This window comes from Arvicanthis niloticus, chromosome 11 (genome assembly GCF_011762505.2).
Source record: "Arvicanthis niloticus isolate mArvNil1 chromosome 11, mArvNil1.pat.X, whole genome shotgun sequence".
Taxonomy (NCBI): domain Eukaryota; kingdom Metazoa; phylum Chordata; class Mammalia; order Rodentia; family Muridae; genus Arvicanthis; species Arvicanthis niloticus.
In genome coordinates this window covers 71,201,175-71,273,263 of record NC_047668.1, presented here as the reverse complement: position 1 = coordinate 71,273,263, position 72,089 = coordinate 71,201,175, and the positions used below count along the sequence as shown (strand labels likewise).

At 46.3% G+C, this 72,089-nt stretch overlaps 1 long non-coding RNA gene across 1 annotated transcript; it reads left to right on the top strand.

Annotated features, from left to right (window-relative positions):
- The first annotated feature begins 25,026 nt into the window (after positions 1–25,026).
- Positions 25,027–58,195, top strand: LOC143443984 (uncharacterized). Its single transcript, XR_013113444.1, has 6 exons — positions 25,027–25,085; positions 28,525–28,741; positions 31,071–33,863; positions 36,897–37,004; positions 56,625–56,784; positions 57,918–58,195. It is a non-coding gene; the product is annotated as an uncharacterized LOC143443984 (long non-coding RNA).
- Positions 58,196–72,089: the final 13,894 nt, after the last annotated feature.

Here is a 72,089-nt window from a genome sequence, read left to right as displayed (position 1 = left end):
AAAGGACAGAAGCAAACCTTAGAAGACATGGACCGTCGCCTCAAAGCATGCAGTTTATACGAAAATATTTCCAAGGGAGAGTCTGAAGCTTAAAGGTATATACTATACAGTGAGAAAAGATAAGAAAGACAGAAAATTAATTCCCCTCATGTGAGCTAAAAAGCTGTGAGTGGCACTGCTTACATGTGCAGGGAGTCAGGCAAGTTGAAGCTAGCTGTTGGGCCGGATCCCCCAGTGCTGATCTAGGAGACAAGAAATGTCTCTGTCCCTGAGAGTTGAGTTCATGGAGGTATATAGGCCATTGAGGCTGGCACTCCGTCACTGGCACAGGCTGGCTTCGGCCTTTACTTTTTGCCTTGGGCCCTTTTCCACCTCCTGGACGCGAAGATTTAGACGGAGCCTCACTAATTTGTCAGTTTGTGGATAGATTTCGTATGTGCACCACAGGAATAGAATCAGTAAGAGTATAAACCCAAGGGGATTCCCACTCCCTTGGTCTGGACTCCTACTCCACATGGTCCCTGCCCAACGGCCTTGCCTGTGATGGTGTTTCAAGCCTTCCCCGTGCATTTACAAATAAAATCAGGCTGCTCGGGGCATGCTTGGGAGGCAACGCCCCGGAGCCTCCACGCTTGGGCCAGAGATTAATACGGTGTGTGCATACCTGGGCCAATACAGCCCTTTTGATCTATTTCAGCCTCTTTCTTCAAGTGATTGATTAAGTTAGGGTCTCTTTCAGGAATTCTCTCCACCGGCTCGAGGCGAGCCTGCCAAATGTTACTCTTTTATGCTTCGGATTGTTCTGTTCCACACTGGTAAGTGCAAACTGTTTCTAATCTGCAGACGGCACCCAGCTCTTGTCAGTGCAGCCAGTTACCTGGGGATTGCACTGGGCTTTGTTAGGGTCTGCATCTTCCTATCACTCCATCAGTCACGTGTGGGGTTTGGGCCTGCCGGTCAGGGAACAGCTTTGCTTCAGAACTTTCTCCTCGCTCTCATTTTGGAGTGATAATCCTGGGGGACTCAAAGGTGATATCATTTGTTCTGCAACAAGCCACAACACGTGTTTGCAATGTAAGTGGACTCAGGCCATCTTCTTGAGGCAGATGCTGGAAAAAAAAAACGAGACTACAGTGCAATGGGATTTGTAGGAACAGAGATGTAACGTGTTTCCAGACCCCTCAGCCTTCCTGTCTGACAGACCTATTGTGATTCTTCCCTCCATGCGTAATGTTTACTTGTGGTGTTTGTGTCCAAGCTGTGTCAATACTAAGACTGACATGAGCAGACATCCAAACTCCACTTCAGAGTCTTCTGTGTGCCTTCCCAACCTAACCTTTCCCAAAGTGAACTTGTTCCCAAAGAACAAAACTGATCACCAAGAAAGGCCACACTCAGAGCTTCCTGTGTTTTTTGTGCCCTTCACACAATTCCTGAGACTTTATATATAGATTAAGCCTTTCCTTCAGGGTCCCAGGACTATTGGTGAAGCCCTGTTTAGATGTTCAGTCCTGTCTCAGCCTTGTTACAAGAAACTGGAGCTGAGGCGAAACCACTGCTAGATTCGGAGGAGGGACAGGACTGTATGAGTCACTGTTCTATTGCTGTGAAGAGACACCATGACCACATGACCATAGCAGCTTTGACAAAGGAAAGCATTTAATAGAGGCCCTGCTTATAGTTTTAGAGGTCTAGTTCTTTGTCATCATAGCAGGAAGTAGGCAGGTGTGGCAGTGGAGCAGTAGCTGAGAGCTTTACATCTGGATATGCAGGCAGCAAGTGGGGGGAGGGGGAGGGATGGTGAGGCCTCAAAGCCCATCCCTAGTGACATACTTTCTCCAAGAAGGCCACACCTCGTACTCTTTTTTAATCTTTCTCAAGTAGTTCCACTCTCTGGTGACTAAGCATTCAAGTATATGGGCCTATGGGGCTACTTGCATTCAAATTACCTCAGAACTTGCAGGAAGAGAACCAGGAAGTCAGGTCTAGCATCCTCCCTCCATGGCACACTCTTTTAGACCTGAGTTGCTCTGTTGTGGGAGCTAGAAGTTCTCTTTATGGTCTAGGATATGAATCTGTATGCTTCTCTTTTGGCAAACCACTGTTACAGAGAGAGAGAGAAAGAGAGAGTTTTTTTTTCTAATTTCCCCCATGGAAGTTATTGTGTCTGTGATAATGAGAACAATATTTCCTTCCAATCCACTTGCACACTAATTTACTCATTCTACAGGTGTCCCTCGGCCAGGCCTGGTGACAGAAGCCTATCATCCCAGGATTTGAGAGGTGGAGGTAGGAGGATCTCCACAAATTCAAGGCCGGCTTGCTTGGTCGAGTTAGCAAGTTCCAGGCCATCCAAGGCTTTTATAGCAAGATATAAAAGCAAAACAAAACAACCCTAAGAAAGTATCCCTTGAGTATGTCTCAGATACCAGGCAGAATTCAGGCCTGGGGACATAAAAGGCACTTGTGATTATTTGTCATGTGGACCTAGGCAAGCATGGTACATAGCACCAGTAACTTCTCAATACATGTGAAAGGGACACTCATGAGGACAGTGATACCTACCAGCCACAAATAATACAAGGCTGGGGGAGGAGGTGACAAGGGCCAATGTTGGGAACAGTAGAAGGAATGCAGTTGAAAGCCATTCTAAGGCTGGGCTTTCTGGGCTTTACAGACAGGCAGGTTGTCACTTATGAAGGAAGAAGAGAAGCAACAGAGGGGAAGGAAGGGCAAGACCATGGGGAACCTTGCTCTTTCTGGGAGTGGTGAGACTGGCTTAGGGGAAAAGTGAGCACATGTGGGGAGGAGTGCATTGTAAAGTCCCGGGAACTAGTTAGGACCTGGAGGGAGAGACTTAGCCAGTCATGGGTTCCTAAAGAGGATCTAGGTCACAAAGAGAAAAAAACCAACTCCCTTTAAGTTGGAATGGAAATGGGCCCAATGCCTGAAGGATCAGGGAAGGATAATAGATTAAAAAAAAAAAGCTGAAAAGACACTCTGCCATTCCAGAGCCATGAGTCTGTTACAGGTGACTACTGTAAGCTCTACATACCTACGGCCTGATCTAAAGAAAGGGTTCGTGGAGCATCTCCCAGGTACCAGGCAGAATACAGTGACATGAGAGCCAATGACACACATGTGTATCTCTCATGTGGATCTGTGTAAGGACTGTACACAACACTAGGAGATTCTCAACACATATGAAAGGAACAATTTCTGTGGGCAGTGATACCTACCGGTCACAAATGATGCAGACCAGGGGAGGAGGTGACAATGGCTAATGTTGGGAACAGCAGAGGAAACACGTTTGGAAGCCACCAGTTCCTCCAAAGCAACAGACAAGGGCGCTGCTGTCCCTGGAGCATCTAAGATCCAGAATTTGACCCTGTACCAAATAGGCTGTCACCACCGAAGGTGTCCGCAGTACAGGATGAAGGATGCCACCCAAAACTAGTCCTGACCACCCAACAGAGCAGGGACCTAGACTTTGAGAGGACATTGCCTTAGCTAATCAACCCACACTGTTGCCACGGGGACCCTGCTGCAGGCCTTGGTGTTTCCTATTTAGCAAGAACAAACTCCCTGTGGAAAACAAATGTTCTGTTTACCAAACAGAGAAGGCAAACAGTAGATAATGAAAAGGCTAAACACAAGCAAGCAGGATGGGAGCCATCTTTGTCTTATTATGTTTTGTCTTCCAAAAGAAAGCATCCCTGCATGTGAATCGGTTTTGTATATTTTGACTGATTGCTGGCAAGATAGAGAGATGTAAATATTTCTGGAAGTGGACGTGGTATAAACATATCATTAGCCAGGCTGCCTCTCTCTCTCTCTCTCTCTCTCTCTCTCTCTCTCTCTCTCTCTCTCTCTCTGTGTGTGTGTGTATGTGATAGTGAGTGTGGTTTGAAGAGATGTTTATGGTGCCTCTAGTCAACAAACCCGCCTCTCTCTCTCTCTGTTCTCTGATCAAGAGTTTTTAGTGATTGGAGCTTCAGGCCTGGGGATGAGAGTCAGGAAATGTTTCAGGGGATGGAAGAACATTCCAGGTTTTCAGCATTAATTAAGTTAGAAACTCGCTATCTACATACCCTCCAAGCATCTTTCTGATATTTTTAAGATGTAGGAAGCACAATCAGCTAATGTGACTTTAGGAATCTTAATGATGGTGCAGAACAACCCGGCTGCTGGGAGTCCAGGCCCATAAAACACATGTAAATGGGACACTGTTACTTTTTTTTTCTTTGCTTAAAATAAAAAGTCAGACCTTGTCCCACAGAGGCTGAACCCCAGCGTAGGAGGACTGAGCGTAAAGACATTAGCAGCTGAGCTGAGATGGGAGTGTTTTTCACGTCTGGGATGTATTGCTTTGTCTAACAAGGTGCCCCAGCAGGCTTCCAATTGTGGCGTCTCCAGACCCTCCCAGCTGCACGGGCTGATTGACAGGCTGTGGGCAGATGCGGTGCCAAACTCCAATAAAGAGAGGGCCTTGGGAAAATATAAGGCAATTATTGATGGGCAGCAATCCACTAATCAGACAATTTCAAAATTAATCCCATATTCCCTTACTGTATTAGCTTTCTTTCTTGTTTGTATTTATATAGCAAATTCATGACTTCGGTGAAAATTCTTCCCTCCAGCCCAATTATGTCTCTCCGAGGGCATTAAATTAAAAACAAGAGATATTGAAAGTGGCTTGCAATTAGTTCCTTAGTTAAAGGTTCTGTACATACTTAGCAACAGTGGGGTTTGTAACAGGATGTGCAATAACAAAAGTAAACACTCGATTTTATCCTCTTCTTGACAGGGCAAAGGGTTGGGGAGGGTAACACGCTGACATTACCGAGGGCCAGAGATAATGGGTTAAATAATTGTGATTTGATTTTGGAGCTGATTATATTTGCATAAAATCCTGCTCAAATGCCTTGATAGGCTCCAATCCTTTCCAGATACTCTGCCCTCCTCCTGGCTGTGGTCCATCCGGGTGGCCTCCTTGGACTTTCCAGTGCTTCATTAGGGTGTGGTATTTTTACAATAAGAATACACATAGCTAGCCCAGCCAGTTTCTATTACAAGGTTTCATATGCAGGATCGTGTCCAAGTTGTGCTAGGAGCTCTTTAAATACACGGTGAAATTTTACATTTTTTCCAGTTGCTTATTATAAAGTCAGTCTCTGCTAGCAGCATCCACTCCTGTGCCATCTCCTGCCTCTGTATTTGTTTGGTTTGGGGAGACTCAAGACATCCTCCTTTTGACACCGGAAAAAAAAAAGATCTTGTCCATGCAACAGTTCCTGAATCTGCCACTCTCCCATCTAACTGAGGGAAGGAAGGGACCATTGCAGAGTGGAGGAGCTGTAAACATCCAGGGCCTTGCACTAGCATGGAGCCAGTGCCTGAGCCCTGCTTTCACTTCAAGCTTGGCAATGCTCCCCTTGCATGCTGCAGTCAGCCTCCATCCCAGGCTTTGGCAGGAAGGACTGAGGCAGCTCTGGTCCAACTTTGAATTCATCAGCTCTGAGTACCATTTGATACTCTTTCCCTTCTGATGTCAGCCTTGGCTGCTGATCTGAAAACACTGAACAGTCATGGTAGACGTTCCACCGCCTAAGCCTGCAATGACTCTGGGAATCAACCATGAAACTCCTCTCTAGAAACAGTCTTGACAGCTCAGAATCCCAGGGCCAGTTGGATACAGTGTTGGGAAGACCAAACAGTCAAGGAAGAGAAGGAGGTGTACAGATTTGAGACAGTGAAGAGGACTTTCTGTTACAGATGTTGAGATGGGGAGGGAGGGAGGGAGAGAGAGAGAGAGAGAGAGAGAGAGAGAGAGAGAGAGAGAGAGAGGAAGAAGGAGGAGGAGGAGGAGGAGGAGGAGGAAGAGGAGGAGAATGAAAGAACAGAGGGGGAAGTGTGCTGATTGCATGAGGAACCAGCACTCACGGAGCAAAAGGGTTGCCAAAGCCATGGGAAGGATTATCTACCCCTTAGAACAGGTGCCCCAGAACTCTCTACCAACAGTCAGTGGCACATCTTGGGCAAGACCAAGTCCGTTATCCAAATGCAGTTGCTAGTCTCGGTTCTCTGTGCCTTTGTTCCCGTTTTTGATGACTTTCACAGAATGCCAATCCCAAGCTTGTTGGTCACTGGCTGCAGAGCCCCTCTGATGCCGGTTGCCTGTGTTGGGGTTGTTTTAGGATGCCTGATGTATCTCTGGAAAGTCCTGTGTTAGCTCTCTGTTTCTGTACAGAGCAATTGGCTTAAGAAGAGGCTTCATTTGATTCATAGTTTTAGAGGTTTCAGTGCCTGGTTACTAGGCCTGGAAGTACACAGAGGAGAAAGCTGCTTTCCCCAGAAAGTAGCAAGAAATGAGGAAGAAGTTAGATGCAAACTGAACTCTCTAAGAGCATGCTCTCAACTGACAGTTTTTCCAACTTGCCTCCCCTGTTAACATCACCAGCCCTCAATAGCTTATATAGCTAGCTATCCAGATTGATGGATGAGTCCACTCAAGAGATGGAAGCCTTCACGATCTAATCACTTCTCAGAGCACCACCCTTGAAAATGGTTCCCCTGATGCTCAAGGTTGTTTGGCCAAGAGTATTTCATCTCAACCATAACACCTGCTGCAGCCCATTAGATGTAGCTGTCACATGCTGTCATCATACTTGGTTTTTCTCCCAGAAGCCTCTGTGTCACAGCTGATGTGTCTACTCCCAGGTTCTACCCCTGTTCTCTTATCCTTATGACAAAGCACAGAGATGGATAACTTTCAACGTGAGGAGGACTTGAAATCACACCTTTCTGGTCTCTTTGGAAACTCAGTTATGCCGTATGTTTTGCTGGGGCAAACAGCTGAAAGGATGTTTTGTTGAAACAGACACAGGTGAGAGAATGCTCTGTTGAAACAGACACATGAGAGGATGTGTGATGTTTAGAAAGAATATAAATATGACCCCACAGACAGTGGCAGAGACTCTGGTATTGGTTCGCCTTATTTGCTTGTCGTGACTTCGTACAGAGTAATTCGCCAAAGAACTGTGGTACCCCAGTGGCTGCAGGAGAGCATTGGTGACTTTAACATCACTCTCAGCCTTGGCCAGAAATGACTTGGTGTCACTGAAGAAGCAAATCATGAAGCCATTATTTTTGTGCCTTTTCAGACTGACATGTTCTGAATGAGGTCACTTTCTATCTAGATAATGAACTGGCATAGGGGTGGATGGCATTTTAATCTTTCTCTAACATCTGTCTCGCAGTATGAACTCCTCTGTGTATGCTGCTGGCTCCATTCGTCAGACAGCAACCTCCACACCTCCTGGCCGCTCATACTAAATGCATCTCCGGTCTGCGAGCATGTGGTTTTTGCTTTGGTTCTTCTCATGGACAGCTTTACCTTTGAGTTTCTCCTATCAGATCTCTACTCAGGATTCTGGGTGACTTGCCACTGCCCATATGATGGCCCTTGCTCCTTAGCATGCTGCCTGGGACCTGGTAATTCTATGGCCCCTGTTGTATCTCTGTCCCAGGAAGCTATACCTTCATGGCTCCTTCATACCCTTGGCTCCCCTCGTCCTCCTTTTCTCTCACCCCCCATCTCAACACCCAGAACAGAGAGCTCCCTTCGTGTCTCTCAGCTTTACTTCTGGCCTTAATTTGTTCTTGACTCAGCAGGCTGGGTATCCCCAGCATCTCGTTCTTCACCGTTGTGTGTAAAAGCTGCAGACCTTCACAAGAAATCTTCTAAATAGGGCAGATATACAGGTCACAGGCAGGAGACAGATGTAAACACACAGGGACTTTCCCATCCCCAGAGTGCGAGCCGCACTTAATGTCGAGGTCAGCAGCAGGTGGACTCCTAGGGTGAAATGACATGAGGAGACCCATTTCTCAGAGTCTCTGGGTGTGACACTCTGTGTTTCCGACCTATAGGACATATCTCCGGAGGTCCACAGAGTCAGGAAAGCTGTGTATGTGGATGAAGCTAAGGGCTGAAATCAGAAGCAAGTTCGGGCTCTGGAAATGGCTCCTGACTGTAACGACTTGAAGCTCCACCAGTCAGATTGTGTGATTATAGGGAAACTAAAAGATGCTGGAGTTTGAAGGCCGGAGGACCAGTTCAACCTGGTCCACGTAGCTGAGGGATCCTGGCTGTGCTGTTTCCTATTTCTAAATCTGCTTCCACCTCTGCAGACTAGTGGCAGTAACAGATGCCTTTGCGGCTGTTTCAATGATTAAATGAGAAGGTGATTTGCAAATTGTAAAGTATTAGAAGTTTCATTCTGCATAGGCTTTGTCTCAGACAGCAAGGTGATGAAGGGGCCTTTGTGCCAAGCATGCTTACATGGGTATAGCAGGAGTAAAGGCTGGGTTTGTGTCACTGGGAGGACAATGCATTCTCTTTGAAACTGAGACATACTGCTTTAGGGAATGAATTTCAGCAACCTTGAGTCTAACTACTTTGAAACTCAGCACTGATTCCAGAACAGTTTTGACTCCCCAAGTAGAAGCTCCATGTCTGGGGCTCAGCTGACAGAGTGCCTTCCCAACATGCTCAAAGCCTGGGTTCAATCCCCAGCATATAAGCTGCACATGGCGGTGCATGCCTGCACAAGAGATGGGGGAAACGATCTAAAGTTCAAGACCATTCTCAGCTACATGGTCTACACTGATCTTAGATCCTGTTTCAGAAGAAGAAAGATAAAAGAAACCTTGTGCCCATTAGTGTGGTCCAAGACAGGGAAGGATGCTAGCAACTGTGACACCATTTTTTTTTCCTATGGATGTGTCTGCTCTGGACATTTCACATCAATGGAATCACAAACTATGGGCCATGGTCACCAGTCTATGGCATTTTTGTTATTTTACTCAGAACAGGTTAAGACGCACATGGAGGAATGCCGAGATGGCTAACGGTTTTCTTCTTGAGACAGGAACTTGCTGGAAACCCAGGCTGATCTTGACTTCACAGTCGTCCGCCTTATTCTCCCCAGAGGCAAGATCAAGCATGTGTAGCACCAAGCCCGGTTCCACATTGAACTTTTTGAAGACTTGCTAGGTTTTCTCACAGTGGCTGTGCCATTGATCACACTCACCAGCTCCATTGAATAGGTGCTACCATACCTATCAATGCCCGAGGCTCCCAGTTCCCCAAGGGCCAACACTGACATTTCTCAGTTTTCTTTAGCACAGTTGGCCTAGTGGATATGAAGTGGATTCTAATTATAATTTTGATTTTAATTTCCCAAATGAGGGAATCAACTATTTCCTTTACTTTCCTTCTTTCCCTCCTTCCTTTCCTCCCTCCTTCCTTCCCTTTTCCTTCCCTTTTTCCTCCCCTCCTACCACCTTCCTACCTCCTTCCCTCCTTCCCTTCTTTCCTTCCTTAAAGCACATTCTCACCATGTAACCCAGACTGGCTTTGAGCAATCCTGATCCTCCAGTCAGCCTGCTGAGTACAAGGAGTGTAGGTGTGTGCTACCATGTCTATTTAAAATCAATATATTCTTTTTGTATGTCATCTGGGGATCAAACCCAGGGCCTTGAATATTTAATCTTAACAGAACTGAACCATCTAGGGACTATCCACAAAGTAGCCCAAAGGCCTCTATAGAAACAGAAGGCTGGGTTTATTTGCTAGTACCAACTCTGATCAAAGCAGCCAATACCAAGTATGTTTCTGTGTTCCAAAGACAGTGCTACAGACTTGGGGAGTGTGAGTAGTGTTGTTGTCCCATTTTACAGCTGCGGAAGCTGAGGCTTAGAAATGTTAAACAGCCTACCCAAGGCCATGGATCTGAATGACAAAGTGACTACAAGTTAATTCCCAAGCCAGGCTCTTAACCATGATACCATAGTGACATCTGACTGAGAGACAAACCATGACAACTTCAACAAATGGGGCTGGCAAGGTGGCTAAGCAGAGAAGGGTCCTTGTCACCAAGCCCGCTGACCTGAATTTAATCCACAGAACTCACGTGGTGGAAGGAGATAACCAATTCCCATAGCTGTTCTCTGAACTCACACAGACGGTAGCATGAACACCTCCCCTTTCTGTATAATAATAAAAAATATATATATTTTCTTTTTAAAAAAAGATTTATTTTATTTATATGCATACACTGTAGCTGTCTTCAGACACACCAGAAGAGGGCATCAGATCCCATTACCGATGGTCTGAGCCACCATGTGGTTGTTGGGAATTGAACTCAGGACCTCTGGAAGAGCAACCAGTGCTCTTAACCACTGAGCGTCTCTCCAGCTCGTATTTCTTTAATTCAGCAAATGCTTCCCAAGTAGCTACTGTATGCCTAAACCTATGCTGGATGCTGGGGCTTCGTGAAGCTGCTTCCTGGGGCAGCTCAGAGTCCAGAGAGTTTTGTGTTTGCTGGTAATTTTTGTAGAGTGAAGAAATGAGTTTTATAATTTTTATTTGATTTAGCCCTCAAGTTGTTAACACCTCCGGTGCAGGGACAGGGGAGAGGCTCGTCTATAAATATCAGCTCCCAAAGTCAAAGCGCCTCTTTCATCTCCAAGGACTTAATTAAGCCCTTGACTGAGAAGGGATCAACACCTCTGTTGGGAACAAAAGACATGTCTGTGGGTGGGAGGGTCTGTCCAGTGAGTGCTCCTTCGACCATAACCTTTGGGAGGACAGAACTAGGTGGCACAACCTGGGTGACGCAGGGAAAAGTCTGTCACAGAGAGCGTAAACTTACACACACACACACACACACACACACACACACACACACACACACACACGACCCCCAAGCCATCCTCAGCACTGAGTACCAATCAGGAGTCCTGGTTGATCCTAGCTCACTGCCAGAGCTCTGCAGAAGCTCCCCACAGCCTGCCCACCCCAGACACACCATCACAGAAGGGAACCAGCCACGTTAGATCTAAATGTTAATAAAAATGAAATCCCTGAGCAGTCACCGAAATTAGCAGGGGTATGATTGAAATGCCAAGGCAGGCCTTGCTATTTTTATGAAGCTGTGAATAATATAAGTATCCAATTGATAAAATGTTATTAAAGCTGACAGCCCTTAAGTGATCTAAGTGGTAAATATTGAAATGAGCTCTCTGCAACACTGTGCCTGGGGGGCCTGCCGCGGTAATAAGCATTGAACAATGGTTTCGTGGGCTCTGGGGGCCTGCGGAGCTTGGGGGAAGCAAACGCTCTCTTCCTCCTAATTAAACCAGGATTCCAGGGATGGGTAGCAGGTCCTTGTAGTGGTTTGTTAGCGTCCAAGGGAGCTTCCTTCAGGCAACAACTCTGTAGGGACAGCTTTCCCCCAACTGGGGGCAGCAGGCAGCAGGGAGGAGGCTGGCTCCACGGCCCCCAGGAGCCCATGTGGAGTGAGCTGCATATTTTAGTCTTTGTTTATAATCTATACAGACTGGTCCACCCTGAGGGCAGTGGATGGCTGATGAGCAGTGGGCTGCCACGTGGGTTTAAGATTTTATTAGCACTGTTTAGGAAAAAACACCAAGGAGAGCAATTTAGAAATTGTGTGTCTTATGATCATGGGGTCCTTAAAGACTTGTGGGAAGCATCTTCCTTCGCTCTGCTCAGGAGCGAGCAGGCAGAGGCACTCGATAGTCATTTATGCCATTCTTTTCTCAGAAGACCCGGGTCTTCTGCACTCAGAAAGTGACTTCGCAGTAGGATTTTTGGCGGTTAGAGGAAAAACCATGGAGCTGGTCTATGAAAGGCTGGGGTGTGGTGATACGGGTAGAGCCCCTGCATGCTGCATGGATAGCAAAGGTAGAGAGAGCAGTCTCAGGTGTGTCCTGCACAGGTGAGTGGCCTTCTGACCCTGGGAGCCCTGCTCTGGGTGGTGAGTGCCCAGGTATCAGTGTTAGGAGAGGATGGGAAAAACCTTTAACTTACCAGCATTCATGCTGGGATGCTGGGGCCTTTAAGCAGAGACAAGTGCTCACTTGGGTCAGGGAGCCAGCGTTGAGAGACTACTGAGGGTTGGAAATCCTTCAAGTTCTTGAGTAGAAAGTTAAAACTATGATAATTCAAATGTTCACATGCTGGTTTTCAGAATCTGTTTTAGGAACTTCTGGCCCAGAGAAGTTAAAGGTGTGTCCAGGTGTAACAGCAATGCTCCAGGCTCTGAAAAGCCAGTGCTACTGACTTCAGGCTGGGGAAAAAGTATTTTTTTTTTTTTTTTAAAGTGTTTCCCCTAGTCTTAAGATTGAGCTTTCTTTTTGACCAACTACTGCTTTAACCTCCTCTGGATCTCCTGAAGCTGGGGTGAGCCGTGTCAAACTCACCTCTGGGTCATGTCACTTTCTCAAAGCCCTCAGTGGAGGGAGGCCACAGTCCAGGCTCTGCTGAGAGCTGCTGCCTCCTGCCAGCTCCACCCCCACAGTACAAATGGTTGTTTCTGGTCTCAACTGTGGCACCGCCTTCCTGAAATGGTAAGAGCTTTCCCGACCTCCAACCCTCAACAGCAGACAATGGCATAACAGTGATGAGCACGGTCACACCTTCCCACAGGACTCAGCCCTTTCACACCTCTCCGATGAGACTTTTGTGGTTGTGAACAAACTCTTAAGACTACAGCTTAAGGGTGGAGGGATTTCCTTTAGTTCTCAGTTTCAGAAGGTTCAGACTATGGCAGCTCAATGCCATGTACTTGGGCTGAATATCTTGACGGTTAGTCTTTACCGCAGAAGATCAGGAAGCAGAGACAAGGACACTACCTGGGACCTACTTCCCCCAGCTAGGCCACACCTCCTAAAGTTTCACAATCTTCCCAAACGGTGCACTAGCAGGAGACCAACATGAGCCCAGTAAGGACATTGTAATTATAGTCATTGACTCACCCTCGGGCTCACTAGTGTCCTGTGAGTGGACAGAGAGGGTTTCTCCAGGCGGCACTGGGGAGGGTGAATTCTACAGCAATGAATGTGAAGTAACTTTGTTTCTTAAACTGGTGCCAACATAGTCTTGACTCACTGGTAGCTGCTACTGCAGAGAATAAGGGCAGCCTGGGGGTGTGATGCTAAACTTGGACCTCACAGAGCAGAATTGTCCCTGGAGAGACAGGCTTCTCTTGTATATATAACCTAGTGCCCTGGGCCTCACCTTAGGGGCCACTGTTTGTCCCAGAAAAGGAAGATTACAGGATATTTTAAAGACATAAATGCAAGGTCTTTTGTGGGTAGGCAGTGGCTTTGAGTGTAGATCAGCAAGTAGAGGGGTTGGCAATTGCATTTAAACAACAGTGAAAGCTCCCAGCCCCAGGTGTCCCCCTTATGTGTCTTGGTGCCTCTTTAGGCCTCTGTAAACACCCCATCGATTGAGTGTCAGAACTGTTTCCATAGCTGTCCTGCACACTGGGAGTATTAGATGAAGCAGACTTTTTATTTAGTTCCTGACAGGTAATTAAATTTTGCCTCTACATTGGTTTGCAATCCAGCCAAGAAGCCAGGAGTAGAATTCTGAATGGCCCTAGCTATTTTCTGGAATATTACAACTTAATTTTGCTTCTCAAGTTGCAAGTAGAGATTTCGATACTGTGGAAAGTTTGACTCATGCTCAAAGCTCCAGGTTGGAGATTTCATTTTTCCAACCGGAGTCTGGGCTCTTTCTCAAACATGTAAAACCCCTCTTTCCACATTCTTTCCAGTGTGACCAACTGTGGGAAAAACTACAAGTTACAGTTAAGAAAAACACCAACTGGCAAGAAAAGAAATCGGATGCCTTCCCAAGACCTGTTTCTTTAGGAATCAGGATTTATTTTACAACAGAAAGTTCTGGAATCAGTGTTCATTGCAAATGGAACTAAGAGCTACCAGGAATCTGAGCATGTCTGTAAAGAGCATGTGGGACCAGGTGTAGAGGTAGAGCTACCTGCCTGACGGATGTGACCCAGGTCATGATGGTCTACTTCCCTGTGCACCTGGACCACCACCCTACCCCAGCATGGTGGCAGCCGCTTGTTGGCCCTGTTCCTTCCTGATATTGGATCTTACTCCTCACCTAAGAACAAATGAAAGAAATTTTAAGGCCTGTGGGATGACACAGTGGGCCAAGGTGGCTCCAAGCCTGCCAACCTGGTTAAATCCCTGGGACACACGTGGTGGAGGGTGACTGCTGCAGGTTGGCCTCTGGCCACAGGAAAGCATGAACATGCACCTCTCCCATGCACACACAAAAGAAATGTTAAAAATTAACAAAATAAGAAGAATCAGAGATTCTAGCTTCTAAGCACAAGGTTCCTTGAATAGTCCTTTCCTGAGTTCTGTTGGAAGCAGATCTAATACAGCTTTATGATCCTGTTTGCCCGGTGGCCTGCATTTCCACAGGGATGTCAGGTTTAGTCTGTCTGCACTCTCTGACTACGTTTGATCTAACTAAGGATAAGATGAGATGTACCTCCTTACTGCTAGAAAATTCCTGGCACCTCCTCCCTCAGAGTGCAGCTTCTCTGTCCTTCCTTCCTTCCCTCCCTCCCTCCCTCTCCTCCTTCCCTTCCTCTTTCTCTCCCTCCCTTCTTCTCTCCCTCCCTCCTTCCTTTCCTCTTTCCTTCCCTCCCAGTTTCCTCCCCCCACCCATCCTTTTTACCATCCTTCTTTCCTTTCTTTCCTTTTAATAACACAAAGCATCTCTAAATGTGTTTGCATTATCCAATCTATTCCTTAGGTCTCTTTAAACTACTTATATAAATTATTTTTCTTTACATACTGACTTGTTATTTATCTCTTACATCATATGGCCACGGTTGGCCTAGAACTGACCAGGCTGGTCTCTAACAGAGCTCTGTCTGCCTCTGATCCTCAAGTTTTGGGATTGAAGGTGAGTACCCCACACCTGGCCAGGTGCTGTATTTTGAGGACGCGCTTTACTTCTGTCTTGTAATCGACTATTTTTCTCTTTAATTATATCCATCCCATGTAGAATTTATTTTATCCAGTTTTAAATTTTCATTAATTATATTTTCCCCCCAAAGTTTTGAGTTTTCTTCATTTTTGTATTTGTCCCATCCTGGTTTATCTTTCTGTCCCCTATTTTTTAAAATGTTAATTTCCTTTTTATCTCTTTACCTAAATGTACTTATTCCAAATTGCTTTCTAAATTCTCTATTGTTTTCATTTCATTTGATGTAAATGACTTTCTGGGGTCTAATTTTCCTCATGTTCTGAAAGTTTTGTTTGCAAGCTTATTTTGAATGCAATTTCTCTCCTTACCCACTTATTCCCTCCCCCCTCCCTTCTTTCCTCTCTCCCTCCCTCTTTCCCTCTCCAACCTTGCATTTCCCTCCACTGAGTGGTTTTGTAGAAGTCCTGTGGTCCAGGTGTCTCCTGGTGTTTATGGCATGGGTCTCCTATCCTGATCCTGAGGAGTGGGCTTGGGTCCTGGTTTCAAGAATACATTATTTGCCCGACCACTCCAGGTAAAGCAGAGCCTGCAGCTACACTGCTCAGGGCTATTTCTGCCTCTTTCTTGAGTAGGAAAGCCCCAGACTAATTCCTAGCATTTTAGATCATGGGTTTGAATGTAGCTTTTGCCTCTGTGGGCCACTTTTAGGGGCTGCTAACCTGCAAGAGCTAATCCTCTGTCTGTTTGCTGGCTTATCTTTCTATGTGGTATATGTTCGCAGTGGTATTTACCCAGTTTTGAGCCATTGGGCTCTATCTTTGTAACATTCTCCTATTTTATCTAAAGTTATTGTCTTTACAGCACAGAGGGCTCTAGGTACAAATAACAGCATGTTGACAGAAAGTTCTGGAGAACAGATTTAAACCTTTGTGTGAAGAAGATATAGGAAAAGGGGGTTCTCATGTTCCCACCTCTCCAGGAGGTTCTGGGTCCAACAATTGGCCAGGGTTGTAGGAAAGTGTCAGCAGCAAGTGCTTGGTTTGAAGGACAGAAGGGGAAAGGCACGCAGCAAAACAGGAGCAGAATCCTGGAAAGTTCACTGGTAGAAGGAGCAGGAAATATCTTCAGATCCTTTGCCCCCCTGCCCCATGTTTCCTCACATCATCATGGATGAGGGCTCGTCCACACTTGGAAGGGCTCTCCAGGGGAATGACCCTGCACATGCAGGCTTCTGCATCTCTGCAGTTCTGTTCTTCCCTTAACAGCCTGAAGTCTGTCTCCCAGAGGTCCTGCCAAGTTGCCACATAGTTCAGTCATGATTCCACTCGGCACACATAAATGCTCAACCCTTGCTCTCTGCCATTCTTTCTGGGTGCCGTCTGTATACCGGAACCCCCTGAGCATAACTCATCCCATGGCTTCACTGCTCCTCCCCAGAAGCGGTATGATTTGTCAGGCTGTTTCTCCTGCCTGGAGCTTTCTGGAGGTCTCTCAGAGTGGGAGCAGGACTCACTGCAGCCCTCTCTTCTGTCCACTGAGGGAAGAGCTGCTAAAACCAATAGTGGAGATAGCTCAGCCTTTCCTCTTTGACACTAGTATAGTGGGGAAGCCTGGGGTTCGGAAGCCAAACCCAGCCTAAGAGGTGACCTGGCCTTGTATTTGGAATGTGTGAAGTGGCACTGCCAGAATCTTTTTAGCCTTGGGGATGAGTTGTACTAGCTTGGGGCACAGGGGGCATCCCAAGGAGTCAGTATGAACTTTAGCCTTGGTTATACTGGGCTATTCTTAGTCCAGTATCCCACTACTTCACAGAAATACTGAGCTCCAGGTCATCAACCAATGAGAAAAGCTCCAACAATGGTAGCAACTATTCCACTAAGTTACTTTTAAAAGAGTGATATGTGTGTGGTGAGACTAGGGACATAAGCACAGCACAGTGTATGTGCAGAGGTCGGAGGGCAACTGTTGGGAACTGGCTCTCTCCTTCCACCAGAGGTTCCAGGGACTGCATGGTAAATGCTTTTACCCACTGAGCCATCTTGCCAAGTCTCTCTGACTCACAGAACTGTAGCCAGAATTACACTGATTGATCAGTGTGCACTGTGCATGTGTGTCGAGATGTCACGTGAGCCCCATTCATATCTAAGGCTATTATACATCAATTAAAAACAAAACCAGACTCAGGCCATCCTCCCATCGCAACTCAGGTGGCAGTAGTCACCCAGGCCACTCCTGCCTTCACGGAGAGGGTGACAGGACACCACTACAATGAACAAATATGTGATGGAGAGATGGGAAAGATGGAAAATGGAGCAGTGTGTGTGCTGTGGACACAGGCGGAACTAGAGACGTGACCGGACACAACCGTAGTGAGGACCAGGCTAATGCAAATGGCTTACACTGCCACCTGAGGCCATGGTGATGTTCAGATCCATGCTCTACCAAGAGGCATGTCTGGGACTGAGGTTCTCCTGTAACTGTGGTCTTTGTTAATGTTCGTGGCCTGGGCTACCACCAAAGGCCACACAGTTGCTCCTGATCTGCCCTGCTGCCTGAAGCCATGTTATTGTCTGTGGGTCATGCTGTGGTGGGGGGGGGTTTACTTTCTGAGTGGCCTGCACTGCCACCTGAGGCCATGCTGAGGCCATGTTGCTGTCTGGTCCTTGCAGCCGCTGAAGGCCTTGTCTGGGCCCATGGTTCTACTGCAGCTGGGGTCTGTGTTGATGTGCGTGTTTTGTGTTACCACCAAAGTCCATGTGGATCTCTGTGGGCCGTGCTGCCACCAGGGGCCATATTGGTGTGAGTAGCCTGTGCTGCCACCTGAGGTCATGGTGATGTCTGTGGTCTGGGCCACTTCCAAGGGCCTCGTCTGAGTCTGTAGGCCTACTATAGTCAGAGGCCATGATCATGGTCTGTGCTGTCACCAGAAACCATGTGGAAGCCCAGGAGCCATGCTCCTGCTGACTGTAGAGAGCAAGCAAGCTCCTTTTGCAGTGATATGGATGACTGCAGTTGCAGAATTGAGAGAGGATCATGGAAGGTTGCTGTGACAACCCCTGCTTTCCCCCAATCCCTGCTTAACAACAGTGATGTTCGCTCCCTACAATTGATGGCTCCTGGCTGGGGGCTTGGGAGGGGAAGGACGAGGCTCTGTTTAAGAGGAGACCACAGAGAGATTAATCATGCTGCAGTGATATATAGATAGCAGAAACTGGGCTTTAAAAAAATTTTTTTGGGAGGGTGCAATGATGGGGGGCAAACATGGAAAGATGGGGAAATGAGTGTGGTCAGGGTGCATGATGTGACATTCCCAAAGAGTCAATAAAAATATTATGTTAAAAAAATGTTCCCTACAGTTGGAAAGCGCTGCTATTTTGTTACTAATCAGATGTCCCAAGTTTAAATCCCAGTTCATCCACCACATACTCTCAACTTACGTTGTCTACAGTTCCTCTGATTCTTTTTCCTTTCTGAGTCTGAGTCTTAATTCCTGTTGTGTAAAATGGATCTAACTCTGTTTGTACATGTGTGTGTCTGTGCGTGTGTGTGTATGTGTGTCTGTGTGTGTATGTGTGTGTGTGTGTGTACCTCACTTTTTCAAGTCTGCTCCAAAGGACACATTATTTCACATTTGAAAAGTGCTTAACATACTGTCAAATACACCAATAACAAACATTTACCCAAACATTCTCTTCCTTTAGTTCCTTTTCACTTTTCTCTCTTTTTTTCTTCCTAGGAATCACAACGCCTGCTTATTTCACAGCCCTTTTGAATCAAATGCAATAACTTAGATATCACAAACAGTATATGGTAATTGTCATCATCAGTATTAGGAGACATATATGAAATGGTTTGGCTGATATTAGCTGGGCTACCTTTCCAGCCCGGTGGAGCCAACACCTCATGCCTTCCCACCTTCTCCAGAGGACAGTGAGGGACAGAAGGTGCAGAGGTGTTTGTAATAGTCTCAGGTGGACAGAATTGGACATGAGGTCTTTTGTCCATGCATTTGTTCAGAGTTTACCTACTAGGGGCTTCTGAAATGTGTGAAGCAATCAGTGTTCTGTGGGTCTGAGAAAATAATCCATCCAGAAGTCAGCTCATATATGAGCGTTTAAGACATGTAAGTCTGTTTTTCACCCGACCATGATCTAGAGAAAAGATATTTGACCCCCTCCACCTCTGTCCCTCTCACTCTCTTCATGGGTCACGGCTTAGCCTGCGCTACTCTCAAAATCATCATCTTCCTTCCTCGAGCTTCCACATGAGGGGCCACAGGTGTGTGGTGGCACCTTTACAGTTGAGGTTTTAGAAGGACAGTGGATGCAGGTAGGCAGGAGAGCCATTTTACAAGGCTTTAAATTCTGCATGCATGAAGAGCTTCTCACAGAGTGGCAGTGGGCAATTTTCAGGGTCTATAAAACCCTTGAGCCAACCCTGAGTGTATCAGGAGGCCTAGGAGGAGACTGAAGACTTGAGGGCCAGCAGGGAAAGGACCACGGAGACTTCCAGGTAGGCCCCTGAAGTGGGAGCGTTCCTCACAGGGGTGCCAGGCTGCGATGCTTTATAGGCAGATGTGACTGGTGCTGCCTTTTCTCCAGGGCTGGAGGTGCCTGCCGAGCACAGTTGCAGATTTGCAAGCAAATGTATGTGTTTTATAAATGGAGCGGACGCCTTATGTTTCTGATTGATGGGCCATCAGTCGCACAGTTGTTAGGCAGTGATTGACTTTCCAGCCCAGCTGCTCCAGCTGTGCCACAGATGCTCTCTGTCTGAAGTTGGAGGGCTGGTGTTGTAAGCCATGGAGAAGATCCTAATTGGAGTGATCCCTGAGAAATCGGCCATTGTGATGGCTAACGGCCATTAATTTGGGGCTTTCCTTGGGGTGCTAAAGTACAAGCTCTCCCTTGGTAATTGCCATTCCTCAACTGGATTGGTGCCATTCTGAACTCACAGTGATGCAGATGGGGCCAGGCTGAGTCTTAACTCCTGCGTGCTTTGCTGAGCCAAAACTCAATTTGTAAAATACTTTATTTTAAAATTCAAAATTATCGCATGAGATTTTAAAGGTCTTAAATACACGGAGAGGTGCAGGATGACCGTGAACGTCAGCCACGTTCTCATAACACAAGGGTGACCGCGGCTTACACGTTTCTGTGTTTTCTTTGGTTGTTTTATTCTATATGAGAGTGACCTGAATGTTTTCAAAGTTGGAAATTATACTTCAAACATAATCTTATATTTCAGGTTTTATCTTAATTACTGGAAATGTAATCTATGCCTTAAATAAAAATAAAATTGCTGATACGGCAAATGATAAAGCCTTGTTTGCAGTCAGGGCAAGAACTGCTTAAGGAATTCTTCTGGGTGCAGAGAAGTGCATGGAAGATAATGGGGACCTGGCACACAGAACAGTGTCACTGGCATTATAGTATCCCATTTCTCCAAGTCAGAGCCTGCAAATGCCTTCCTGAGAAGTGGGACCTCAGACTTTGAACTCAAGCCCATGTAAATGGCAGGTCTTACCTGCCCAGGTCCTGAGTGTGCTCAGGTAAAGGGGAAAGGGCCGCCAAGTGTCAGAGAGGATGAAAAGTACCCAAGAATCAGTCTGGCCCTGGGCCTGGCCTTTGAGGCCCAACAGTGCAGCTGCCAGGGCGCAGGCGCAGTTGAGGGATTCTCGGGCCCAGTTGCTCCAGGCACCGCGCAGGCGCAGGTGAGGCCGCCCCTCCTCAGCTAACAAAGGCGGTGCACCCAGGCGGCCTCCAGGAGGCCGGCCTCCTTTGAAGCGCACAGCCTGGATTATTTAATATAATGGAACAGTGCAACTCGACCCATCAGAGACATAAATTTCCAGGTGTTTTAAATTTGTTTGCCCCGTCAGAATGGTAAATGACGGACAGTAAAACTCAGGCACAGGTCGTGGCTGTGGGAGCAGAGCCAGCCTCTGGCTGCGCAGGGTCTGCTCTGGGGTGGGCCTGGTGGCCCAGGCAACTGGGGGTTCACCTGAAAGGCACCCGGGACCAGGTACTCTCCTAGGCCAAAGCCTCCGAAGCATGGAGAAGGAATTCTGCACGCAGGCTGGGCACGAGTCCTGGGTCTTTAGATTGTGCAGTCTCTGGCACCTAAATCTTACCCCCAGACATCTGTGCCAAGCAGCCAACAGCCTCTCGGCCCCCCAGGTTAATTGAGGTGTGAGTGCCTGTAACACCCATAACGAGGTTTCTATTGCCCTTGCCAAGTTCAATTACGGGCGCATCTGCTTTCTGATTTTTCCAAGATGGCTTGACTCCCCCCCCCCCGCCCGCGTCGCCCCCCAACTACAAAGGGACACACTGCACAGTAGCCCTTCGCAGAAGGTAAAAATATTCGTGTTGCTTTTTCCAGACTCTCCTTTTGAGATGTGTCAGCCTCCATAGCGTGGCTGCTGAGGGGAGATCACCGCGAGTGATTCTAGAGAAATCAGATCCTGGGGCTCACTCTTATACAAGGCCCTTCACCCCTTTCCCTTCAAAGTAATAGAGGAGGTTGACATTTTATGAGGTGGGCTCCCTGCCTGCCACTCAGAAGCCTACTGTGATCTGTCACTAGGGATGGAGAAATCATTCCACGAACAGGAAGCAAGGGCTCAGAGAGGTGGAAACCCCAGAAGTCAGTGCGACAGAGGAGATGAAAGAGGGAAAGACCTACTTAGTACCAAGGTGATTGATTATCATAACCTGCTTGGTTTTTATGGGCAGGCCCTTAAACAGGGATGCCTCTGCGTCCAACCTCCTAAGGACAGTTACATTTGCACTGACTGACATGCTGCTGGGCCGGCATTACACGTGAACATACAGATGAATCTGTGTTGGTGGAAGAACAGGGCTGAAAATTAGAACACAGAACTGTGAGGCATGAAGATTGGTAGCCCTCCAGGAACTTACCTGCCATTGCCCTCTTGACCAGAAGAGGGCACAAAGCCATGGCTGAGAGGTATTTGTAGAGTAGTAGTTAGGTCATTAAGACCAAAGAAGGTTGAGGACTCTGGGGGATGGGGGGATTGAGGGAGTGTGGGGAGACAAAGGGGAGGGCAAAGTACAGATGCCTGGGTGATATGAGGACCAGTGAGAGGTCACGTTATGGAGATCACAATGGGGTGAGGTAGGACGCTAGCATTCTCAGAAAGTTGCTGGTCCCCTGTTAGCTGGACTGCTGTGTTTTCCCGCCTACAGTTGCTTCCTGGTGACAAGCCCTCCCCACCCCCAAAGCAGGAGGGTGTTGGGGGATCAGCATCTCCAGCTGATTTCAGAAAGCAGGAAGCATCGATTCGCAGATCAATTAAGGTCCAGGCAGTCGGTCGTCGGATTATAAAGAGTGGCTGTTAAACTGAAGACAGACGCGCAAGAAGGCTGACCATGCCAGCTCTGCTCACCCGTGTGTTGACCATACAGCTCCATAAGTCAATGTGAGAAATTTCAGCAGCTCTGCCCTGCTGGTGACAGAAGTGACCGTAAGAGACCGAAGAGGCCACAAGTCAAACAAATAATTTGGTTGACAAATAGGAGTATAAACAAGATCTTGATAAATGAATTTCCTAATAGTTCTCTGTTTATTGACATTAGCTCAGCGTGGTCATTAGCTCTGACATCGCCTATATATACCGTGCAGTATAACATCCATCCTGCAGCTGCCTTGTGCGTTTCCCCTGCATGTTTTATGTCTCCGAGTCTCCTGCTCTTGGCTGGGCCAAGAAACTGTGCTGTGCTTACTGAACGAAGAGTAAGGTTCCAGAACATCTTATGGGTGTGAATGGAGAAGTGAGAGAAATGGGGAGAGCGTCGGGACCCCACCTTCATCCTCACGCTTCTGCTGGGAATTGGGAGCTAGTTCTGCTCTATCTTTCTCTGTTTTGTAGACGCCTCATTACCTGTTGGGTCTCTATTGTTCCACCTCTTAAACAAGTGCAGAAGGAGACACTGGATGAGAATGGATACTGGAGGAATGGTCTCCAGGACAAGAGTGTTCCTGAGGATCTTGGCCACAATTTACATTGCTTCTACCCGAGATTATCTTGCATACTTTGGGGGTACCAAGCCTTGCCTCTAATGGGTCAAACTTGACAGGTTTGCCCTGGGAAGGTTTGTAGTCAATCATCAATTCTTAGCCAGTGGAGTCAAGGAGACAGCCTGACCTTGTTGGCAGAATGTGCAGGGGCGCTGTGGTCCTAGGCCAAGATTCTTGCCTGCTGTAGCCTCCTGTGGACCGTTAGCAACATAGGGGAAAGCAAAGACAGAAGGTTGAAGTTGTAAATGCCAGCTGTATTTTTATTGGTCATCTGCAACTTCAAAGGCTTTCCTACTTTAAAGGAGGCCCAAACAGGTATCCAGTCAGCTCTCTGGGCTCCCAGCCTTGAATGCCTTATTGATTTTCAATGTGGCTTGACTCCCAGGTGGGCAAACTTCAAACTGACGTGTTTTTTTCTCCCCCTCCCCCATCCCCTGCTGTCATGTTTCCATTCCCGTTAGCCTCAATCTCCAGCAAGCTTGTGGGCAGAGGGCGGGCAGCTCTGTCTTCTTTGGCTTCTCTCACTCTCCCCCTTGGACAGGATTTCAGAGGGCCAAGGACTGCTTCTGTGGAGTTGTGTCTTACGGGCTTTGCACAGAGCTGTACCAGATGCTGCCCGGTGTGAAGGATGACATGTAGTGCCTGCTTTCAAAGAGTTCAAGCTAATCAACCCATCTAGTGGATTCTAAGCGAGGCCACTGGCAATGTGTGGCAGTGATGGAGGCGGAGCCAGCTGCTGAGACCACTCCCCCCATGAGCACTTACTGTTCAGAAAGGACCACAACCCACCAAGTGTTTACTGGGCTCTCATGTTCTATGCCACGGGGAGAATGAATACTTACTAGATGCCCATTTTAGGCCAGGTGCTATGTCCAGCTCATATTTCATGGTAGCTTTACTGAAACTTCATATAAGTTCTTTATGGCTCAGAGAAACCAGTTGTTCTTAACTCCCTTTCCACAGGAGGAAACTGGATTGTGGGGGGCTTACTAAACTTGTCCAAATTCACTGAACAAGCAAGTAAAGACAGACAGAGGCTGGGCCGTCCTCATTTCCCATCCAGCCTGGGATTTGTGTGCCTGTTTGTATTGTAGAGAAGAGAGGAGAAAGAAGAGACACTGAAAGACGGCCATCTTGTTCTCTGCAGACCATCTGTATTCATTCCTGTGGAATCGATAAGCAAGATGAGACATACCCATGGATACGACAATAACAGCAAACACTTTCTTTAACACCCGTGGTCCATGGACTACAGAAGTGTTTCACCAGGGTTAACTAATCCCCATGGAGAAACTGAGGCACAGAGGGCTTGAGTTACTCTCCCAAAGGAACATGGCTGGAAGGTGTCAGATTGAAGATTCAGACACTGGGTCTATCTAATAATACTGGTTGAGTTTCAGATCTGCTAGAGAAAGGTAACAGCAGTATGGATTGACTAATGCCTTCTGACAAGAGTTCTGCCACCTGTCCCTTCATATTTAACCTCTAAATAGTTGTGAGGCCGTGGCCAGGCTCTAGTATCTAGTATCCCCTTTGATAGATGAGAAAGAGAGAGAGCAAGTGAGAATCAAGAGTTACCCAGACCACACCCTCACCAGGGCTTTCTCTAATATGAAAGAAGAGCCCTAGCTAGTCCAAATAGCAAACAGATCTTTGAGAAGAAGAATCTTATCTATAAACTTGGAGCACACTGGTTTATGAAAAGTCTCCCAGGCAGGCAGACTGTGTGCCTTCTATGTGCCCTGGCCACAGTGAATTGGGAAAGACTTTTTTTTTTTTGCATATGAAAGAAAGAGGTAAGGGTAAGCTGGGCCCAGCTCCCCCCCTGGGATCCCCAGTGCCCTGGCACAGATGGGCCTTCTGCTCTGCAGACTGCCTGCCCTAGCCATGGAAAAGGAGAGGCCTTTGAAGTCACAGACCACCAATAAAAATGCAGCTGGCACCAGGAGCTCACAGGGCTCCAGGCGTGAGATTTTACACCGCAAGGGGCTAAGCCAATGCTGACAGGGTTGGAATGTGCCCTGGACTCCCCTTTCTTGTGCAAAGAGTCACTAGGGTGCCTCCAACCCTGGCTACTCTGTCACCCAATCAATCAAGGCTACAGTCAAAGTCCATTAGTTACCACGGTGAGGTGAGAAGAACAGCTTGCAACGGAGCTCTAGACCTAAGACAGATTCATGTGCAGGACACAGCCATGGTAAAGGCTGCAGGGAAGTCCAGGGTGGGCTTGCCAGGCAGTGAGGTCAGGAGCAGGGGACAAAGTGGGCATGGGTGTGGTTCATATGTGGCAAACTGGGTGTGGTGGTACATGCCTGTAATGCTAGCTACTCAGGGGACAGAGGCCAAAAGATTATGAGGTTGAGGCAGCCTAGGCTACATAGTAAGACCTTATCTCAAAGAGATAAAGGAGGCTGGGGAGGTGGTTCAGTGGTTAGAGCCCACAAGTATGAGGCCCAGAGTACAGATCCCCAGAAACTCACATAAATGCCAGGGGTGCATGGTGTTCCACCCATAATTTCTGCTATGGAAGGCAGAGACAAAGGATCCCCAGAGCAAGCTAGCCAGTAAAACCTGCCATACTGAGAAGTTCTGGGTTTGACTGAGAAACCCATGTAACGATTAATGATGAGAAAGGCCCTCAATGGACAGGGATCAGTATTATTATTAAGTATGCCTAATTGGATAGTGAGGGCGACATCTTTAAATCTAAGTTTACAAAACATACATGGCCTGGGGAAACTTGTTTCCTTTAAAGTTACCTTGCCAAGTTAGCATTCCCTGGGACTTGTGAGCTTTCCCAGAAGCTCTACCTTGTTCCAAAAGGAGCCTGGTATGCTGGTCAGTAAGCCCTCATTACTGCTCTCTTGAACGTAAGGAAACACTTAATGGGACACTCTGATTTTAGAAGAGAGATCATGTGCTGCCCGAGGTTGGGACAACTAGGGAGACGGTCAATCTGTGGCAATCATTTCATTGTATTTACTGAATCATAAAAGAGGGTGAAGTCAATGTTTCGTTAGCTTGACTGGGAGAGCAGAGGGCAGGGCTGTGGTGTTATACTGATCTCTCCTGAAGCCTGAGTTAAATGGGGGTGGAGGTTCAGTAGACTTGGAACCTTGCTGAATTGAAAAAAAAAAAAAAAATCCAACCACTTCTGTTCCCAAAACTGAAGCCCAGGGTTGGTGGTATTTAAGTAGCTGTTGACTTAGCAAAGGCTCAGGCTTGTGTTCTGCCACAATGGTGGTGAGCCCACGGGGGAGGAGGGCTTTGAGGGCTTCCTTCCCACCTACAGCTGGTTTCACGTGGCTGCAAGGCAATTGCTGCTAATCTGAGATTATTGGCAGAGGCCAGCAGCTGGCACCTTCGGGAACAGTCTGTGGGTTGAGGTTTATGAAAATGTGAGAACTTTAGGTGTGGGGATTTTTTTCCTTGTAGAACTGGGAATCAAACCCAGGGCCTTGTGTGTGCTGGGCAAGGGCTTCGCCACTGAGCCACACCCCAGCTCTAGATGAGTATTAGTGGTAGTTTTTGTTTTGTTTTATACATGTGGTGGCTGGAAGGTGAAACATTTCAAATGTATTTTTAAAAATAATTAACAAAAAGAACCCTAAGCCTGGCCTCAAAATAATCATGTTCAGTCTTGAATTCGTGCCTGAGCATCTGATCTTGCAGTGGGGGAAGGACGCTGGGAAGGTGGGCAGTTCTCTCCACTGACCACTCAGACATAGCCAGGGAAGATGGTGCACATGGGTGAGGGTCGGAAACACGATAGTAGGGTTTTCTCCTAGCGGCATCTAATTACACTTTTACTTATTTGCTGTGGACTTAGATTATACTATTTGAGTGATCTTATATATTGCTGTTGATACCCTGCTTTTAAAACCTAGCAGTATGAGGATCCCCTCTTTGCTTGACTGTTCTGTCAGACACAGGGCTGGAAGAAGGATGGCATTTCATCAAACAGAGCTCATAAATGTGGACATTAGGACTATTTTCCCTTTTTAAAAAATTTAAGTTTCTGACTATTTTACACACGCATGCACGCACACACAAATATATATATATATATATATATATATATATATATATATATATATGTATTATAATGTATCATAAACATATCCACCAGGGTAACCTTTCTTGTCCACCTCATAGTCCTACAGACCCTCTTCTTACCTGTCCCCCTTTTAGTTTCTGCCTTATTTTATGTGCTTTAAGTGCAGTGTCTTGTGTGGGTAGGCATAGCCGTCTGTGTCCATCCTTAGATCAGCCATGCCATAGCTGAAGATGCTTCAGAGTTTCTCCCCAGTTTCCAGGTCTTGCCATCCTTCTGGCCCCTTTTCTGTGATATTCCCTGGATCCAGTTTAGGACGGGACTCTTAGCAGCCGTTTATTCTCTGCGTGTGACCGGTGGGGACTCAGTATTAACAACTGTCATCCATTGCAGAAAGAAGCATCGCTGGCCAGAGTGGACAGCTGCGCTAGTCTAAAAACATAAATATTTAGAAGGCAGACTGGCGAGTATTTATTTAGCTTAAGGTCAGTAGTTCTGTCTGAGGGCTTATAACATCCTCAGCCATGGATGTGTTCTTAGTGTATGGTGCTAGGTACACATTTCCTCCTATGGAGGGGCTCTCTAGTGACAGAGTGGTTGGTTGCATCTTGTCTGGCAGGCCCATACCACAGTTCTGGGCATCCATAGCTGGACAAGATGACTGACACCTTTCTCCCCTAGCAACCATGGCTCCGTGATCGGTAGCCAGCAGTGAGAAGGCCTCCATCTTGGCTCCAGACTGATTCTTCTGTATGTTCATTCCAAGTGTGTGTCCTCAGCAACAGGACTTACCATCCAGTTCTGGTGGCTGATCCACTGGTCTTCTTTGTTCTGAGAACCTCTGGACGTGTGCTGGGGGTGCTCTTTGGCCAGGAACTCACCGGGAGTATTCTACCCTTGGCACAGGGATTCTTGTTTAAGACACCTGTCCATTCACACCTATGTTTAGAGGTTTTTAAAAATTAATTAGGTCTCATAGTTGCTGCATAGGTTAGCATGTTTCGATTTGGCTTTTCTCTGTATCTTAAGTGTTGATTGGCAACCCTATCCCTGTTTAACCCTTTCCAGCCCCAGAATTCCCTCACTTTACTCTCATAGCACATGTGTTCTCCTGACCTTCTTGCAAGCACCACCCCCCATGGCTTTTTATCTTATATTACAGTCCATTTCTTCCAGAGCAAATAGTTGGCTCGTCAGAAGCTTCTGTGGTGTGATAGTTTCCCTCCTGTTGTTCACGAGGTTCTGACTGGCCTTCCATCTTTGAATGCACCCATTTCCCGACTCCGTCTGTGTGCCAACTAGCTGTCACTCATTTTCATTTCAGGACAGGTGGGCTCAGGCCTGCCCTGCTTAATTTCTGTGGAGTTCCTCAAACTTTGGTTTCTCATGTGTCCCCTTTGCCACACGAAAAGATGGGGTACCTTTTCCTGTCCGAGCTCCGCCTTCATCATTTCTTGCTGACCTAAGCAGGAGCCTATGGGTAACCAACTATCAGTGGGGCATCTTGAAGCTTGAGCCTCATTGTCCAAGTTGGCCCAGTGGGCCCATCTGCCTCCCTCAGAAGTCCCAACTTGTCTTTCAGGGAAGGTACAAAGAAAGAAAGAAGGGGAACTAGGACCTGAGCACACAGGACAGCAGGACTTGACAGCCACAGGAGGTCACACACAGCTGGCAGAGTCCCTTCTCCAAGGAACAGTCACCCCTAGGACCTCCCGGTCACTGACTTCAGAGACTTTCTGCTTTCACCAAGTGAGCTTTTTGATGGCAGATCATCCTTGTTGTTTGCAGACATTTAAAAGGTACAATAATAATTTTAAAAGCATCATGTAGCCTCCAAGAAAAGAGTAAGAAACCCTCATGGATATTTGGGATAAACATGTCCACTTCCTTCTGATGTGTTTGCCTCAAGGTTGAGAGCTTTCAAATGTGCAGTTGGCTTTAAAAATGATCATAAAGTTTAGCAACTCAATTATGTCTCAAGTATTCACAGTGGCTAAATGTTATTTATATATAGAATGTTCTTAGAACTTCTGTGCACACTTCCCATTCATTATAGAGTTTGGTGGCTCCTTCATGTACAGTATTTCTCCCATCATCTTTACAAATGGATCACAAGAAAAGATATACTGTTGTAGGCAGTATGGAAGACCATTACTTGGAGGTCATCTGTGGCTGGCCAGTTCCCAGAGAGTGGGGCTAAAGACCAGTTGAATAAGCAAATATATGGGTCTCCTGGAAAGCTGAATACCATAAAGATATCAGTGATTGAATTCTCTGACCCTGCATATTGTTGCCTCATATCGTAAAACAGAATTGAAGGTAGATTTCAGGTAAGGATTTAGAGCCAAGAGAGTACCTAAGGTTCTCCTCCTGACCCCTGTACAGTCACCAATGTCCTTCTAAGAGGGAGACACAAAGATCAGAGTTTCAAAGGGTGGTGTGGCTGCAGAAGCAGAAATGGAGAAGGAAATAGTTGAGGATGGTACACTATTGACTTTGAAGATGAGGAAAGGGGGCACAAGCCAAGGAGTACATCAGCCTCCAAAAGTTTCAGAAGTTTGAGTCCCAGTACCCACATGTTGTCCTGTGACCTCTGTATGCATGCTGTGATATGCTCCTCCCATGAAATAAATCAATTACAATGTAATAAACATACTTCAAACATCTACAGTGCCCTTTCAGACACGATCCCTTTGAGAACTGTGGTAAAGTTTCCCCCGCATTGTCCCTTTGCTGTCCCTTTGAGTCCTGTGGTAGCTCACAGTCACAAGTTAGCCCACGTGCATAGCAGGAGGTCCTCGCCAGGCCCTCGGGTGAGGATTTTCCAGCTGACAACTGCCCCGTGCTGGTGAGCATCCTTGTCAGCTGAAATCTGAACCCACACCATACACAGAGTATTGCTGTTCTCAGGAAATGAATGATTTATTTATTTTCAATCTAAAGTTTAAACACTTTAATGTACCTCCCAAGACGTTACCTGGTTCAGAAAAGTGCAGGGAATCCACAGAGCGCTCAAGAGCCAACTGCCTCTGGGACCCACCTGCAGAAAACCAGCCTCCTGCAGGAAGCTAGCCTCCCACTCCCCCCAGTGCCAAAGGAATGACAGAGAAAATGAAAGCTAGAAAAAATGGCATCTAAATCATATTGGGGTATGGCTTTGTTGCTGTCCACGGAGGTTACCCCAGATGCCTGTGAGTGTGAAAGACAAATGCTGTACATTTCCCATGAATGAGAAAAATGAAAGCCCATTTTAAATATGCTGAAGTGTTGGTGGCACACTCTGTCTGAGGCTCTGTTTTAGTAAGAATCACTCGTCATAAAAATAGGTTACTGTTGGAAAGTAAGTGTCTTCTTTCTTTGTAAGTGTTGATGTCTTTAAGGTTGTGTTAGAAAGCCTGATATCACTTACCACTGCAAGATTCCCTTCCTGAGCCCATTCCTCTCTCTTACTTGAGTCTTGTCCATTAACATTCACTGGGCAGATCTGCTAGCAGCAGGTCTGGGGCTCACTCTCACTGGTCATAAGAGTATTATCTATCTATCTATCATGTAGAACCTCACAGACTGCTGTGAGACTAGGAGTCCAGGCTGCATCTCTAAAGGTAGGATCCAAACAGCAGCAGTATGGGAACATGTGTGCACGTGTGTGTGCATGTATGCATGCATGCATGTGTGCACCTTGCTTAGGTGTGAGGACCTGTGCTATGAGAGGGGTCCTCACTATGGAGATGGGAATGCTTTACCAGTTTCCCTAGTGGGTAGGTGAGATCAGCCGCCGCCCCCCACCCCCCCACCCCCCGTGCCTCTGTGCTTCATGAGTGAGATTCTTCGACGCCTTTGTCACTACCTCCTGGTCCTAATGCGTTCAGTTTTAGTCTAGTACCTCACTGGGCTCTCCCATGGGTTGCTTTCATTCTCAGGAAAGCAGGCCAACTCTACGTGCTGGGACTCCAATCTCTAAGCAGAGAGAAAAGGCAATTAGACACACTTTCCTCATCTTGAACTTAGACACTAAAATGTGTATCTGTTCTGATAACATGCATATGAACTGCCATGCCTTTCGTGTGCACAGTGGCTGGTATGTTCCAGAGCAACTGCTTCTTTGTAAGCGCCTATTGTTTGTTGTAGGTGTGGAGGCATCAACCCAGGTTCCAGTTTCAAGACCTGCATTTCCTGTTGCCTGTCAAGGTGTTTGTGTGGCTTCGTCAGAGTTTAGCCGTGAGCCTGTCTGACCTGCGCCAATTCTCCTGGCCCTCACTGTCCCTGCTTTTAGCGTGTTAAATCATGTTCCAACGGTTCAGGCTTGCAGCCCTGACATCCTTGTTGGGCTCCTCTCTGTCCCTTACCTTTATGTCTAATCAGCTGCTGTGTCTGTAACATTTCTCATCCTCTACTCCTTCCCATGCCTTCCTGTTTTAAAATCTCTGTGTGTATGTGTCCCTGTGCACTTGGGTGTGCCCATGTATGTGCCCATGCTTGTATACCTGTGTGTTTGTGTGTGTGAGTGTAGCTGGAGACGTGCCAGAGCACTTATGAGGTCAGAGGTCAATCTTGGTGTAAGGCCTTGTCTTCCATCTTGTTTCTCACCGCTTATGCAAGGCTAGCTAGCTTTCGAGAATTCTCCTGTCTGTGTCCCCACATGTCCTGGTAGGAATGGTAGAATTATAGACATGCTGCCCAGCTTCTTTCTTGCCTTTTTATCTGCCATGTCACACGAATAATCGCTATGACTCAGCTGCTTACCCCTCTGCCCTGAACCCACCATCCTGAGATGCTGGTCTTCATTGCTAACCTGACTAGATTTAGATTGACTTAGGAGGTACATGTCTAAGTGCATCTGTGGTATTTTCAGATACATTCAACTGTATAAGGAAAATCCACCTTACGTGTAGGCAGCAGCAGCCAATGGGCTGGGGCCTGAGAATCAGAATTCATCCGTTTCTTGACACTGTAACAGCTTGGATCCAAGCTCACTTTGCCTCTGTCAGGTATTTTTCTCAGTGTGGAAGTAATGACTCTCACCTGTCCCTCCCAGCTCATAGTCTGCCATCTGCCACTACTGCACGAGGTTTGGAGTCCATCTCCCCATTGGTGTTCCAGTCCACCTATCCAGTGACACTGTCTCGTGCCTATCCCAGGTGACTGCTCCAAATGCCTCAGGTCTGTTCTTGTCTGGGTCACCCCCTCCCAGAGTGTCCAGCAGAGTTCTCCACTTGGCCAGCTTCGTAAACATTTGCTGAGTTGAGCTAGCTCCCACTTGGCCTGCTGCCAGGCTGAGAGCTGGAGAAATTAAACAGCTTGCACCAGGTGGGAAACTACTACGCTCACAGCCCCCAACACATAATGCGACCTTTCTTTCCATTCCTTCAAGATTAACAGGATAGCTGGAAGTCCCACTGGCCATCGGACACTCGATCATTAGGTGCTAACTATGTGTCAGGCATTGGGTACTAGGATGCAAGGGTGAACAAGACAACCACAGACCAATTCGCCTTGGAAATTGAGCTCAGTGGTGGAAAACAAATTAGGTGCCACTAGAGGAGACTGCAGGGGTGTTAGCCTAGGACAGCAGAGAAAAAGGCCATCTGACCTGGGCTAAAGCTTTCCTGAGGCTCTGCTATTCAAAAGTGCCTGTAGGAGAGGACCAAGAAAGGAACTGGCTTTCAGGCCCTGGGAACAGCTTTTAAATGCTCCAGAGCAGGAAATACCAGGGATGGAAAGGAGGCCAAGGTGCCGTACACACTAACAAGAAACAAGGGTGGCTAGGGTCATATGTAATGGCAGACCTAGAGGCAGAAGTACCACATGAAGAAGTGACAAACAAGAGAGGGCAGGGAAGACAAGTGGGGATACACCTAGAGTCCTCAGAAAGGAGAAGACAGAGCCCTGAGGTGAGAGGACACAGAGGGGCAGAGGAAAGAGTAGGCACCCACTCCCACCCTCTTCCAGAAGGGCATTGTGCAGTGCGAGCTCATACCAGGAAGATCGAGGCTAGGTGTCACACCCTTTTCTGGACACTAGTTTGGAGAGACTAACCTGAGAAAACAAGTGTGCATGCAAAGCCTGAACAGCACCTGGAGGCCTGGCCTCACCCCTACCCTGATCCTTCACACACTGTGTGGCCTGCAGGGGACTTGAGGCCTTTTGTTTTTCATTTCCTGAATCCTATAGTGGAGTTGGTAAGGCCCCATAGAGGGTTCCAGGAAAACCCTTTTAAACAGGGTTCTAGACACTCCCCAAGAGCAACTGTTAATTATCTTCTCCTTGATGCTGTTGCCTGAGAAGAGGTCCATATGTGCACAGAAATGCTAAGAGAGAGGTCAGTCAGCAGCTGGAGGGGGTTGCTGCAGACCAGGCCTAGCAAGGTGGACAGACAAGCCCCATGAGCAGCGAAGAGGGGAGCCAGCGCTCATTGGATTAAGAGTGTAGAAAAGCAAATGTGTTCGAATCTTAAACACATCATAATTTTAAGCATCCACAAGTGTTTAAAAAGTGTTAGCTGCTATGAGCACATACATCCATTTACTAGTTAAACATCATAACCTGTTTCTTTTCTAAACACATGGGCAGGAGAACAGAGCACGGTTAACATGTTAAACACACTGACATGTTTACAATGTGTTGCAAGAAGGTGTTTAACTTTTTGTGCTCCAAAGCTAAACACTTTAGAATTAGAGGGTTGGCTAATTCTGCTTCCATTGAGCTCAAGCCGACTGGTCCCCTCGGCTTTGGACTGAACACCTTTGAGGAGTGGGCCATCCATGCACAAGCAGGCGATCCCTGTGATGAGCAGTCTTCCACGGGAACAGACGGAGAGACTTACTGCAGAATCTCAGGGACCATGCAGTGTGTTTCAGAAAGCACACCTTAAGAAGACTTGGTCCTCAGCCTGTGACTTGCTGCACCCCAGTCCTTTGTCGGGTGAGTGAGGGCAGTTTCTGCTCTCTAGTGTTAGGTCCTTTCTGCAGGCAGGGCTTTTGCAGAGGCCTCAGACATGTGCCAGCTCAGCTTTGGTATCTCCTCCATACCCATTCAGACCTTCATAAAGAAATTGAACCGCAGAAACTACCGGAAAAGAGGAATAAAACAGTGTGTGTGTGTGTGTGTGTGTGTGTGTGTGTGTGTGTGTGTGTAGGGGAGGGGAATAGAGGGGGTGTCCAGTGAATCTTCTCTCCTATGGTTTCTGTATAGAGTTATATTTGGCGCCTCACTGTTCTACTGTTGTGAGGGCAGAAGTCCTAAATGGTGATGGTCAAGCTGTTAGTAGGACTGATTCCTTCCAGAAGCTCTGGAAATAGTGAGTGCCTTCTGCTTCCCCAGCTCCCAGAAGCTATCTGCAACCCTTAGCTTGTGGCCCCTCTGGTCTTCATTCATCATCAGCAATGACCAGCCAAGTGTTTTTCACTCCGAGTCCTTTGATCTTTTCTCTTGCTTCTGTTTTTCCCTTACAAGCACATTTGTGATGATTTCGGGCTTACCTGGACAATCTACGGATATTTTTGCTGGGTAACATAACATAGTCCCGACTTTTAGGTCATGTCTATACCTGTTGCAGGCAGTTGGATGGACAAAATATGAGTTATGCTCAAATGCCAAGAGCACACAGTGGCTATGCCGTGAGGGAGCCTGAGGATGACCACTGATGTCAGGCATGTCTAAACCCTTCTCCAAAGCTCTAGACCTCTAGATCAATGGTTCTCACCATCTTCTTTCTACTAATGTGCGTTGGTGTTTTGCCTGCATGTATGTCCATGTGAAGGTTTCAGATCCTGGAGTTACAGATGTCTGTGAGCTGCCATGTGGGTGCTGGGAATTGAACCCGGGTCCTCTGGAAAAGCAGCCAGATGCTCTTAACTGCTGAGCCATCTCTCCAGCCCCCAATTCTCAACCTTCTTAATGCTGCGACTTTTAATATATTTCCTCATGTTGTGGTGACCCCCAACCATAAAATTTTTTTTGTTGCTACTTCATAACTGTAATTTTCTACTAGTGTGAATTGTAATGTAAATATCCGATATTCAGGATGGTCTTAGGTGACCCCTGTGAAAAGCAACCCACAGGTTGAGAAGCACTGCCCTAGAGGTCAACTGGCATCCCTGAGAAAGAGCTATCTGAGGGGTCTAGCTCCTCAATCATGGGGCCGGCTTTCAAGTGATAGGATTGCTAAGATTTAGAGACTTGGATGCAGATATTGGTGAGAGGCATTATTTTGCATACCATGAGCTATTGCAGAGAGAAAGAGGAAGAAAAAGAAGAGTAGAAAAGAAGTTACACCGAGCTACTCTCATCTGAAGTCTGATTGTGTGTAGGATAAAAGACCTTCTCAGACAATTACCAGACGGTCTGGGAAAGTGAGCCAAAGGTCAGGGACTGCTTGATGACTCTAGAAACCATTTAGAGACTTCCTAAATCCCACTGCCTCAGTTAGGACACTGGGAAACCGAAGGGCATTTGCAGTTCTCAGAACCTGGCATTGCAGACTGGGCTTTGTGAGGTGGAGAAGCCTCAGCTGCTGTAACTAAAGACTATTATGTGCGATGCTACAAACACGGAGGTCATTTTTCATTGCTGGCCGTTGCAGAGGCCAGTGGGCAGGGATGCTGTGATGTCACTGACGTGCTCAGGTGTGTGCCTTAGCCTGCTATTGCTCTGACAGGATAGATGATGCAGTGAAAGGGAGGAGTGATTTATTCTGCCTCACAGTTTGAGACATTTCAGTCTGAGACCATCTGGCCCCATTGCTTTTTGCCTGAGGAGGGGTAGGATATCATGGTGACCAGGACATATGACAGAGCAGGGGAAAGACATGGGACAAGAGACAGAAGCATATATCCACAGTGACCTGCTTCCTCTAGTCAGACCTGGCCTAAGATCCCTCCACTTGTCAAATTAGGAATCAAGAGTTCTCTAAGTCTTATCAGCTCTCAGTGACTGGATCCATGAGCTGATGACTAACTCCAACATCCATGCCTTTTCACACACACGCTGTATGTGTGAGCCATGCCACCAAGCTTGTACTTTCTGCTAATAGGTAAATCTAAGCAGAATACTCTAATCTCACCTTGCAGCACTAGGAGAAGAGGAAAGGACCAGAGGAGGTGATGAGCATTCCTTTTTAGGGCATGGCCTAGAATGGCCTTTTGAAACTTTGATGCTGATGACATCCAAGGGGCTGTTTTGTACAACGTAGTATGTGTCATGCCTCTAGAATCTACCTTCTAGATAACAGGAGTCGGAGTCGAATCTTCCAGAAGTGATAGTGAGGAATGTCTCCAGACATTGTCAAATACTCTGGGAAGCAAAATCACGTGCAGTTAAGTTGATGCAGGAAAACACAGCAAGGAAGTGACTGACGTGTGGTTTTAGCTGCTGGTCTCTGGAAGACTAACAACTTCTGAGTCTCTGCTTGGTATCTGAGTCATGCTCCTGAACACATGGCATGTGCCGTGAGGAAGACCTGAGGATGGGTGCTGCTGGGAGGGATTTCTGAGCTTGTCTCCAGAGCCCCAACTGGTCAGTTGGCATCCCTGAGGCAAAGCTATCTGAGGAGTTGGCCCATCAACCACTGGGCCTGCTTCCCAGTGCTGGGGGAGTCAAAGACATTTCCACAGGCTTCCCAATTCTATGGCATACTGAGGATAGGAGACACAGGGGATACCCAGAGCATGCTGGCCAGTCAGTCCAACAGACAGTGCCCTGTGTGTCCAGTGAGCATGCTGGTGAACAGCAATGTCCTAAACTCACCTCCGCATGAGTGTACACATACATGTGTCTATATTTCACACATATCCCCCCCACACACACTCACACATGTATACATGAAAAGGGGAGAAAGAAGACTGACTAGCAGCTGTGTGTTGGGGCTCTGAACGTAACTGTGAGCTGAGGAGACCAGGATCTTATCTTCACAGTGTTTCCCTGTGGTACTTACTGTCATTATTGTCATGATTTTAGAGCTTGTCAGCCAGTGAGTAGATGAAGCTGAACCAATACATCCTGGGTCTGCACATGGAAGAATGAGGCTTGCATCTAAGGGCTGTCTACATCTCCGATGAGGACCAGGTAGGTAAGGAAGAGTGGAGAATGGCTGAAGCAGAGTAACCAAGGACTTGGTCCTAGAAGCCAGGGACAGAGCTTCTGCCATCTTTAAGAACTCAGAGGACTGAATCGAGGTGGGGCTGACAGACTGGGTGGGAGGTCAGCCATTACAGGACAGACAACTGCATGGTGGCTCTCCTTCAGTTCAATGGAAGAAGTGAGAGGCCTGGCCAAGGCCTCCTGCTGAGGCAGACTGGCTGATGAGGCAGGAATATATATATATAACTATAAATAAATATATATATGTATATATATGTATATATATGTATATATATGTATATATATGTATATATGTGTATATATATATATATATATATATATATATATATATATATATATATATCTCCATGGTGACCTAATGGCAAGTTTAATAAAATATGACAGCCCCATACCTCTGTTCCTCTGCCAACCCATATGCTGTATCCCGTCTCTTGGCCGGCTGATTAGGAGAGCAGGTTCAGGAGGCAGGTCACCTCTATGAAGTCATCAGGGAGCCACTGAGTTAATGATGGCTCCGGGCAATGAGGCTCAGACTTTTTCCATCCACAACTCAGCCTTGGCAAAGCAAAAGACCTCACATGTTCCCACTTACTGAGCCGGAAACCCTTCCTTCTAGAGTGAGACTTACCTTCGGTGGTCAGTCATCATGACTGCTCCCGTCTGTGTCCCTTTGACGCCTCTGCCCCCTCATCTCCTTGTAAAACTACACCCATGGTCAAGACCAGTTTTTCTTTTAATCCATGCTTGGTTTTTTTTGGGGGGGGAGGGAAAGGGGGATACCACAAGGATGTTGAACATTCTCATCTTCAATTCACTATGGCCTGAGCACATCACCCTCCCACTCGCCAAGAGAACGACTAGACCTTCACTTCTCTCTTCAGACCCCTAACACCTTCCTCTTCATTGTTCCTCCTGGTGACTTTGATTCTCTTCCTGTCTTTATGGTCAGACCACATTCTCCATTCCACCACTTGTTCTTGTGTCCTCTGTCCACTTGCCCTGTGTCCTCTGTTTCCTTGCCAACATTAAGGATTAACTTGGCAAGTGCTTCTGCAAAGCCAACCTCTCCACCTGTGTTTCGCCATCCCATCTCAGCTGGTCAGGGACATCACTCCAGCCAAATTTCACACTCTCTCCTACATCTTCTTCTGCTGTCATCCCGATCGGCGTATGTACACAGAATTGTGACTTCTAGTTTTAAAAATACCTTCTTTTGGCCTAATTCACCTAAAACTTTCTCATGTGCTCCTAGTGCCACAAAACTGCTCTATAAAGCTCTCTGTGTTCCACTTTTACCCCTCGTCTCCTCCCATCTCCCTTAAGCAGACTCTTTCAGCCTTTTCTCTCTGCTCCCATCATGCCTTTGTCACCATGTGTTTCTGGCCCACTGGTAGTGCCTGGCTCCTCTCAGGTGCAGTTCATACACCCTACCCTTCCCTCCCATGCTGTTTTCTCCCTTGCCCTCAAGACAATGGTCTCTTTGTTTTCAGTCTCTGGAATGGCTTCTTCTCAGTTCTCTTTGCTGGCCCTCTTCATTTCCTTGGCCCTTTAAGGCCGAGCCTTCATCCACAACCACCTCAGTCTCGATTGGTACAGTTCTAGTCTTCTACTTACCCAGGTTCATAATCCCATGGTTAGCACCCTGGCTGGGCCTGTATTGCTGCTCACCTGAACTCATGACTGAGAGAGAAAGAGAGAGAGAGAGAGAGAGAGAGAGAGAGAGAGAGAGAGAGAGAGAGAGAGAGAGAACAACAGATCATGCCATTCTTTACATCTTCTATTACCTCTCCATTTCCCTGAGGCTTTGTGGAAGCATCCAGCTGGGACATTCAACTTCACCTCCAACCTCCTCTCCTACCTTACCTCTGTCAACTCCACTGTACCACAGATCTGATGGCAGCTTCTCAATACCCTAGGGATGCTCCAACTGACATTGGAGCATTCTCCTCTCTCTTGGAATGGTCCCCAGGCATTCCCATAATCCCCTCCCTCCCTCCCTTCCTCCCTCCCTCCCTCCCTCTCTCCATCTCTCAAGCCTTTGCTTTGTGTCTGCATCTGCTGTGCTATCTCTATGTGCTACGCCAGCTTCCACATCTCAAGCCATTTCCCCCCTGCTCTGTGTTGTTTCCATGGTAATCCTCCCACTCTGACGTCCTGTACACATATTTATTTATTTTCAAATGTTTATTATTTTGGGTTTCCACCACTTGCTCCATGAGGACAAAGACTTTTGACATTTTGTTTTGTTCATGAATGAGTTCCAGGGACCTAAAGCTATGGCTAGCACATGGTAACAAAAATATTTGTTGGGGATTGCACAGGAAGATTAGTCTAGCTGTGAAGAGCCTGCAGTAAAAGATATGTGTCATTCATTTCTCCGTTTATCCCCTGGCTGTCCCCCATTGAGCTTCGGCATTCAGCAAGTATGATCTGATTACTTCTCAACCAGTTCTTTGGAATATGGAAAAATGTGCCACCCTAAAAGGACTTTTGATCAAATTAAGAGGAAAAGGCAACACAGCTGAGTCACTAAACACAACCTAACTGTTGCCCATCTAAGTTAGAGCTAAGAGTGTCGTCCTGATCACAGTGGAGAACTGGTATCAGGGTAGTAGTCGTTCAGGGATTGGAGAACAAAGAGGCTTTGAGAAGCCTGCTCATTGCATGTCCTGGCAGTGCTGAGGATCTGCCTTTGACAGCCCTGGAAGCTCAGCAGCCTGAGAGAGGAACTGTTCTTCTGCCTGTTTGCACTGATATCAGGTGGGGGTGGTGATGGGGCTGGGAAAGTGGGGGTGCCAGTGGGGGAGGGTTGCCGGTGAGGGTAGAGGCCCAGGGCAAGAGGTCTTTTCACCTAGGGGCAGACAGGACTTCTAGCTGTCTGTATCCAGGAATCACCCTCCCTTGAAAAGTATCCTCCACCTTGGCTGGAGTGAGAGGAATTTTAAGCAGCAGTAGAGAGAGATGGGAGGCAAGAGACTACATCCTGGGTGTCCTCAACCGGGAGCCTTCCTCTCACCTGACTCCATCAAATGCTGAAAGAAAAACAGTACTAATCCCCCAGCCCAAAACCAAACAGATTGCAGCTGGCCAGCTCAGCAAAACAAATAAACCACCCTCCTATGACGAGCATCCCGAGCAGCCAGACACAGGCCCTGTTGCTTCTCTTTGTTTTGTCATCCCGAGAAGCCTGGAGCGGGTGGAAGGTGTTGACACATCACATCACATCTGGGTGTGCTGTTATGTCTCTGGGAAGATGGAGTGAGGAGCTTCAAGAAGCATGTAGAATATCTCCCTCCCCCCTCCATGGTGGGCGCTTAGTGGGCATGGCCGAGGGGTAGCCTAGGGTTGCTGGACAAGCCAGTTTTGTGTGGAGAGGGCCCTGGAGTAAGGAGTAGCTCACCCCAGCCTTTATCTTTCTACTCAGCACTCTGAGCAGACTCCTTTATACTGTGTTGCTATTCACATGTGGACCGGAAGGGAAGTCTTCAAGACCTGCCAATCACAGAGCAGATGTCCTTGCCTCTGCATTTTGCTTCTTCTGCCCACCCTGCCTTCTAGTCAGGGCTTCCTTAACTTCCTCCGCTTATGAAGCCTTTTCACCTAAGAATATTGTAGAAGAAATAAAATGAGTATGCAAATAAATCATTTACTGAAAATAAATCTTTATCTTATGTTGTAGTAATTATTTTAAAAAGGCTGCTGGTAGAGCCGACTATCTATCCAAGCTGCAGCAGCTCTGATGAACTCAGCCGCCATGTTGTGTGGCCAGAGGCCACATGTGCGCCAAAGCTAGAAACGGCCAGCTAGAGACACCAGCCTTGCCACCCACAAGACGCCAGCGTGGGAGATGGCTCTGCCAGTCTTCCACGCTGTCTCTGCAAGGCTGGGCAGTGCCCGGCCCATCCCACCAACCACAGGAGCTCGGTACAGATGAGACTCTAATGCTTAGATTATTCAAAGGCTTATATATTTAGTAATGATCAATAACAAGATGTCCTTACAATCAGAGGTGTAACCCAATACCCAACCCTCTTTTTGCCTTCTTTTGGTTTTCGTCTGTCAGATTCCAGTCTGGACTGCATGGCAAACAGTAGGAAGTAGCAGGAGGGACTCTGGCGAGGGTTTATCCCTCCTCCCAGCCAAGCAGGCAAGCGTGATTGAAGAGAAAGCAGCATTGAGGTTGCTAAGGTACTCTGTTAGTTCTTCCTCACCGTAACGAATATCTGAAACCATATGAAGGCAGGAAGCTGTATTTTGGCTCAGGGTTTCAGATGTTTGGCAGGCTCACTGACTGTTCTGATTTTAGGTATTGAGGAGAGGCAGAATCATTATGGCAGGCAGGGTGTAACTGAATGGAGCTGCTCACCCCATGGGTGGCTAAGAAGCAGGGTGACAGGAAAGTGCCAGATACATTATGTGTTTGTGGGACACCCCTAGCAACCACTTACTAGGCCCTACCTACTGCTTGCTACTGCCTTCAGATGCTGTCAGATTACAAAGCCATCATGGATTTGATCCATTGACTAAATCAGACTGTTAATCCCACTGGGAGAAAATAAGTCACTCTCACAATTTTGAGCGAAACTTGAAGCAAGCTTTAATTAAATACTGGCCAGGATGATGGACCGTGGCCAGCTCCAGCCTAGGATTCCCAGAAAATGGTGATGAGTCACATTTTCAGAGGCTTAAGAATACAAAAGTGCTAGGCCACTATATTTCCCATCAGGTCCAATCAGGGGCACGTATATATTCTGACATACCTGTGTCTTTGTACCTCCCACATGTAATCAACATAGCTGGTGCAGTTGAGTCAAACAAACTTGCTTAGAAAAGTTAAAACATGTAGTTTGGGACTGGAGAAGTGGCTCAGTGGTTAAGAGCACCAACTGGTCTTCCAGAGGTCCTGAGCAACCACATTGATAGCTCACAGCCATCTGTAATGGGATCTGATGCCCTCTTCGGATGTGTCTGAAGACAGCTACAGCGTACTCATGTACATAAAATAAATAAATAAATAAATAAATCTTAAAACAAAACAACAACAACAACAACAACAACAAAAAACCCACCATGTGATCTATTATCTCCCCTAAACAACAGCCTCCTGCATCTCATGATGTATCTGTCCTTGGGCAAGGGCTTACAGGAGTTTCTGTAGAATCTTGGTCACAGGGCATCTTAGTGGAGCTTAGTGGAGTTTCTTAGTGGGCTTAGTGGAGTTTCTTAGTGGGCTTAGTGGAGTTTCTGTAGAATCTTGGTCACAGGGCATCTTATGGTGGGAGAGGCACACACCAGAGACAGAACCAAACTAGCCTTTGGTTCTCTGTGGTCTCAAGATGACCAATCCAGCAGTCTACTAATCTATAAATGGAGACATTCATTCAGGAGGGGAGAGCACCCCTGACTTACTGACTCATAGTCTTACCTCCTAGTTCTTCACGAAGGGGATTAAGTTCTAACATGAGCCCTGGCAGAGGTATGCAAACCATAGTGCTGAGCTCGGGTGTGTAAGAGTGCAACTGACATTTATTTCCCTGAGCTAACAGAGCTCCCAGTTGTGGAGCCAGGGAATGCTCCATTGCTGGCCAAGCAATCCAGGGCCCACAGATAGAAGTCACAGAATAGGAGACAGGGTGAGCCAGGTGCGCTTTGGGGATGGAGTTGGGGGGAGGGGTACAGAAGTAAGGCAGTCTTCTGGGGATGAAGAGGGCTCTAACTTAGGCTCGGAAGGTTGGCAGGGATTCTAACAGCTGGAAACATGGGAGAGAAGACTTTCTAAGCCAGGATATGATCCTGGGAAATAATGTATAGGTAGGAATGGACATCAGTAGGGGGTGCACTCTGTGGCTTCCTAGCCCTCGAGCCCCAGGCTGTTGGAAATCTGCATGGTTTCCTGCAGCAGACTACGGCAGGTCATTAGCTCCAACAGGGGAAACACCTGTCTCTGTTCTATGCCAGTTTTTTTTTTTTTTTTTTTTGAATGTTGTCTTCATTATTTTGTTCTTATTTCATTTGTGACTCTAAAAAGATTCTTGGCAGCTGTCATCAAATTCTAACAGTGCCTTTAATGTCCCCCATACCTCCTGAACATGTCAGTGATTCCACACTGCATGTTCATGGATTTCTTTTACTTTCAGTAAAATGTTAGAAAAATGTAAGCTCAGTAGAAAGGCCTGTAAGGACAGTAAAAACCATAAACACATCCTTCTAATGCTTCAGAGAGATGCACCACACATCAGCAAACTCACACCACTAAAGTGGTCCCAACATTCTTAAAATAAAGGGCTTCAGAAAGGCCAGGCTATAGGAGTGTAAAAATTCTGTGTCCTTTTAGCAGGACAGTGGCATGGACCTAGCATCCTCAAAATTAGGGATGAAGTCACATCAATGTCCCAGGGCCAGTCATTGTTATGTGACTTCTAGTGAGCTGTGGAAAGAATATTCTGGCCCTATGTCTACACCGCCTTCCTGTTAGCGCATGGATGGAGGGGGTCTCTGAGTCTTGAATTCATTCCTGCCTGGATGCACAGACTCATTTGCTTCAACCAAAGGCTCTGGACAATCACAACATCACGGGGTGGGGCAGGTTCTGCTCAGGACTGGGACCTGGACTGGCTCCTGGGTTTCATGAGATTTAGTCTGCTTCATTCCCCTTGCCCGGGATCCAACTTACCTGGCGCTGCAGCCTCACCCTGAGCACCCATCTAGGTCCTTCCCAAGGCTACAGTAGTGTCTCTGGGTCTGTCTTGGGTAAGAGGCCTTCCTGGTATTGGATCCATAGGTAGTTGGATCTATTCCCCAGAACAGAATTAGAAGCCTTCAGGCCGTGAAGGATATCTGAGTTAGGACCGCTGACATCTTCCTTGCTAGATCTCCAACACACACACATACATACACACACACACACACACACACACACACACACACACATACACACACACACACACACACATGTACACAAGCACGCACTCACGCACGCACACACTGACAAAAGATGTTGTTCAAATGAAATCAAGTGTATTTTATTTTGGACAACAGTTTTGAATGTTCAGATCCATGGTGGGTTTGCCCTTTACTTTTAGGTCTGGGGTGAGGCAGCCCAGGAGCGTGTGGCAGAACAAAACTAACTCCCTCATGGCTGTAAAACAAAAAAAGAGAAAGAGAAAAGTAGCTGAAGTCCCAGTACTCCTTTCAAGAACAAACTCCCAGTGACCTGCAGTGACCACCCCACCCCCAGCAGCAGGCTCTCCTTAAGGTTTCTACCTCTTCCCTGCAGCACCAAGCTGAGGACTAGGCCTCCAAGCCATGAGCCTTTGTGGGCAACATTCAAGATACAAATTATAGCTGTAGTGGTTTGTCCCCCAGGCTCCTGTATTTGACTGCTTGGTGCCCAGTGGATGGTGTTGTATGGGAAAGTTTAGGAAGTGCATTCTTACGGACAGAAGTACCTCACTCAGGGTGAGCCTTCAGAGCTAAAAGTCCTCCCTCCACTTTCAGTTTGCTCTCTGCTTCCCACATGTGCTTTGAAAACATGAGCTCACAGCTTCTTACTCCAGCCACTATTCCTGCGCTCTGCCACCATGGACGGTTATCCCTCAGGAACCACACACCAAAGGAAGCTCTCTCTGCCTTGGTCATAGTGTTTATTACAGCAACAGGAATAAAGGGAATGAAGGATCCATACTGATAAAACCATTAGAAAACTTAATGTGTAACTTATCTCAATGTATATATAGCTTAAGCTGGGAATTGGGAAGATTGGGGTACAATGAGATCCTGGAGACATGATGAAGGGCAGGAGACCGTTTAGCATGGAGGAGAATTAATTATCTATTAAGAACTCTTCAGGTGCCTGACATAAAAATCATGTGACTAGAGTCCAACTAAAGCCATGGGTAGAAGGAGCAAACCACGTTAGAATAGAATCAGTGTACAGCAGAAAGGAAGAAGAAAGGAAATGGAGCAGTCAGACATGAGATTCTCTTGACTTGTCCAGTTATTGCCTTGTCAACCATGAATCCTGACTGTTGGGGAACCACCCTATAACCAGCATGGTTAGTGCGCTGGCTGGTAAGGTAGCGGTTGGGTGAAGTCAACAGTTCTTAGCTGGGCGGATCTGCTAAAGTCTATGCAGGAACAAGACGGTGTGGGCAAAGGTGCTTCTGAGCTGTGTTCTGAAAATATTGGACTTGGATTAGTTGGAGGTGGGAGATATTAAAAGAAATCATAGCCGGGCGGTGGTGGTGCACGCCTTTAATCCTAGCACTTGGGAGGCAGAGGCAGGCAGATTTCTGAGTTCGAGGCTAGCCTGGTCTACAGAGTGAGTTCCAGGACAGCCAGGGCTACACAGAGAAACCCTGTCTCAAAAAAAAAAAAAATCATAATTCTGTTGGACAGACTAAATGATAAAATACAGACACTCTGCAGAAAGAAATGAAGGCACACAGGACGGAAGTCTAGAAGGGACTCCAGGCCCCTATGCGTCGGGCTCACTCGGGTCAATTCTTTACATTCTTTCCCTCCCTGATTAAACATCTCTACAGGTCAGGGTGATACAAAATCTCCTGAGCCTTCTTTGTTCCTTAAAATATTTCTAGTAGCCATATTAGCAAAAGTAAAAGGTAGGTTAAATGAATTTAGCAATAATACTTATTTAGTCCAATATTCTAACATTATCATTTCAACATACATTCAATATTCATGAACTCTTTTGTTTTGGACTAAGCCTTTAAAGTCTGGTGTATATATCATGCTTGTGTATCTTAGTTAAGAATGGTGGAGTGAGGCCAGGTGTAGTGGTGCATGCCTTTATCCCAGCACTGGGGAGGCAGAGGCAGGCAGAGCTCTGTGAGTTTGAGGCCAGCCTGGTCTACAGTGCTAGTTTAAGAATAGCCAGGGTTATACAGAGAAACCATGTCTCAAAAAACCATGGAGACAATGAGTAGGGTTAGCCCTGCTGGGGGAAGACCTCCAAGGAAAGTGTCTGTGGCTTCAACATGGTGACAGTGGTATTTGGAATCCTTTTCTAATATAGTTTTCTTTTGTAACACGACCTCTGTATCTGTCTGCCTGTTAGTCTACTGAGCATCTACTGTGTGTGCTGCACCATGGTTTGTATTGTGAGAGGGAAGATAAGTTCTAAGGAGATAACATAAAGGTCCTGAGATCAGAGCCATGGGGCACAGTCACATATGTAAAGTGCCCCAGGAGTGGTACCTGGTACTAGCTGAGGGCAGTGCAGAAAATCATGGCCTTATATGCCAAGCTGCTGATCTGTGTGGACCAGGCAGAGCTGAATTGCAGAACATAGAGCCCTTTGTTCAGCTTGGACAGTGTTCTGGACATTGCTGGATGACATCAATCATGACACTAACGTGTCCAGGGGTGGCATTCCTGATCTGCAGAGGGAATGTGGTGATGCATACCTGGCCTATCTCCTGGGGTGCTTGTATTATAGGTTGGAGAATACACAAGAGGTAGGGGGTTACCAAGGCTGCTGAAACAGCTGAGCTTAAGGAGAGCCTGGGAGAGCCCCCAGGAAGGAGCATCCAGGCCATCTCATGTCCTCAGAGGTTGGTATGATCTCACTTTCCTGCTAGGAATAACCTACAATGCTTTTGCCATTTTCTGAGACCTCAGTCTGACCATTCCTCTAGGAAGCCTGCTTAGATTGTGGTTTTCTACCTGAGTCCCTGGTGTGTTACCCATGCTTTCCTGCTTGGCAGTCTATTCTCTCACAGCTCCTGTGTTAGACGGAATGACAGAGAAGTGAGGCTGGACCTCATTCATCTGGATCCTGGCAACCTGGTTGATACTCATTTGCAGACTGACTAGAATGATGGTCTCTGTATCTCTCTAAACTCTGCTTCTCAAGGGAGGAGCTGCCCTAAGCTTTGCTAAGGTTCTCCTGTGGCTCTTCTGATCCTCCCAAGGCCTCTTTCTCTGTGCTAAGTGAGGATTTGGAGGCTGTTTCTGATTTGAAAATTGCAGCTGATTTGAAAATTGCAGCCGAGGTGTTTTTCGTTCCGTTTTCCAAAATCAACATTTCCAAGCAAATCTGGGGCAGAGAGGAAACAGTGCCCCTGGACCTTGAAGAAAGGATCAGTGTGGTTCCATTATTTAATTAGGTGGAAGAATGCTCATTGGTAATTCTTCCCCGGCATGGCTGGGAGGACACACAAGTAGGGCAGTGCATTCAATCCTGCGATGAAACCTGGGCTGGATGAAACCTGGGCTGGGAGGAAAGCAGGGGACAAAAAGACAGGGTTATGACTGCCGCAGGATGCCATACATCTTTCTGTCACATTAGAGTCTCAGTTTCTCATCTGTCTAATGTACATCAGAAATGTTATGGAAGTTGATTTGGAAATCTTTATAAAAAGCTTTGACAGGGCCTAAAAATCGATGTGCTGTGTGATCTTGGAAGAGTTCTAACTGTCTCTGAACTTTAAATTCTTCTTTTGAAAAAAATGAGGAAGTGTTCAATTTGGTTTTTGTGAGAGCTGTGCACAATTCTGAATGTTGCTGGTTCTTCAGATGAAAAGAGGCTTGGGGAAAGTAGCTAGTTTGCATTTCAAGACTTGCCAGGATTTGTGTGCTAATAAATCCCTATCAGAATTTAAGAGTAAGAAGCCATCTCGAGTGTCATGCCAAATACTGTTGGATTCATGTTAGTTCTAAAATTTACAGTGGTAGTCATTATAATTAGGAAAAAGTTACTTGCAGTATATTTGGCATAATTCTAACACCTCTCTGGATGTTTTACATAGTGAGCTTATGAATTTCAAGAATGCTGCTCTGCTGAGTGTTGATGAGGTAGATACTGCTGATAAAATTACTCATGGCCTGAGGTCAGTATTTCTATTTTGGTCAAGCTTCAAGAATGGCGTATATAGCTTGATCATGCTAGCCCTTTTTGTCCTGGGAATACTTTTATTCCTGACGATCATGTGAAAGCTTGTCTTCAACAACATCAACATGTTGGCAGCCAAAGTACATGGCTTGAACCTGAAAATGCCCCCCCCCCCAAACAGTTTTTAAATTAACAGGCTGGCAAGCCAAGGATGGGTAAGATTCTGCACAGAGCCTTACCAGCCTGAGACAGAAGTGTATTGCTTTTGATAATGCATATTCCATGATGGGTAAGGAATGCATTCTTGTCACAACAACCTAAAACAGGCTCAGTCGTGTTAATGAAATAAAAAGGGGGTAGAGGCAGAGAGCCTTTGGGGTTGCTTGGCAAGAATCTGATATGGGCCAAGGACAAAGAAATTGGCTGCCTGGCAGGAATATGACATTGGCCAAGGACAAGGAAGTAGGCTTCAGGTAGGAATCTGACCTTAGGATAGAACAAAAAAGTAATATCAGGCAGGCATCTAAATCTTAAGCTAGAACAAAGAAGTAATATCAGGCAAGAATCTAAATCTTAGGCTAGAACAAAGAAGTAATTTCAGATAGGAATCTAAATTTTAGGCTAGAACAAGAAAGTAGGCTTCAGACGTGAAAATGACTTTGGGCTAGGACAAGGAAGTTAGCTCAGATATTTTGGTCATCCTGATAAGCCCATAGAAACAGTGATCATGGGAGTAGAGTGTTCACAGAATTTTGTTTATTGCCTTACTTGTTCTTTGACTATTTGTGTTTATTGTCTTGCTTGTTCTTTGACTATTTGCATCTATTGTATTGCTAGTCCCTCAACCTAGAACTGACCTTAATACTTGCAGGTACTTAAAATGGCATAAAAGCAAAAGGAATGAGATAGGAGAGTTCTAGGGAGGGGAAATGGGGAAAGGGGATGACATTTGAAATATAAATAAATAAAATATCCAATTAAAAAATAAACATATACAATAAATCTGACTTACTAAAAACAAACAAACAAACAAAACAACAACAACAAATCCCTATCAGCCAGCAAGCAGCCATGAAGTGCTGTGACCTCCTTATGACTGGGTTTTGTGACACTTTTTTGTTTGTTACTGATTTCCGGTGTCTTGTGGTCCATCCTGACCAACACTGACTTGGGACAGAACCATACATAGTATGCAATTTAAAATGTCCCACTAGCCATACTAAGAGATGCAAAAATAACTTGAGACATTTTAATTATGTAGTAATGTAATATCCAATACAATTTTCATACTATTTTAAAGCATAGTAACAAGATGTCTTTTTATAGTTTTATTAAAAAACCACACACTCCTAGTGTATGTGTGTGTATGTGTGTGTGTGTGTGTGTGTGTGTGCATGTGTGTGTGTAGCTGCATGTGCATGTGGAGGCCAGAGGTTGCCATTGTCAGATGACTTTCTCTATGGCTCTCCATTCTTTTTCTTTTCCTTTGTTTTGGAGACAGGATTTCTCTGTGTAATTCCGGCTGCTCTGGAGCTTGCTCTGTAGATCAGACTAGCCTTGAACCTGGAGATCCATCTGCCTCTGCCTCCTGAGTGCTGGGATTAAAGGCATGTACCTCCATTACCCAGCCACCTTACATTTTGAGATGGGGATCTCTTATTGAACCCAGAGCTTGCTCCTTGGCTAAACTTGCTATCCAACAAGCTCCGGTGATCTGACTGGCTCTGCCCACTCTGGGGTTACAGGAGTATGCCACTGCACCTGACTAGGGTACTAGGGATCTAGGCTCAGATGCTTATGGCAAGAACTTTACCAACTGAGCTGTTTTCTCAGACCCCAGTGTGTGTTTTATACTCACCACGGGTATCTTTCATATCATCCATATTTCAGGCATTCAGTGGTCATGTGTAGCTGGTGGCAGCTGCAGGCTGCAATGGAGTAAGCTGTTTGAAGGGAAGATTGTGTTTTCTTTCATTTAATGGCTGACATTATCTTTGGTTTACTAGCTGGATCGTCTATCAGGTCATTCAGCATCTCTTGCTTGGTAAGGCTGGTAATTACAGGCACCATTGAATAGCGGAGACTGAGGTTTTAGGGAAAGCAAGCACCTGCTCAAAGTCAGAACACAAATAGGAAAAGTGCTAGGACTTGAGCCATTATCTTGGCTCCAAGTGAAGAGAAGATTCTAATAGGGCAGCTGCCCCCACGTTTGCCCACTTACATGCAGCTGTATGTTATTAACAGAGAAGATGCTGTGTACTGGGTGTCAATGAGGCATCCTCCTCCTCAGCCTTAAGAGGAGCCAGAAGTGAAGAGGATTATGTGACTTGTTTCTATTCCTTTCCTTTCCTTTCCTTTCCTTTCCTTTCCTTTCCTTTCCTTTCCTTTCCTTTCCTTTCCTTTCCTTTCCTTTCCTTTCCTTTCCTTGGCTGAGAGTGAGAAAAGCTTCTGCTTGTCTTTCTATCTGCAAGCCTGCTTCAGCAAGTTCTGTCACCCAGACCTGGAGAACATTCCTGCATTTCAGACTCTATTTCCTTTCTTCTGTCACACCCAGACTCCAAGAATCCCTGGCCCAGCTTTGTGGTCTGTATCTCATAGAGCCTGGAGATGCTTCCAGGTTGTGTCTGCTGGGCCTCACTCACTGAGATGATCCCAGCCCTTTGATTATGGGTTCCCCCTTTTCCTCTTCAGATGGACATCCTGGTTTGGGGGGTCTGAGGTGTTGTTGCTACAAGTCAAGGTGGGTCTGTGCTGCTCTGAGGGCAGCCTGATGTCCTGAAGAGCCTTGGATGCACAGTGATTACCAGAGACATCAGATGATATCTCTAGGAAACACGGCTGGGACCCTACCCTTGGGGGCAGAGAATAGGCTAGCATCTAGAGCTGGTGGTCACACTGGAAATGCCTGGCTAGGAGGCAGGGTTAAGAAGGGAACAAGATCAAGGCTTGAGGCTTCTGAGCTGAAGTAGCCAATCCCACAGTTGGGATCATAGGAGGCCAGGGCTGGGGGTGGGAGATGAATCAGGAGCTGAGGTTGGGTCCACAACTGGCCTGTATTCTGTTGCATTTGTGGGTAAGAAATCAGAGAATCCTTGACATGGATGTGTCTTAGAAGACAGCAGCACTACCTCCTGAACCCAACATCCACACAAGGGCTCAGTCGGTATTCTACGACATCTTCAGTTTCATGAGAGGGTCTCAGAGTTAGTGCTGTCCTATGCAATACTGGGAAAATGATTAGACTGAAAATTACTCATGTTTTATCTGAAATTAAACAAATCCAAATGTGAAGCCTTTTGGTGGAATACCCATTTAAAATCCAAAGCCTGTGTTAAATTATGCATAAAATGGGGATTTCCAAGGCAGAGCTGACAGGGGTTGCAGGTGTGAAGGCCTCACATTAGATGTGATCAGGCATTCTCTACTCTAGCTGGTGGCCGAAGTTTGGCACCGAGCCAGTGCTGCTGTGTTTACATAGACACTACCCTGGGAAGTAGTTGGGTGCACTGAGGACACACCACAACTGAGCCTGACACATGTCTGGGGACAACTTAACATAAGCTGTCAGCGTGACTCTTAGGAAGTGCTGGTGTGGAGGCTCAAATCTAAAGAGTTCTCATTGGTTCGTTTATTTATAGTCGTGTCAAGCGTAGAGCATTAGGTATGCTCACATTACTGGTCATGCAATCTAGGACTGAAATTTCATAATCATCAAACAGAAATCCCATATTTCCTCTTCCCTCCAGCTTTCCCCCTCAAGCCCCTGAAAATACACCCCTTTTCCTGTTAGTTTTACTGCTCTAGGTATCTCAGATAAATGGAATCATACAATGGTTTTCTTTTTCATAATGTCCTTATGATTGTTTGTGTTGTAGCGGGCGTCTGAATTCCTTTCCTCTAAAGCTGAATACTATTCCATTGTGTATGCAAACCCACCTTAATCTATTTGTGCCACTATGACAAAATACAATATGTTGTTTACAAAAATAACAAAAATGTCTTTCTCCAAGCTTCAGAGATTAGGGAGTCTAACTTCCCAATGACAGTGTCTTTGACACTAGGTGAGAGCACTTGGTGGCTCCTACCCTGTGCGTGACAGTCCTATAATCGTGGGCATTCAGATATCTCTTTGAGATCCACATTCAGTTCTTTTGCATGTATGCTGAGATCAAGTGGTAACTCCTTCAGATTGTGTGTTGGATCACAGAACTGTTTCCCATTCAAGCTGCATCATTTTTGTCTCCATCAGCAAGGGACAAGGGTGTGGTTACTCTGCACCTTCACCTACATTGGCTACTTGTTTACTACTTTTAGTAGCATCCACCTGAGTGGTTGTGAGGTGGCATCTTACAGTGACATTGGCCATCTTTGTATGTGCTTGTTGGTCATTTCTATAGCTTTTTATTCAGAAAAGACTTTCAAGCCCTTTATCCATTTAAAAAATTGTTTTCTTATTGTTGAATTATTTATACATCCTGGATATCATTCAGTTATCAAATTTGTGATTTACAACTATATTGCCTATTCTGGGGTTTCCACTTTTTTGTCTTTTGATATATAGAATTTTTCTAGATATTTATGATTTGTTTATATTTTATGTTTATGAGTCTTTGCCTACATATATGTATATAAACCACATATATGTGATACACAGAACTTTTTAACCTTTGATAATATTTAAGAAATTGGCTTTTTAAAAATTATAGACATTAATTGGTGGAGAATATTGTTAGGAGTTTGGCCTTCATGATAAGAATAAAATGTGAGCGTGAAGCCCACAACAGAGGCCTCTGAGGTGCAGGGGGCTGGTGGCATTTAGGGGAGCATTGGTGTTGGGGCATGCAGTAGGTAAGCTGCTTCTAGTTGAGTGTGGTAGGCTCTTGGGAAATGGGCCCAGACTGTGGCTCATTCTCTGTGGGATTCAGGCTTGCAGGTAGGGCACTAGGCACAGAAGATATACCATAGAGCGGAAGGTAGACCAGTTGGCCTTCTACTTTCACTAACCATTAACTGTTCATATTCTTTAGGGAATTCACTTATCCTTAGGAATGCGTCAGTAAGGGAAAGGGACCTTCCCTCAATCTCTACATTTCCTCAGTGATTAACTGAGAATCAGATGTGCCTCAGGCAGGGCTCAGGCAGGGTCTTGGTGGAGATCCAGCCTATCTTCCCATGAAGTTGGCAGGAGTTCCCAGGTAACCCAGAGATGTCCAGGATGGAACTGGAGCTTGGGCTTCCAGTGTGTGACCTGGACCTCATAAACTTCCAGGAACAAGATAGAATGTGTCCACTGATGCTAGGAAGCTCAGTCTGCTGCCTGAATTAGGACTGTGAAAGGCCCAAGTGACTGCTTTTATGGTGAAGTGTGTGCTTTAGGGCAGAACTCTTGAGTATGGACAACTTATGCCTTTTACATGAGTAGAAGAGAGAGGCTGGGGATACCCACTCTTTTTTCTGGGCTAGAGAGGAAAGTTTTCACTTTTGTGTCAGCAGCACCTAAGTTAGAAGAAGGTAGGTCCCTCATCTGCTGACAACACCAGTGCTATGTCTGTTTCTTTTCATTTGGAGAAGTGTGGCCCTGTAGCACAGAAGACCCCTCCGTCACAGCTGCAGCTTCTCCTCTGCTTGAGAGGTTAGCTCTGCCTGGCTGCAGTTCACACTCTTCTGTCAGTAAAATCAAGGCTGCAGAGCCATCTGGGCCCTTGTATACAGTTCAGAGACTTTTCCTTCTTACAGACCATTCAGTGTTACTTAAGAGACCATGCAAGGCTCCTGCCTGTGGCTTCCTGCTATGCTGTGGAGCCCAGAAGTTCCAGAAACCCCACTGTTCTCAACCTGACACATCAGTCTTGAGACTGAGGTGAGGGGTGCCTGTTGGTGCTGTCTGTGTAGGTGTCCAAGCTTTTGAGGACTTTTCTAGCCTCACCTTCTCCTTCCTTAGGGTAAGCAGGAGGCAGGCCCTAGGAGATCCAGTTCTTCCATGCCAGTGCTGGGGAGGAGCCCAGGCTCTACGTATCGGGGAGCTGTAGGGAGCAGGGAAGAAGTTGCTTTGTGGGTAGGGCTTTAGATTGTGGGTAGGGATTAGATCTGAGAAGAATGGGGAGAAAGTGGTTCCAGGGTAGAGAACTTCATTGTGAACTGATGCAAGTCTGATGGAAAGATGGGGGTCTGATAGAAAGATGGGGTCTGATAGAAGATGGTGAGAAAAGAGGCTCCAAGGCCCAGGCTTTAGAGGGTTGGAGTGCCATGCTGAGTTCCCAGGCTCTCTGTGGACACACTCTGTGATGCAAAATTGAACATTAGACATGTTTCCATCTGCAGTACCTCTTACACAAAGTATATCAACAACCTGCAGAAGCTGTCTTTGGGCTGGAAGGAGGCTCTGGCAGTGCCTCTGACTCCTGGGAATCCAGATGTTCACACTGCTGGGAAGAAGCTCATTTTAAAAAATCCAATAGTTTTTAATAAGATGCAATTTTCTCCCGAAAGCAATTAGTATCTGCTAATTTCTTTGCACACAATTGCTTTCAAGGATAAATCCCAGACTCCATATGTATCCCATTAATCATATCAAAAGATTTCTTTCTCCTTATGCATTTAAAAATAGGTTCAGACTTCAGCATTTAAGCAATGAAATAGACTAATGTACAATCTTCCTCCTCACTGCAGATAAAATTTATATCTAAAATTCCAGATCTGATTATAGTCCAATCTAACACTGAGCCTAGACTAGTCTAATGGATGATGAGAAGTAATTAAAACAGAACAAAGGAGGGTGTGCTGGCTTATATCTGTAATCCCATCACTCAGATGGTAGACAGGAGGTTCTCTATGAGTTTGGGGTCAGCCTGGGCTACTAGGGTCTACATCACCCTGGACTACAGTAAGACCTTGTCTCACCAATCCTCAAAATGAGGGCAGCTGAGGGAAGCCACATGGAGGTGTTTCCCATATAGACAATGAGGAGAACGAAAGAGAGGAGACCCCATACAATGGGAAAATGATTTTAGGACATGAAGCCCTTGGGTGGACATTAGAGAAGAGCTAGAGCCCATTCAAAGGTGGGGAAATCAGGAGCTTAAAAGAGAGCCCAGACCTGCTGACACATAACAGCCTTTTTTTCCAGTTCTGCTTAAAATCACCCTCACTTCAGGATAAAGGCCATGTTGGCCCTATGTCTGGAGCATATGTTAGAGTGCATATGCTGCTTGAGGCCATGCCAGCAAGTGTAACAGGACTTTCCCTGGGTGTTTGTACCCCTGAGCGTACTGCTGGGACATAGTCAACTTGCCACTGGGGTCCTTGAGCCTGGTGAATCTATGCTCCTACTAACTTTTCTTAGGACAAGGTATCAGGCTAGAAAATAATTGTCTCAGGAGGTGAATGCATAGATCCAAGAGGATTCCCCTCAAAATAACTGTTAAGCAAGGGTCCCAGACTCACATGACCAGAGGTGGGTCTCTTAGCCTGAGGATCAGAGACCCCAGCAGGGTTGCCACATCCCTTTGAAGAATGCTCCGAAATGTGGAGAGAGAATTCTTAAAGGAAAAGTGGAGAAGACATTGCTAATTATGAAAATCTACCTGGAGAAAAGTTTGTAGAAAAGTTTGTGCTGTGCTCTGTGTAGGAAGGGAAGTCTACTCAGGCAGAAAGCCTCAGAGGATGAGAGATCCAGTGTTCCTCAATATGGAGTGGTCACCATGTTGTTGAGGAGTTAGCAACTTTTTTAGGGAAAATTTCTTCCAGGAATTCCCTCCATTGCTAGCATGTACTAGAGAAATGGTTCTCAATCTGTGGGTCATGACCTGTTTGAGGGTCAAACGACCCTTTCACAGGGATCACCCAAGACCACTGGAAAACACTGATATTTACATTACAATTCACAACAGTAGCAAACTTACAATTATGAAATAGCATTATAATAATTTTATGGTTGAGAATTACCACAGCATAAAGAACTGCATGAAAAAGTCACAGTGTCGGAAAGACTGAGAAGCAACCACTGATTTAGGGAAGAGGCAAGCTGTCCAGTGCATGAACTATCTCCCATGCTCAAGTCCACTCTGATGCTTTGCTAAGTGAGCTAGGAGAAGTGACTCAAGCTGTTTGAACCACAAGGGCTATATCAAGTAGCTTTTGATGAAGAATCAACTCCCCCAAACACAATGATTTAAGACAATAAGGCTTAAGTATTTCCCATGATTCTATAGGTTGAGTAGACAATGTTTTAGGTCTGGGCTATCTTTCCATGGGTCTTAGTGGTCCAAGATAGCCTACTCCTATGCCTGCGGCCCTAGCTGTGACATTTGAAATAGTTGACTTTCCTCTTTTTGACCACTAGTTCTGTACAAAGCCAACCTGTATTTATATAGTGGCAAAATATTCAAAGCCCCACTTGCATGATGTTGGTGCATGCCCCACTGGCCAGAGAAAGATGATCAAACCTGATCCGAAGGATGGAGAAACTGATGCCAGTTTTTAATGGGATACAACACAAAGCATCGGCTATTTTAAACGTTATTTTTGTAATCTACCACAGTAGATAATAACAAAGCTCAATTCTGTGAGTTACTGTGACGCTTGTATGAGATTACATAGTTCTCAGCATGGTTGGAACATAGTAGGCTTTATATGAGTGGAATTCCCCTTTCTTCTTCTCCTTTTAGATTAAGGGCCCATCTTTAATGAAAGACACAATGGATCTGTTGACTCTTAATTCCATTCTCTTTCAGAGCACATGGAAATTGAAGCCATGTGGGACTTAACAAGAGATCAAATGGTATCTTAAACATCCCAGGGCAGCTGCCCTGTCCCCAGAGCCTGGGGCGGCCTCTGTGAAGGGGCCCCTCTTTCCTGGTGTTCTGGGTTCCTCTCCTCCCAGCTCCACTGCAGGTCAGTCTTTTTTCATTACAAATTGCTCGTAAGCACACACATCCCCAGATGCCCGCATAAAAGCTGGCATTAAAGTAGAGTAATGGTGAAGGAGCCTTGTTACGATTAGTGCGGTCATGAGCAGTTCCCCAGAGCTCTGGCTTCAGTGGGAAAGGCCAAAGAGGCTGTGCATACCCCAAATGCATCTGACAGCTTCTTTCCAGTGAGCTGGAAGCTGGAGGATATTGGTTTGTGTACTCTGCTGGTATGTCCATTATCCTTGTAATGAGAATTAGGGGGTAGAAGACAGACAGACCTCTGAAGAGAGAAACCCTGAGGGAAAGAGAGAAACATTTGAGATCTTCAAAGGAATCTGCCAATGAGTTTTCCTAGAGACACATACCAAAGGATCTGGCACCTGTCAATGTTTAGCCAAAGCCTAAAACACTGCATTTAGGATGTCACAGCACAAAGAGCCAGGATCCTGTCCTTTAGGGGCCCATCTGGAGTCCAGGGAGCTCGGCAGGAGCATCAGTGCCATTTCACCCTTGTAAGATAGTGAAGTTCTGAGAGCAAGATCCATCACTTCATCCCTGAAGAATATTCTTTTCTCTGTGTTTAGTGTTCCCGCCTGTATCTCCATCAATGATGGTAGTGCTGATAAAACATTAATGGCCAACCTCTGAGTTGCAGTAAGTCTGCTGTGTGTGTGTGTTATTGTGTACTAGGCAAGGACTCAGCCTTAGCCTCTTGCCATTGTAGCCTCCAGAGTTCTTGCAGTGGCTGATGTGTGTCTCATGATGAGTATTGAACATCATAAAAAAAGAAATATCAAGCCCGAGCCTAGAGAGTAAGAGAAGCCATGGGCTAAGAAGTAGGTTTAGAAAACCAGAACAGACCAGAAGAAAAGAGATGAACATTCATCCAGCTTCTGGCAAAAAACAGACTACAGATTTACATTATTTTTTCTTTTTTTTTTTTTTTTTGGTTTTTATTTTTATTGTTTTATTTATTTTTATTATCTTTTAAATTATTTTTATTATTTATTATCTTTTATGGTTTTTAATTAAAATATTTATCACTTTATTATCTTTATTATTTTTCCTTTATTCTCAGTACCTCATTCAACATCACCATATTTAACTGTCTTACAGCTGGGTCTTTTCTATGATTGTCCTTGGATACACCCTTGTTGGTGGCAGGACCCTGTGGTTAGTCTTGGTCAATGACTGACGTGTGGAAGTGATGTGTCTGGGCTGAAGCACTGAACAGCCTCTGGGAAGCAAGCAGTTGACAGGGTGACAGACAAATGCCTGAAACAGCTTATGCAAGTGGAGGTTTCCTTCAGAGGACAATTGCCCCGGGGAAGTCTCTGGATCAGGATCTGACTTTGCCTGGATAAAAACAATAAAACTTTGTTTTAATCTTCTGACACTTGGAGTTCTTATTATTGCGGTACAATGAAGCATGTGTTGCCTGGCAGAACCCTTGACAGGAGCTCCACCTCATTTTACAAATGAAGAAAACAAGCCTCTGACTAAGTCAAGAACTTCCCAAGGACACATAGTTTGTAAGTGGGAGCTACAGGCTCTGAATCGGGATCAGGTCCCCAAGCTCTTACACATGAGATGTCTGACAAACAGCTGGGTCCATGGGAGTTCCTTCAGGTACTTTGCAGAGTGGCGGTAACGTGCTGAGAGCAGGGTCTGTGGGAGCCTGTGCTGACCTACGTGTGGGGGAGGGCTGGATTAGGAGACAGTGCACCGTGGTAGACCAGTTGACTGCACTTCTTCTGCTTCCTGATGGGTTTGCCACTGATCTCTGTTTCTTTTCAAGGAGAAGACCCACTTCCCCAATGGCAGAGAGGACAAGATGAGCTGGGGTAGCCTGTGTGGAGGTAGAAGGAATGTTTCTGGGAAAAAGACAGAGGAATTCTCTGTCCTGCTCCCAAGTTACAGCAGAGAGTTTCTTGTCTCCCAACTGTTTCTCTTGTCAGAACCATTTACAAGGGCTCCCACTTTCAGTGAAGGTCACATACCCAGGATGAGGTTTTACCACACAACTCGGCCAAATGAGTGAGGTGTTGCTGTGTGGCCTGGTTTCCAAAGTTTGCCTGGACATGAGATCATCTAGGGCCACACACCAGACTCTAGCTCTGTCCTTAAGATTCTGTGGGAGTCTGTTTGCTTCAGGCTGTGGGATCCCTGACATCACCAGCCCTCTGGGTACTCATGCCTCTGGAAAGATTGCAAAACAGTGACTCATGTAGTGCCTAGCAGTTCTGCCGGGGCCATTTGAGGGACCGAGGGTCTGGATGGCATCCAGAGCACAGTATGGAGCCCTTTAACTAGGAAAACTTGTTTTGTCTAGTACATTTCTTTACATTCTAAAATGAACGTAGTCTGAAGACTTAACCTGGTTGAGACTTTTGGTTTTGGTTTTCAAGATGAAAACCACTAGCATACCACAACCCTTGGGGTTCCCTTTGCAAATCCCTGTGAAAACTACTTTGTAGTTTCCGAATCCCCCACCAACCCCTGGAATAGCTGTGATTCTTCTGAGATATGGTTTGTATTTTACCTTAGCATTGCAGTGAGTTCTATAACAGGTAGAATTACTTCTTTTCTGGAGCATCTGAGGTCTCAGAGTCAAATTTAGAGCTCTTCTTTGCAAGGATTCATGCTTCATTTTGTATTTCTACCTGGCTTTCTTTCATTTGCTTTAATGGCTCCTCCCCCTACTGCTCCCTCACTCCCCATCCCCCACCCCCACCCCGTCTTATTTGAACTACTGGAAACTTTCACAAACCCTATTGAGAATGAGGTTCTAAGGACATAAGCAGAGGTTATTTCAGGGAAGCCCTTGCATGGGGCATTAGCCTGTAGGAAACATGGTTCAGAGGGAGCAATGAGCAGCATCCTACATGAGCCTGAGAGGACAGGTAATAGAGAGAAGCAGGCTGAGGAGAAACAGGTATCCTGTCAGGGCACAGGGAAGGTGGAAGAGTTCTTCCTGCCAAGCAGCTCTCACAACATCCAAGGTGGTTGGTGAGTGATTCTCTTGTGTGTTTATAATTCTTCATTTTTCAGAGTCTCATTGAAAGTACATATACTGAAAGGGAGGAAATGGGCTTTGGGTGATTTGGCAAGTTCTCGGGAAGCCTTCAGAAGGAATGGGGAGCCAGAATTCTGGGGAAAAGACTGAACGATGTCTGAAGTAAATAGCTGGTAGATGTAATGTACCCAGGGTGGGGGAAAGAGAGCAGGGCTTTCCCAAAGATCCTGGGCCCCTGTAAGCCCCTACTCAGCTTAAGACCATGATGAGAAAGGAAGGGGGGAAGACAAAGACCTGTTTGAAGCTTTGGCGAAAATAGTTGTGGGGTTTTTATAGGGTTTTACTGAGCCTGCCTGTTTTTAGACCTTGTCCTATCTCCCATAGAAACAGAAAGAGCAGAGTGCTTGGATGTGCCCGATCCTCCCTTGTGGTCTGACCTGACCCAGCAGGCCACCAAGCTGTAGGAGACACATTTAGAGCAGGAGCTTAGAAGCCATGAGCTTTAGCTGCTGTTTCAAGCCTCCCAACTGCCTTGGTTAGTGTTTTTGTCTTTTCTCTGGCTTCTTGACTCATAGGTGTTCTGGTTGTAGGGGTTCCAGGCCTGGGGCTTTGTGGCTGTTCAGATAATATGGCCCTTTGGGGGCCAACTCTGCCCTGGCTCTTCATGAGACACACATGTGTGCATGTGTGTTTGAGTGTGAGTGTGAGGCGGGTGGGCACACAGAGGCCCGCCGACGTCTATTACATGGAGAAACATCTGTTTTCAGCAGAACATCCAGAGTATCAGATGTTTTACTGCAAGGAAGCCATTTTTTTAATAAAACAAAAATGAGACATGGAAATCAAGGTAACCACATTTTCAATGTTTATGGAAGATAAAGGTTTAACCACAAGTCTTTCATCAAGTGGGGGACAATAGGAAAACGCTTAGGGAATGCCCTTTGGCTGTCCTCGCCTCCACAGTGAAACCTTGCGGTATCTCACCTCATATAGTACAGTGTCCTTGGGACAGCTGGAAGCATTTAGTGATGTGTCTGGATGTTGCTGTACAGTGGCCTTACCATCAGCTTGTCTGGCTGTGCCAGTGTGCAGGGCTTCGTGGTGACTGTGGATGGTGGCCCTGGGGACAAATGACCCTGAGGCCTAAGGACACAGCAAGAAGGATGAGCCTCCTCATGGAGTCCCAGGTCCTGAGGTTGTCAGCAAGGAGAGTCAGCTGGGTGCGGGGGACTTGCATCTTAGTTTTTAGGTCAGTTATCATGACTTCTTGTTCAAACTAGAAGCTAGGGCTCAGCTGCTCTCTGAATAGCTAGCTCTGTTCAGGCCTCTGACTTCTTCTCCTCCTCTTCCTCCTCCTCCTTCTTTTTCCTCCTCCTCTTCCTCTTTTTCCTCCTCCTCCTCCTCCTCCTCCTCCTCCTCCTCCTCCTCCTCCTCCTCCTCCTCCTCCTCCTCCTCCTCCTCCTCCTCCTCCTCCTCCTCCTCCTCCTCCTCCTCCTCCTCCTCCTCCTCCTCTTCTTCTTCTTCTTCTTCTTCTTCTTCTTCTTCTTCTTCTTCTTCTTCTTCTTCTTTTTGGTTTTTGAGACAGGGTTTCTCTGTGTAGCCCTGGCTGTCTTGGAACTCACCCTGTAGACCAGGCTGGCCTCAAACTCAGAAATTCGCCTGCCTCTGCCTCCCAAGTGCTGGGATTAAAGGTGTGCGCCACCACTGCCTGGCTGGGCCTCTGCCTTCTTAAAGAGATGCTATGCACTTTTGGTTTAAACAAATTCTTCTATGCCACCATCTCTCTCAAGTAGATGTCACCACCTGGGCATAGAATGAAGCATCCTCTGCAGGTACACAGTCAGTTGGATTTAAAACAAAACAAACAAAAAACACCTCTCATCTTCTTACTCCTTTAAGGGTCATCCTTTCTAAGGAATGGTACACACTGACCCTGTGTTGTATTTCTCAGGTGAGGGTAGTTCTTGTGTCACAGATAAGAACTCAGAGTCAATATCCCCAAACACACTGTTCTGAGGAGCCTGCCTGAAATATGGAGAAGAACCATGTGCATCTTCCTAGTGGGGTTCTGAGGAGAGAAATGGAGACTTAAAGTGGAGTCCCTGGGGGTGGCTCCCTCTCCTTCCTGAGGTTTTGAACCAGCTGCTTCACTTTGGACCTGAGTAACTTTTTCCATTTTAGAGCAATCCTTCACCTCCCAGGCCCCTGGCAGGGACTTATCTCTCTCACCATCAGCTGGGTGTCCCCTGAAGCACATACAGTGTAGGCTGGAGTGAGGGATTATGATGAATTGTGTGACCTACGGTTTACTGTGGGGACCTGCAGACATCCGATCTGGTGTCTGAGCTCCGTGTCTACACAGCCAGTGATGAGGAGCTCCTACAAAGGAGTTCCTGGGGCAATGAGGCCAGGGTAGATGGAGGGGTCCAGAACACTGAGCTCCAAGAGCTGCTGGTCCTCATCATGTCTTCCACCTCTGTGGTCTCACAACTGTACCAACTGTTCAATAGTCCCTGTAGTAGGGTAGGTGTTTGTACAAATGGGTGTGAGTGGGTAACTGTGTGTAGAACGAGGAGCTTATGGGAAGAATGAGGATATAGATAGAGATGTAGATACAGATAGAGATATAGAGATAGATAATGGATAGATGGATGGATGGATGGATGGATGGATGGATGGACGGATGGACCGATGGACAGATGGATAGATGATAGAGCACACCAGCTTTGGTGTGCTCTGCCAGTGAACTGGATTTAAGGGCACTTGCATCTTCCTCCCTGCCTGCGCTAACCCAAACTATGTTTGCCTTGCTGAGTTAGCAGGAACTACAATGTAGAAGAGGTTTCAAATGGGGCAGTGAAACCAAAGGTATTTCATAGATGCACAGGCCTCTTAAGCTATCAGATGAGCTGAGGATTCTCCGTGGCCTAGAAGCTGAGACTTCACATTTGGGGTGGGGGAGGTTGTTGTAGCCAGCTATTTGGCTGAACTGCCCACAGACCAGTGTTCTTCTTTCTTAAATGTGATACAGGAATATTTCCAAAACCCCAAGGTGTGCCACTGAGGCCAGGGTGCTTTTGGCTTGAGGCTCTGATTTCAGAAATTTCAGGGTCTATTGGGCAAATGAAGGGTGGTGGAACCCCAAGAGCACCTGGAACTGGGTATAGAACAGATTCATAGCCAATGACCCAGCATGAGGTGGGCCTCAGGGCATAATTAGTGGATGTGTAATGTTGACAGGAATCAGGAGCCCAGATCTTTGCTCTGGTTTTGTCTAGTGTTTTGTTTGCATTGTTTTTAGATAGGGTCTCACTCTGTGTCCCTGGTTGACCTAGAACTGACTATGTAGACAAGGCTGGCCTCAGACTCACAAATATCTTTCTTTCTCTGCTTCCCTAGTGCAGGGATCAGAGGCGCGTGCCACCACGCACAACTTGTGTAGTATTTTTTAAAGAAAACAAAATTTCATAGCCTCCATTTCTCTTTTTGTGAATGAGATGCCTGTCCTGGACCCATGTGAGGGACTCTCTGAGGACCTGGTAAGAGCGTGCAATAAATATGATATTGCTCTGTAAGGTCTTCAGACAAGCGCTCTCTTCCTACATCCTGAGTGGAAAATAAATGTCCCCAAATAAAAGTGGACATAGGACAATAGTGAGTGGTGTCCAGGAGAGATTGTCAGACCATCTTATTACCTCTGTTCAGAAGGAAGTCCCCATTTCACAGATGAGGCAGCCCAGGCTAAGTAATCAAAATTACACAATTTGAGATCTGAGAGTGAAGAGAAACCCAGATGGGTCAGAGGCCAGGAAGCATCATTGCTGATCTTAGTTTATAAATGAAAGACTTCAAGTTCTGCTTGTACCTGTCGGAGCCCACATGACTGAGCCATGGGATTGCTGAGCTGTCTGCTGGCTAAGCAGTGGTGGGTATAGGAAGGGGGATATGGAGTCAGGGAAGGTGAGTGCTGAGGTATTCAGGCAAACTGTTATTAGAATCGGTCAGATGTAGATTCTGCCTCTCCCATGTTTCCCAGCTGCAGTCCCCTGTGAATCCAGTGCGGAAGTTTCTCCTCTGCGCTTGTAACCTGGCCCTCATTTGACTGGCTTCTGCTCAGTGCTGCACCCCGCACAGGCAGGGAGCAGTCGGGAAAGTGTAAATACCACTTGATTTGTGCAGCCTGCTGAGTTGTGGTAGATACCTAATCTGGGGAGATTTCTGATTCCTTGACTCAGAAATTAGCATGTAAGTGCAGAAACCTAATAGCTAACCAGAGACAAAGTCTGTAATAAACCCAATAAGGTTTAATTGTTTCTATTTGTAATCTAAAATGACCTGGCTGGATTGCTGGGTCTTGGGCTAGAGCCAGGTTCCTTTCTTTATTTAATATACGTTTGCTACCAGCTGCCGAGGGAGCCTTCCTGTCTGTATTATTAATATGCTATAGGCCTTTGGTTTCCAGTATCATCTCTTTGGAATTTCTGTCTCAGATCCTGTGCAAATGAACATAATCCCCTGGCAGGAAAGGCATTGCAGAGTCCTGGCATCAGGCATCGAGCCTCTGGGTTTCATGTGAGGAATGCCAGATGCTGTTGGCCCTGGCCTTCCTCTTGGTTAGCATTTTTGCATCCACCTCCCCATCCCCCAACCTGAGTTGAAATCTGGACAAGGAGGAAGCAAGCCTTGGGGTTCTCTAGCTGAAGAGAGGAACACTGTGGCTCACGAGGACTCATGTAATTATTCTCCCGAGACAGAGGGCATGGAGCACTTTTACAAATATCACAGGCAGGGTTTGGATAAACAGCATGGCTTATGGTAAGGGTACAGCCCACCTTCTGAGTTTCTGATTAACAGGAAGAAGCATCGCTCTTTAATGTTAATTGCTTGGCATCTATCCTAGGGAAAAAGGACTATATCTTCTCTGAAAGAAGGCAGAGAAAGCTATTGGTCCAGGGTCCTGGCTGCTTCTGAGGCTGAGAGGATATGTTTTATAGTCCATCCATGACCCATCAGGGCCTGCAAAGATATTCAGGGCTGGCTGGATAGAAATCCGGACATATGTTGGACATCATAACCTGGAGACCATCAGCTTGCTATTCTCTACGTAACATTCTCTGTGCAGACTATTGAGCCACCTTCTCCTGATGGGACGAGCACAGGCAGGTACATATCATCTCTGACCTAGGGGAACTAAAGGAGAGACACACAAGTACTGTGGTATCAGGCAAGTCAAATCAAGCCATTTAACTCCTCTGACTTCACTGTCCTCATCTTGTATAGGGTAGAATGAGGTGACACTTGTCACCCAGTCAGCACAGTGTCCAGCTAGTAGAAAGCATGCAAACAGGAAAGCATATGCTTTGTAGAGAAAGGGTCATGCAGGGTCATTAGATTGCTATTTCTCGTTTCTTACATACATTGGTTGTCGATATTAACAATAGCGTGTTACCTTTCTCAATGCTGTATGTACCTGACATAAAGGAGAAGCCAGATGTAGCACAGGCTAGTAATTCCCAGTAACTGGGGCAGCTGTGGTAGGAGCATCATCAGTTAAAGCAAACCTACCTTGCCTGAGCTAAAGAACAGGTTCAGGGCTGGCTGGGAAACTTGGTAAGAGCCATCTTAAAACAAAAGAAAATCGCTGGGAAAGGAGCTTGGTGGCAGAGGGCTTTCCTAGCAAGTGTGAGGCCTTAGCTCAACCTAAGTACCCCAGCCTACCCCAAAGCAAAACCTCACAAAAAGAAGAAAAGAAGGAAGAATTTGTGTTGGCTAATAGTTTTAGAGGGTTTAGCTTTGGTCGCTCAGGCTTAGCCTGTGCTCTGAGCCTGTTGTGAGGCAGAGCGCTACGGCAGAGAGGACACTGAAGAGCAGGGATGCTCACTGTGTGACAGCCAGGAGGCAGAGAGCAAGACAGAGAGGACCCCAGAACAGGACAGCCCCAAAGGCATGCCCCCATGACCTACTTCTTCCAAGATCCTACCTTCCAATTATGCCATTAGACTTTCAATGAAATCATTCCTTAGATCAGAGCCTTCAGGATCTTCTCAGTGACTGGATCCACCATTTGAGAGCCAACTTTTCCATTCACGGATCTTTTGGGGGACACTGCATGTTCGAACCTCAACGACTGATTTCATAAGAAAGGGTCTTTCAGCAAGTACACAGCACACAGAAGGGAGGGGTGGGTGTAGGAAAGTGGGAAGGTTATTGCTAAGTGTGCGGATTGTCTAGTTGTGTTCCTAGGCCATTCCAAGGAAAACAGAAAGATGAGACTCCTGGTCTAAAACTTTGGAGGGAGTTTGTATATTTCCTGAGGCTTTTGTGTAATTTTTGTAGCCGAGATTTGAGAAACAAGTGTTCCTGTCAATTTGTGATTGACATGCCTTCCACTATACAGCCATTGGCCAGAAGGGTAGGCTCTACCTGATGCTGTGTTAATAGACTGATGTCACCCCATCCTGTGGTTGATACCTCCATCTTGTGATTGACACCTTCATTCCATGATTGAATAAAATGTGTCACTTGGATTAAATGCCCACCATCAGAATTGTTTGCTTTCAAGTCTATAATAAGAACGTAGCTCCACGTGGTGGTGGTTCACGCCTTTAATCCCAGCACACAGGAGGCAGAGGCAGATGAATCTCTGAGTTCGAAGCCAGCTTGGTTGTCAGAGCAAGTCCCAGGACAGTCAGAGCTACACAGAGAAACCCTGTCTTGGGGAGAAAAAAAAGAAAGAAAAGAATCTAGCAGTCTGGTTTTTGTCTAGAGTCTTGAACAAAGGAAGGTCTAAATGAGGAGACTTTAGTCCACTGTGTGCGCTGAGTCAGGAGAGAAACAAAAAGAAATCCACTGGAGGAAAAGAAAAGTTGTTCCCCGCCTTTGAAACAGCCTCTGTTGTCTTGTCTTCTCATTACATTCAACAACTCCCACCTCCAGTTCCTGTGAGACCCAGACTTCCATGCTTCCTCTACCTTGAATTCAGTGTTGATTTCTCACAACCAAAACGGTCCTTCTCAACAGAGAGATTATGTATTTACTATGGAAATTTGGGGTTACAAGATGGCTCAGCAGGTAAAACTGCTCACTTCACAAGTTGTGCACAAATCAAGTCCCCAAAACCATAATGAAAAGAGGGGACAGACTCTTAGAAGCTGTCCTGTGACTTCCATATATACAAATGCATTGAGTTCAAGGTAGGGGAGGCATGGAAGTCTGAGTCTCACAGGAAGCTGGGCATTGTCGAATGTCATGAAAAGACAAGCCAATGGAGGTTGTTGCAAAGGCAGGTAACAGTATGGTGTGTGTGTGTGTATAAATATAAGTTTTTAAAAATAAAAAATTAAAAGAAAACCTCCAGGGTGTAGTTTAAAGAATGTATCATCGGTAAGCTTCATTGCTACAGTAAAACAGTCAAACACTCAAAGGAGGAGAGGTTTACTTTGGATCATGGTTTGTCATTTGGCCCTCGCTGTAGATGTGGGGTGGCAGAACATCACGAATGGAGACCATCATAGAGCAGTTTTCAGCAGCCAGGATATTGAGAGGAGGAGGGAAGAATGAGGGGATGTAGACAACACATAGCTCTTCGATTCTTTCTTTCTTTCCTTCTTTCTTTCTTTTTTCCTTTCTTTCTTTCCAGGGTTTCTCTGTGTAGCCCTGGCTGTCCTGGAACACACTCTGTAGACCAAACTGGCCTCCAACTCAGAAATCTGCCTGCCTCTGCCTTCTGTGCTAGGACTAAAGGTGTGTCTCCCCACTGCTTGGCTCATTACATAGCGAGGACATGCTCTAAGGGGTCTCCCTGAAGGACCTACTTTCTCCAATAAGGCCCACACCCTAAAGTCTGTATCAGTTTCAGGAATGCCATCAAAATTTGAAAATACCAATGGGTTGATTCCACTGCTACCTATGCTGAGGCTTTCAGAGCAGAAGCTTTTGGGGGATACTCACATCCAAAGAATAAGGGTGGGTAAGATGACTGGGATTTGTTTACTTCCGGTCAGAATCTCCAGTCTCCCTTCATGACACCCACGCTTACTGTCAGCACAGAGCAGCTTCAGTGAGATCTTCTTCTCACGCTCACCACACTGTCATCTGAGCTTCACTCAGACCCACAACCTGAGCAACAACAGGGTTTACAGTGTGAGCTTTCACCGCTGCAGAACGTTTGACAGTTCACAGATCCCAGGTCATATGTGGAGAACATCGATGAAGTCATCGATGAAGTCGGTGAATTAGCTTTTTTCTTTATTTGTTGCTGGAGAGCATTGTGCTATGGGCTATTTAAAAATGGTCATCTAATCCACGAAAAGCCACTACCAGAGCTTCACAGCCAGGGATCTTCTTTCTTTTTCTTTCTTCCTTTCTTTCTTCTTTATTTTTATTATTTATTTATTTATTTACTTACTTATTTACTTTACTTTTTGTGGTGGTTTAAATATGCTTAGCCCAGGGAGCGGCCCTATTAGGAGGTGTGGCCTTGTTGAAGTAGGTGTGGCCTTGTTGGAATAGGTGTGTCTCTGTGGGCATGGGCAACAAGATCCTCCTCCTAATCACATGGGAGCCAGTGTTCTCCTAGCAGCCTTCAGATGAAGATGTAGAACTCTCAGCCCCTCCTGCACCATGAGTGCTTGGATGCTGCCATGTTCCTGTCTTGATGATTATGGACTGAACCTGTAAGCCAGCCCCAACTAAATGTTATAAGAGTTGTCTTGGTCATGGGATCTGTTCACAGCAGTAAAACCCTAACTAAGAGACTTTTATATATTTATTTATATTTTTTTATTTTTTTAACTTACAATGTATGATGTCATTTCCACCTTCCCTTTCCCCTTTGAACATATTCCATGCAGTACCCTGTTGCTCTCATTCAAATTCATAGCCTCTTTTTCTTTGATTACTTTACATATGTGTGTGTGTATCTGTATGTCTGTATGTCTCTGCACACACACACACACACACACACACACACACACACACACACACACACTTTTTTCGACCGCTCTCAGTCTGTATGTACATGTTCAAAGCTGACCATTTTCTTTCTATCTGCCCACCTCTGAGCAGTTCTTAGCTGCCTGTAGCTCTTTGTGTAGGGCTGAGGCCTCGTGAGCTTTCCTCTTCCATGTTGGTGGGACTTCATGTGTGTAGCTTCTGAAATTTCTAAGGGAGATCTCAGAGGGGAGTTCTGGCTGGTCTAAAAGCAGGCTGCTTGCTGAGTTCCTTGCTCTTGGGGGATGACTCTTTGCTCGTATGAGGCCCTCCGCTGATTGGACAAGGCTAACCCCAGTCCTAGAGTGGATACTGCTTTATACACTATAAAATGGTATATATTTTAATGTTATCTGACATCCTGAATGTTAGACCAAATACCTAAGCACTCACCTCAGCCAAGTTGACATATAAAATTAATCATCACAGCTGTCCCCAGTGGGCAGGCTTGGAGATTTAATAAGTCAGGAAATAAGAGAAGTCCTCTATGTTCTGAAAGCTTCTTTCTCACAATGAGGGACTCTGTGGGCATCCTTGTGCCCCCGGGCAAGAGTGCTGGTACCCAGCAAGCTCAGCAGCCCCTAGACGGATCTATGTTCTTTCCTCAGCCTGTCTAAGCTGACACTCTCCCTCCCAGTTACCCCCAGGTGCACCTCAGCCAGACCTCAGGTGAAGGGTATGGGAGAGGCCCTGGAGTTGCCTGACACTAGATACTTCCTTCCTGCCGGGATTAAGGAAGTATTGTCAGCACCATGTCCATGTTTACCAAATTAACAAATGGATTCAAGTTAAACACTAGGCGATTTGTGAGAGATTTTTCAGCAATGTGCCGGCTGAGGGGATCGCTCACAGGTGCCGGGCTATTTGCCATTTCTTGGACTCCTGGACTTTGACATCATGTCACTTTAAGATGCTCTTTATAGAAAGCTATGACCCTGCCACTCCTCAGCCTGGGCAGAGAGCCTCCAGGCAGGTGTGCTGAGTTCAGCTGGAGTCCTGCTTTGCTTTGGGACAAGCTGCTTTCTTCTGGCCCCAACAGACACAAATATTCTTGGTTGGTGGCTCCAGAATGAAAAATAAAGTGTGTTGAAACACTTCACTCCCCACTGGGCATCTCCACCATGGGTAGAGCAGGGCCTCCAGCCAGGCACTGGCTGTCTGCTAAACTGTGGCAAAGACAGCAGAGACAGCAGGGCCCCAGCGCCTGGACTTGCTGTCCATGGATGCATGTTGGCATCCTGTCCACACCTGGGAGGCCACTGCTTCTTTACCTTGGCACTTAGAGAGCATGCTTCGGGTCTGAGGCTGCCCCACTGCAGGGGCACATGGTCTTCATACCTCTCATGAGGGAGACTCCCCAGGGAACACACTGCTCAAGATGTGCACTTTTGTGCAGCCGAGAGATGAACGCCTCTTGTAGATCTGTCTCCTGGTCTCCATTTTGTGGCTCGTTGTTTGTTAAATGCTATTTACTTTGGAAAAGCATTAAGAGAAAAGAAAAGAAGGTCCCAGTACCTTCCTTGGAAGTAAAGCAATCATCTGAAATGTAATAACTTACCTCAAGCCTTTTTCTTTCCTTGGCTCGATGGACAGCAAAGAGCTGGTTTAACTGAATCGGCCAGTTGTGTGATGACTCAGTCAGTCAGCAAATATTTGTTTTATGAAGCCTCTGAGCAAAGCACTTGGTGTTTGATTAAATTGTTTGATGAAACAGAACAAACAGATGTGTCTTCTGGGCCCTTGTAGACAGTGGCTTTGCTCGCTTCGTGCCACTAATCACCTCCCACACTAATTACAGATCTGGGCTCAAACCCTGTTCTTTCCCTTGAACCCAAAGCTAACCCTGGAAATCTGGTAATGCAATTACTGAGCTTGTTTCAACACGCTGGGAAGAGGGCAAGAGGGAAGAGAGAGAAAAAAAGAGAAAATGTGAATGTGCCCCATTTATGAACACCACAATGAGTGAGGGTTACAAAAAATTAAAAAAAAAAAAAAAAAAAAAAAAAAAAAAAGAATCTATACCCAGGGAATACACGCAGGCCTGTACCTCAGCATGGTCTGGTGTCTGAGATCTCGCTTTGAAAAGGAGCCGGAACCAGTTTTCTTAAGTGGCCTTTAATGTGTTCCTGTGGGTTTAGGGTTTTTATTAGCTTAGTTTTTAATTGATGTCACAACTCAAAGTCCGGAGCAAAGAATGAAAACACTCGGGAAACACACGAAACAACCCCAACTCTAGACCACAACAGTGAAAAACCGCGTCTTGTCTTTACACATCATCTCAGTGTTAGGCATTCGATCTGTCAGATATGCTTGTCATACCCACATATTTTATAATCCAATATGTTCGGGCAAGAATTTTGGCACAACCTGCCAAGAGCTATCCTGAACTTTCCTTGACACTTTAAAGAGCACGTAATGTGTGGTGGGGTGTGGGGAATGACCGATTTGGTGGGAAGCCTTAACCTTTTCATTTAGGTTTAAGACTCCTTTGTAGATAGACTTTGCTTTAGAACAGAGCCCAGGGAGGATCTGCCACAGGCACTGGTGACAACCAGGACTGAGTGCTGGCAGAAGCTTTGACACAGCGTCCACTGGGGCCCTCACATGCCTGATTGTCACTAGGGCTCTGAACTAGACTTTCCTTCAGAGAAGACTTCATGGTGAAATAGCATCCTATTCATTTCTCCCATGGGACTCCACAGGACTGTTTAGATGCCCTAACCTAGAGGGTTCAAAGCCTTGTCTGCACATTGAAATTGCTTGGAATGCTTAAGATAATAAAAGAAAACAAACAAACAGAAAACAATAGATGAAAATCAGGGTTGAACCTGACGCACTACTATCCAACTAGAATCACTGGAGCATCCCTCGACAATGAGATCACATCCCCTGGTGATTCTCATGGACAGATGACTATAGTTCACCCTCTCATTATATAGACGAGGAAGCTGAGACTTTAGAGGACACTGCCAGTGTCTGGACATAACTCCAAACCAAATACCTGTGGATTTGTTTGAATGCCCAGAGTGATCAGCCCTTCCCTGCTTGTAAGAAGAGCTTGCCTTTAATGAGCACCCAGCCTCAGAGGTGTGGCAGGTAGAACTAATGGCTAAAGTAGTCACCAAAGTGCAGGCAGGAACTAAGCTTCATAGCATCAGTGCTAATCCCAGGAGAGATGCAAACACTGATGGACAGAGGGAAGAAGCATTGCTGGAGTTGGTATTAGAGGAGAGGCCAGTGATGGAGGGAAGAGAGGACACTCAAGGGCAAACAATGGAATT